The sequence below is a fragment of the Trachurus japonicus genome, unplaced genomic scaffold (assembly GCF_045865225.1).
Source record: "Trachurus japonicus isolate A0001 unplaced genomic scaffold, Traja_1.0 AP031020.1".
NCBI lineage: Eukaryota > Metazoa > Chordata > Actinopteri > Carangiformes > Carangidae > Trachurus > Trachurus japonicus.
Genome location: NW_028221153.1, coordinates 193,970 through 244,928, shown reverse-complemented (window position 1 = coordinate 244,928; position 50,959 = coordinate 193,970). Strand labels below are relative to the sequence as shown.

Here is a 50,959-nt window from a genome sequence, read left to right as displayed (position 1 = left end):
TCTCCCCCCTGCTCCGCTCGAGCGCCGCTGAACCCGGCTTGAGCTCACAGGGGCGCGAGGCTTAGCCTCGTAAACCAGTCTCTCGCGGAAGTGCATTTCATTTCATTCCGAGGGAGAGTCTGGCCTCATCCCCATTCTAAGCGTTTGGACTGAAACCCTCAGAAGGCCTAAGAGCCAATCAGCGTCGCCCGCTGTGATTGACACAGCACGTTGGCCAATCAGGGACCGACTGGTGCAAAGCCCCGTCGCTACACCAACTTGCTGATTGGCTGAATGGGGTTGTCTGTCAACGCTACTACCAAAGATATTAAACCGTCTTTGCTACTACTCCCGCCCAGCTCCCGCCCACCCCAAACGCTTAGAGGGGGGATGAGGCCAGACTCTCTGAGAAATGAAATGAAATGCATTTCCGCGAGAGGCTGGTTTACGAGGCTACGCGAGGCTGCTGCAGCCACCGCTCGTGCTGACAGCTGACTGAGGGAGATGCTTTGGTTGGGTTTAGGCAATGAAGAAAGGAGTTGGTTAAGTTTAGTAAACAGACCAGGTAGAGGCTAGACAGGCTAGAAGCAGAATGAACATTATATGTCATTAATATGAAGTATTTGCTTGTTTTGCAGTTAATTATGCACATGATCCGTTTCGACCCCAAAAAGGAAAAAAGGATCAATACGCACTGCGCACTGGGGATTTCCCCCAATAGCCTTTTCGGAGTAGTGGGGTCTTTAGAAAAAATAGAAAACCCCGCTATTACGATGAATGGAAGTCTATTGTCGGAAAGGCGGGGCTTCGGAAAGGCGGGGTGTAACCCTTTGTACATGTTGCTCAGCTTGTTTGCTTCTTCAAACAGTTCATCATCTGTTACAGTGTTGAGTGTTTGGGGCTGCACGGCTTTAAACGTGTCCACCGTTGCTCACAAACTAGCGGATCTCTGTGTCAGCTGAGCGATCACTGTGTCAAGAGACGCATTGAACACAGTCACATGAAAACGGGACTCTGCGTCTGCTAAACATTCATCACGACAAAGTTCATCAAAATGCCCTTTCACACCGCCTTATTTTCGTCTTGTTGATTACACTGTTCTATGGAAGTGTGTATAGTATGTAAACTCCTTCTGATGGTGTATGTTTATACACTTCTGTACCATGGCACCATTTTACACACCTGTTGTTGTCTTTTGTGTTCCTGTACGTATATATATGTTTATATATATATATATAATTTCTATAAAAATGAAAATCCAATAAAGATATTGTAAAAAAAAAAAAGCCCTTTCACTCTCCTCTGTCGCGTTTCCTCGAAGGTTTTGCTCACTCCCCATTTCTCCGCAAGGGCCTGTGCGGTCTGTTTGGCTTCCGCAAACTGTTCCATGAACAGCACAGTGTATATATTTTGCCATAGGCTCTTTCGCTGCAATTCTGGCTTGCACCCCTGTGTATATCCCACTCATATTAGCGGCACCATCATACCCCTCTGCACTTTTTTAACTCTTTGATTTTCACATCACTGGCTACACCACTGGCGTCTCTCTCAATGGTCACATACCGGATGACCTGACTCAGCTGATCTATTTTGGCAATATCCTGGGTTGTGTCCATAATAACAGAAAAAAACCGCGCCGCTTTTATCTCGTCCAGAAAGTCTTTTTGGATGCGCTGAGCAAGGAGGTCGATTAGCTCGTTTTGCAAAGCAGGGCTCATGTACTTTACTGAGTGAGCAGGGCAACTGGTTAGATCTTTTAAGACCGGGTCGTATTTTGCCATCAATTCGACAAGAGAGAGAAAATTTGCCACTGTCTATCTGCCCTACCATTTCCCGATGTCCCCTGAAAGCCATGTTGTTGGTGGCAAGCGTTAATGTGACATTAATGAGACGGTCCAGTACCTGTCTCCAATAGGATGCTTCTTTGATCATCTGCTCCTCCATCTCCTTGTCAATTGTCCCATGCAAACGCCACTGATCATAGATGACACATGCAGCGGTGTGTACGGAGGACGTTTCGTGAGAATGAATTCTTGTGGATAAATTGCGCCAGTTGTTGGTCTTCCAAGCAGGCCTGCCCATAAGTACAGGCCGATCAGCGAAAAGCCAGCAGGATTCACAGTAAGCCTCATCCAATTTCGGTGAGTAGCACAGCCACGTCTGTGGTATCTCCAGCCCTGATTTGGTTCTGCTGCTGTAGTAAGATGTTGAAAAGCACCTGTTGCCCTGGTTTGGATCCCGTGGGAAAGGACCCGGAGGTCTGTATGATCCTTTCGCCACGATGTATCTTTAAGGTTTTGGGATCAACATTTTCTGGGAAATGCCCTCTGTCCGTGGGGTATTTATGTAGTAATAGGGCAGCAGTAACGTTATTGTCACCTGAGAGGTCCTGATCCTGTGTCGAGTCACTCTCACGCCCACCGGTGCTGATGTTGTCCTCACCGCTGTTGCTTGGTTGAGCAGGTGGTATTGGTGGGGTGTCAGTGATGTCCTCAACATTACCGGTAGTTGTGTTGACAGCTAACGTTACCGTGTTGTCTGGTTCGCTAGCAGAGGCAGAGGAGCTATCTGAGGGTAGTGAACCGGTCAGTTTTTTAAAAAACGACCCTATCTTGGGCAGCTTTTCTCTTTTCCTCTCCTCTTCCTCTCTATGCTTTCTTTTTTGATCACCGCTTTTATGTTTGTAGTTTGACATGTTTGTGTCGCATCACTTAGCTGAGTGTTGTCAACTGTCCCGTTTGACTGCCAGGACGTCCCGTGATGTGAATATGCCGCCCCGTACGGGACGGCTTATTCGTTTTCAAAATAAAAGCATCTGCCTCTGTGTCTGTGTTGTGAGCGTTTGACTGCCTGTATGCGACTTGCCTTATATGTCGGCACTAGGACCCGGAGGACACTACTACGATCAGAGAAAAAAACGCTAGCCTAGGATAGTGGTTCATACAGTCATTAGACAAACAAAACACTACACAGGCAGACAAATCAGGACAAATAAAACACGGACAGTTAAAAAGATGATCAATGAACAAAAAGAAAGCCTCGCATGATGGCAGTGGCACTGCCGGTGATGAGAGAGAGAGAGCACTGCGTGAGAAGATAGAGTCAGGCTTTGCATGAGTTTTTTATTTTATTTTATTTTTTTAAATTTTTTTAAATTTTTTTTTTTTTTAACCAGACTTCACCATGGGCCTTTTTTGGCCACGGGCCCTAATGCGACGGCATTACTTGCATTAACGGTACTTTCGCCACTGAGCCCCCGCACCTCAGCACCGGAGGGAGAAAAGAAGGAGAGCTGCAGCTGCTGATGGAGTCGAGCTCCAGAAACTTGAAATACTTAAACAAATGTCTTCTGCTTGCAAACCTCCAGATGACGAGGAAACATTTGGTAAACAAGTTTCAAGCGAGTTGAGGCAGATCAAAGATAGGGCGATAAAGATGAGGGCAAAAAGGAGCATCATGTCCTTGTTATACAATGCCCAGGAGTCAGACCAGAGAGGCTTCATGCCACAGTATGCTGCAGGAGGCCCATCCACTTCAAGACAGAGAGATCACTCACCCATGTTTTCTGCTACTCCATTACATGTGCCACACTCATCTTACCTCCTACCACCTCCTCCTCAAGGTTATGCCCCCGCATTACCCCCTCATGCTTATGCCTCCACACTTAGACCAACACAAAGCCATCCTTTGCAGGGTTATAGCCCCTCAGCCTCCCACACACAAAGCCAGTCTCAAGGTTATGGCCCCTCAGCGTCAACCCACACTGATACCCAGGGCTTCATGGCATTGCTAGAAGAAAATGATGAGTAAAATCAGCAATACAGCATTCATGTAAAAAAAAATAGGTAACGCTTTACATTAACTACATGCACATAATGCATCCATAACACATCCATGACTTAACCGTAACTCATTCATAACCTATACACAGAACTCAGGACACAATCATAACATATGCATTGGATACGACGTTATCCTGCACTACACAATGGATATGTTATGAATGTGTCATGAGTCCCATGCACAGGTTATGAATGAGTGATGGAGTAATGGAAACTACATAAGGCATTTATGTATGCATTATGTGTGTGTAGTTAATGTAAAGTGTTACCAAAATTTGTTTATTATTGGGTTTATCCGAATTGGATACGAGTAAACTTCTATGTAGTACAGTATGCTAAATTTAGTAGGCTATACTACATTACAACTTGCAGACTGTATTTCACCTACAGTTAGTTAGTCCTTTGAGAGTTCTCAGGCCTTGTTTATTTTGGTACATTTCTTTTTAAATGCAGAAGTGTCAGGTGATATTCCGTTTTTTATAGCATACAGGAGGAGTTACCCGTTTTTTTTTTTATATTTAGCATTTATTTTCATTTTTTTTTTTTGCAATTGCTGTTTGCAGTTTACAGAAAGTCTATAATACAAGAAAGGAAGTAACAAGTAACCCTGTTTGCTTTATATACGTATATATCTTTTATTTTTTAAAACTTTGTATTTAAAAATGTCAATACTGAGAAAAATGAACATGTCAATATTTGACTGAGAAAATAAAGGTTCATTAACACAAAACAGTTGTCCAATCTACTTTTGTAATTTAATTGGGAATCTCAAACATAATGCAAAACAAAACCCATAGACTACTTTATGCTCCTGTTATCCGACCATTTGTTCTTGCCAGGGCACACTGCCAGCTGTTGACAGAAAGTACTCCTTGAGTTGGTCCCGCTGCTGTTTCGCTAAGACTGTTGGGTTCCTGGCTCGTCCCATCTCTGTACCTACTGACCGCATCTGTCCCTCCTGCCTCCATGTTCCCAGAACAAGCTGATGGCCCTGATCCTCCCAGTCCATGTAGCCAGGTTGTACATATGGGACATACCTTCTTGACCGCAAGAAGTTGTGGAGGCAGAGGGCGGCCATGGTGATTTTCACAACTTTGTCCGGCTCCAGGCAGATGGTGCTGCGGAAGACTCTCCAACGATTTGCCAAAACTCCAAAGGCATTTTCCACAATACAGCGTGCCCGAGAGAGCCTGTAGTTGTAAATGCACTGCTCTTTGGAGAGCTGACGGTGAGGGTATGGCTTCATTAGGTCTTTCTGCAAGGGGTAAGCTTCATCCCCTACAAACATGAAGGGCATCTCCACATCAGTGTTTGGCAGTGGCTCAGGAGGAGGTATGTGCAGGAGGTTGCGGTCCATGGCGGCTCGGAGGTCAGATGCTGCAAACAACCCGGCATCCCCTACCCTACCCTGGACACCCACATTCACATAAGTGAATTGGTAAGTGGCATCAACCACTGCCATCAGCAGGACAGAGAACCTTCCCTTGTAGTCTGCCAGAATCTGCGGGTGGCTGAATGAAGATGTGCTTGCCATCCATTGCGCCGAGACAATTTGGAAATTGCCACTTCATCCAGAAGCCGTTAGCGATCGCTCTCCAGGCCTCTTCTGATGTTGGTGTCTGAAAAACAATTTTTATACCGATATTAACAAATATATTCGGAATCAGAATCAGTATCAGAATAACAAGGAACTTGTCTTGGTGTCAGGTGCAAACATAAAAGTACCAAAAATAGAATAGAATAAGAATTTGGAGACACGCTGCAGTTTGGCCTTGTCTCTGGCCGTAGCTGCAGCACACCAGACTGACATGGAGGATGTGAGGATGGATTCAATGGTGGCAGTGTAAAAGTTTTTTTTATTTTTTTTTTATTTAACCTTTATTTAACCAGATAAAAGCCCATTGAGATCAGGATCTCTTTCGCAAGGGTGACCTGGCCAAAAATGATCAGCAGCACGCAGTACAGCAGCAATACATGTCAACACAGAAATGCAAAGAATAACAATTAGAAAATATACAGAGTTTTACAATTTCAGATACAACAATTGGAACAACAAAATAAATAATTTAAGATTTGAAGCACAGGCACTGCTGGGTGAATTTCTGCTGCCTATCTTTCAAAATAGAGCGAAAGGCTCCAAGTGGGATTAGTTTAGCGAGTTTCAGCTCTTTCTGTAAAGTGTTCCATGCCGAAGGGGCGGCGGAGCTGAATGCTCTTTTCCCAAATTCAGTCCTTACCCGGGGAACAGATAAAACAAGTTCACCAGCATCTTCACAGGGAGGTGAAACTTCTTCAGCTGCCGCAGGAAGTACAGCCTCTGCTGAGGCTTCTTGGTGGGGGGGCTGATGTTCTGCTCCCATTGGAGCTCCTGGGAGATGTTGGTGCCCAGGAAGCAGAAGGACTCAACCAGGGTCACTGTAGAGTCACAGAGGATGACAGGGGGGAGGGCAGCTTGGTCCTTTCTGAAGTCCACTATCATCTCCACTGTCTTCAGCATTCAGCTCCAGCTTGTTCATGCTGCACCATGACACTAGACGGTGGAAGAAGCAGTAGTCTCTGCCTGGGTCACTGCTGTAGGCAGTCAGGAGCTGTATGTTTCCTATTCTAATACATGTTAACAGGTAAATATTGGGTAAGTATTTCCTTTACAGGCAACATGTTTCGCCACTGCTCGGGCTTCATCAGGGTGGAATGAATCAAAAAGAATGCAAACAGTCAATTCAAATATTCAGTTCAAATAGTCAGTCTAGGGAACAACGTCATAATCATTCTTTGGATATTTAATAGTGTATTTGTAAACCCCTAGTACATGTAGATCACATTTGTTCTATAGGGTGTTGTGCTGTTGATTCACAAGTGTAGTACCTTCACCTGTCCAGTAGATGGAGGCTGTTAGCTGTTTTGTTATCTAGCCTTTTAATTGGTTGTGTTACAGCCCCCTATGGGTAGTCTTTTTTTTTTATTTATTTATTTGGTTCATTTCGGGCATGTCAATTAGTCATCATCATCACACATCATCTCAATCCAATTAATACAATACACATGACCGAAAGGGAAAGCGGGAGAAGCAAAAGCTTATCTTATCTAGTCTTTAACTATGACGTTGTTCCCTAGACATTGTTTGAACTGAATATTTGAATTGACTGTTTGCTTTCTTTTTGATTCATTCTACCCTGATGAAGCATTGACCAAAAAGCACCTTCCTATTTTTACCATTTGTAACGCCAAAGCCCTCCTTTTTCTTGTTTAACAGTTAAATAATATTCCGTGATCACAAATAATCCAAATAGTTATATGGGTCATTGGCTCTTATAGAAAAGGACAGCTACAGCATTTCTAAAAAAAATTGTAAAGCAATAAATCAGACAACCTGAAGATATTGTTATGCAAGACAGTTATGCATTTAAAATCACATTCTACAAGAATTGCCTATACCTTCAAGAAGTCGTCTTTTAATACCGTATGCAGGGCATCACACATCTCCATCACTATTTTGCCGATGGTTGTGGCTCCAATCCTGTACTGCAGTCTCAAGGAGTTGTAGGTCTCTCCTGAAAAGAATATTTAGAAAAAGCCATGAAAACAACCGACGACAATAGCCTATAAAAGAAAATGTGGATCTATTGTACCTGTAGCCAGAAAACGGAGCGTGACTGACAGCCTGACATTTGCAGAAATAGATTTTCTGAACTGCGTGTCTTGCTTGGAGATGAGTGGGGCAACTTTCTCCAGGAGAATATGGAACTCCTCCGGACTCATCCTCAGCAGCTCCTTGAAGCCCTTCATGTCCTCATACTGTAAGAAATGCTTTATAAAGTGTTTTGCATAATGGTGTGTCAAACAGCTCCTAGTAACTTTATTCAACAATATAACTTACACTTGCACGCACGCACACACACACATGTAACATGGACCCCAGGAAGAGTAGCTGTTGCAGTTGTAACAGCTAATGGGGATCCAAATAAACAAATAAACAAATAAACACACACACAAATCAACATTGCCAATCCGTTGTATATACTTTTGTACATTACATTTTATTTTATTTGCTATCATCACTGTATCGTCACTGTGTGTCTGTGTAATGCTGCTGCTACACTGTAATTTCCCAGCTTGAATCAATAAAGTATATCTAGGCTATCTATCTATAAATGACTCTGTGATGTGAAAGATGTGACTCATAACGATGAACCCACACAATACCTGACTGTGCAGTCATATGTTTAAATGTTTTTATTGTGGTGCATTTATCACATTTATCATATATGATTTATATTTAGGGCCGGATTTACTAAAGGTTTGCGTGTATTAAAACGTGTGCAAACGTGATTGCACGCGCAAACACATGTGGAACCTGATCTACTAACCGGACGCACCGAGGATTGCGTCCCTCACACGGGCAGAATAGCACGTGCGATCCATTTAGCGTGTTTGCCTTGATGAATATGTAAATATGGGCGTTTCAGCCAGAACGTGCAGAATACTGGGAGGAGTAGATGCAAATAGATTTATTTAGCGCGTGCAATGTGATTTACCAAACCAGGAAGAGATTGCGGTGGCTGTTTTTGCGTCTTTATTTACCACGTCTGAAAACCATGTACTAACTGATACAACTTTGCCAAAACGTATGCGTTTATTGATTTGATACCCGTCAGAGCCCCGTGATCTTACACCTCTGCATTTCCTCACGTCTGGGTCATTCTGTAACAGTTTTTCAGCTGTGTTAAAGGTCATTTACGGGGCGGTGTTTAGCTCAGTTGGTAGAGCACCCGCCCCATGTGTTGAGGCTATAGTCCTCGCTGCAGGCGGCCCCGGTTCGAGTCCCGCGTCGGACGGCCCTATCCTGCATGTCATTCCCCCCATCTCTGCCTCCCATTTCCTGTCACACTCTCAACTGTCCTATCAAATAAAGGCATGAAAAGCCAAAAAATATACTTTAAAAAAAAAAAAAAAAAAGGTCATTTACGCGCCGTTACGCACGGGGCACGTCTGTCCTGCAGTGCGCTCCTCTCCTCTCCTCTCCTCTCCTCTCCCCTCCCCTCCTCTCCAGTACCTGGCTGCTCAGCTCCGTCTCTCAGTCACCGCTGCCTTCACCCGTCTTTGATCCCTCTGGTCAGTGGTCAGAGCGTTTAGATCCGTGTGTCCCACCTGAGCTCTCTATTAATCCACTCGATCATGGGCGGCACACACACACACATATTACAGGTGTGTGATTGTCGCTGCAGCTGCTGCCTGTTCGTCACTGTATGACGAGTTGGGCCCTGTAGCGATTTATGTTTATTTATCTAAACAGAGCGCGAGAGAGATGAACACACATGCTGTCATTGTATGCATCGGATCAAATGTCATTCTGTCCCTTCGTCCGTCCAGCTCTCTGTCCACTCTCTCCATGGCGGAAACGATTACACGCGCAAAACCCTCATTTACATATTGCGGTTTGCACGTGTTTTCATTTAGCGGGTTACTCTTAGTAGATCAGCTGTTTTGCGTGCACTAACCAAACTCGCAATATTGTAGCGGACGCAAACAATATAGCGCCCGCTATCTGGGATCTTAGTAAATCCGGCCCTTAGTGTGTTTAATCATTCAGGAGGTTTCATGTCAGTATTCCAAACTGTGTTTGGTTGATTAGACCATTTATAAAGCTCAAATGTAGGTGTTTCACCGCACATTTGGACACACACGCACGCACGCACACACGCACACACACACAAACACACATACACACACACACACACACACACACACACAAATAACGAAATAGCTAGCTAGATAGTTTATGACTTTACCTCCAATTCCTGCTGCAGGATTGAAAGTCCATATATGCCACGCTTCTGCAACCAACTTCTGGCCCACAATCTCCATCTGCGCTTTGCGGCTTTTTCCTTTTCAGCGCACAGAAAAGCACCAACAAAAAGCGCGACTTGCCATTCGTCAGCCATTCTCCGGAACCAACAACAGGAACCAATGTCAATTTGATGTTTACAATCGAGCAATTATAGAGCAGCACAAATCTCAGCGGCATCGCAGGGTAATCGTGGTGGAGAGCAATCGTAGAACGACGTGCAATTAGTGGGGGTCAGAGACTGATCTGAGACGTAGGACTGAAGAGGGACGCTCGTGCAGTTTGAGATGTGAACAGACGAATAGTCGTGCAGTGTAAGCCCGCCTTAAGAAGGGAGCAAATGTAAAAAATGTCTCACTTTACCCCACTCTCCCCTTTAAACACTGAGGAGTCTGCTCCATGTGTCATGAAATCAAAAAAAGTGAATCAAGAAGTGTGAATCAAGAAGTGTTGGTGAAGAACTTTTTTTTATTGATTTTGACATATAGAAAATCAGTTCTTATCATTTATCTCCATATTCCTTGTGTTATTCAAGCCAAAAGAGATTCTTCTGTCTCTTTAAGAAAGGTGAAGTGTATGCACAGACACACCCTGAGAGTCACGTGAATTACAGAAATAGAAGAGCGGAGGAGCAGCTCTACTCAGGTAATAATTAAATTCACAGAGGGAGGATGGAAGGCAAGGCAAGTTTATCTGTATAGCCCTTTTTTTGTCTGAAAAGCCTTTACACAGCATCATCACAACATCCCCTGGCCTTGGACCCTCACACCCACTGAGGAAAAACTCCCAAGAAAACTCTAAACAGGGGGGAAAAAACAGGAAAAACCTCAGGGTGAGCAACAAAGGAGGGATCCCTCAACCTGGACGGTCAGATGTGCGAAGTGTGTTGAAAACAGTTGACAAACTGCAATATGGAAAAACATGGACATGGAATTGAAGTCTTTACTCAGATCAGAGCAGGACAACAAGGTGAGTTCTGTCTTAATGATTCTGTTGTCTCCGTGTGGTTGTGTGAGGTGCAGTGTTGAGTTTAACCGTGTGTGTGTTTGTTACTTCCTCTTCTGTCAGATCTGGATCTACTTCCTGTATTTATGCACTAACTGTCAGTGTTACTGGTTTCACTCTCAGACTGACTGAAGCACAGAAGATGAGTGATTGTGCAGAGGAGGAGGGGAACACAGGAGAGACTCCAGGATCTGAAGACAGTAAACCATCCAAATATGACCCGTCCTCCAGTCATGAGCCTACAGGGTAAGAGACCTGCAAGTAACATCCAGCATTTTGTTTCTGTGCTGATGGCTGAGAGTTCAGAGAAGACAGGAAATGAGAGAGAGATAAAGAATATCATGAATGCTGCAGTTTAAGGTAGGTGCTTTCATCTTAACTCCACCAAGTCTCCTGGCTATGAAGCATTTATCAGTTTGAGAGCTCCTCTAAGGTTCATCAGGCCCGACAGGCAGGAAGAAAGCCGATCTGAAAAACTACATAGATCCACATGTAGAAACATGTTTCTCACTTCTGGAAAATAGAAACTATGATTGATCAGCATTCAAAACTAGAATCTCCGCCTAGTTCTCAAGTTACATCCGGTTTGTCCACATTTTGTCTGAATTGTTGTGTAAAGCCTTTGACCTTAAAGGGGAAGTGAAACAGCCAGCCAACTAAACACAATTCATTAAACTGATTTCCAGTATACTTAAACATGACTTGCAAACATTAAAGTCCCCTTTTTGGTTATTTTAAAACATTCTCTGTGGTCTTTAAATTGTGATTATGAAGTTTTTAGCCAAAATCACAAAACCTGTGCCATTTCTCAGGGCTCTCCTTCTGTATAGCACCAGCAGCTCATTAGCAATGCCACCCCCCCTGCTCACTGACAGCTGGACATTGTACAATTACCGATTCCGCGCGTTTAGCGTAAAACTGCACACTGGGATTCGATCCCAGACTGGAATATAGTCCTTGCTCATGGTGCAAGCTGCTCTACCAGGTGAGCTATACCTGTTATACCATGACAGCTACACCGAGCTGTCAAAGCTTTCACCTCTGAGCCAGATGCAGAGCGGGGTGGGAGCTTGTAGCACTAGTGCCCTCCCCTGGAGCTGTGACACGTCAGCTCCAGTCTCCCTGAAACTGCCAGTTTACGTCTGCCATTGGTTCACAGCAATTTGAAGGCAGAAAAACTCAGAAATGCAATTTTGCACTTCCTTTTCTGCTGCTATGTCCTCTAACATCAGAAAAATGCCACAGGAACATGTGAAAAGCACGAAAACATACGATTTTCATGGGAGGGGGTCTTTAAAGTAACATTGCAGAGTTTTTCGGCCTTAAAATAATGTTTCCAGACTCATTGCAATGGTAGAAAAATGGTTAACAGGATGAATGGTGCTGCCGCTGCAGCCTGAGCGGGGTCGCGTCGGCTGAAACTGCACTATGTAACTTCCCTGCACGTGTACGAATCACCGCACGGGTACGAATCACCGCCCCCTCTGCGTCGAGGGAGAGATGTGGTGGGTAAAAGCGAAACTTACGGTTCCCCTCCGGTCGTCGCCGCCACCGCCGCCGCGGCATCCCCCCTCCCCCGACCACCCGCCACACAGCCTCCTTGCAAACATGTGGGAAATACTGTCGTTTATTAATGGGAATAAACGCTGGATGCGCTCGCTGATAAGTTTCGTTTTCGTTTTTTCCCCCCAGATGATAGCGCTTCTCAACCAGATGGTGGAAGCACTGAGATGAAACTCCGCAATGTTGCTTTAAGGAGAAAATTGAAGTCTAGTTTCACGTTTTGCTTTAGTTTTTTAGCTAGGGTGTGGCCATCTTGTCATTCGCCAGTTGATTGCCTCCGCTGGCAGACAAGGAACAGACAGTCAAAGTTCAGATAGCTACAGATAAAGATGCAGGGAGTGGGGACTGAAGATGAGATACGATGAAACGCTGTTAAAAAACTTTTTTTTTTTTCTATGAGAGACTATGGTGGACCAAAATGAGGCTATGGTGGGCCGCCACAGACTTGTTAATTAATGGGAAACATTGAGCGTCTACACCACACCCCTGTTAAACAGGAGATCAGACATAAAATAACGAAGGGATCATCAAAAAATAAATAAAAATAACCTGATCTCAGGCCCTGTTTACACGACAACGCTCGCGGATGAAAACGGCAAAATATTTCATCGGATGTGCCTTTCGTTTAAAAGGCGACAGCGTTTTGGGGGCTTGAAAACGCAAAAAAAAGTTAAACCAGAGTGGAAATCTTAAAGCTGTACAGAAAAGAAAATTGAATTTGAGCCCACTCTGTGTCATAAAATTAGTGTAATAACTCATCTATCAGACGATGTAGGCTAAACTTTGTGCAAAATTCTATTTTTGAGTAAATCTGGGATGAAAGTGTGGTATTTTTTTTCCATTGGATAATGCAGGCACACGAATTATACGTCAGCCTGTGCATGATTCATCAGCCACTGATATTGGATCCGTCATTCAAACGTCTGAGACACGCACACACACACACCGAGTTCGGTCTCACCCCAAGCTTTGAATATTCCACCCACTCGATAATGACCAATCAAATTCGTTTTGCTTACTCGGGTAAACTCGTGTTGCAGCTTGTGAAAACTTGGCACGACAAACAGGACAAACGGCCATTTCTGAACATCTTTAAAAATGCTCCACATTGCATCCCCATGTAAAGGGTAAAAACGCAAAACGTCTGCTCTGATTGCTATGACCTGAGGAGGGCACGGAGGGCAGCGTTACGATGGCTGGTGTACAGCCTGCCAGAAATCAAGAAGAAGAAGAATACACAGGCGTGTGGGCTTGGTGGTATTGTGTGGCACACTGTCACCTAGGTGCCTGGCGTGCATGAATTCCACAGACTTTTGCGTCACCGTATGCACGCAGATATCCACCCTAAAAACGCTTGTCAAAACACAGAATAAAAAGTGAGAACGCAACGTCACTTTTGCGTTTTCTGTTCGGATCGTTTCCATATAAACGTAGCCTCAGTCCACCACTCATCTGAGTCCTCAGCAGAGGAACAGCCTCCAGGAAATATTTCTTAACCTTCATTCCTGGTGTCCGAAACAGGCAGCAGCATCAGTCATCCAGCTCTAACTGTTCAATAATCCAATCATATGGTAGTTGTTATCATGTTTCTGACAAAGTAAACATGAGAAGATGTCTCACAAAGTATGAATATTCTCTGAGACTCTGGATAAACAGGCGTCAGATCATCTGGAACTCGTCTGAGAGGAGGAGGAAACGACCTGGAGGAGGTGACTCTCGTTTAAACAGAAATGTGTCCATATCTTCACAGAGAGAGGAAGAGGAGGGGTGTCTCTGTGGACCAGCAGCTGTCTTGCTGTGGTCTCTGTCAGGACGTCCTGAAGGATCCAGTCTCCACCAGCTGTGGACACTGGTTCTGCAGACAGTGCTTCACCTCAGACTGGGACCAGTCTGGTTCTTCAGGACCCCCATCCTGTCCCCAGTGTGGAAAAAGACCCAGAAGAAGAGGTGAGTAGACAATCAGAGCAGCTGTGTACAAAGTGAGACTGAACATCTGTCTGCTGATGAGATCATTTGTGAAACCAGGACCTGTTGTTTTCTCCAGAGTCGTTGTTCCATCACACTGACATTTAAGATGATGATTCAAACCTTCTGTTTGTTGTCTGTAGTTTTTCTGTAGCTGATGAAAATAATCTGATATGATTTCCAGACTCTGTGTCTTCAGTCTGACTCTGTCTCTTCTCTCTCAGCAGATTGGGGTCTGCAGGAGGTTTTAGATCAACATAAGATCAGTCTGAGGAGCAGATGTGAACGAGTGATTGAAGGAACTGAGGGAACAGGAAGTGGAACAAGTGGAACCCTCCTCAACAGGATCTACACTGAGCTCTACATCACAGAGGGACAGAGTGAAGAGGTTAATACTCAACATGAGGTGAGACAGCTGGAGACAACGTCCAAGAAGAAGACCCTCCATGACACTCCAATCAAGTGCAACGACATCTTTAAAGACTCACCTGTCCAACAGAGAGAGGACGTCTCTAAGGTCTCACCTATCCAACAGAGACCCATCAGAGTGGTTCTGACCAACGGCGTCGCTGGCGTTGGAAAAACCTTCTCGGTGCAGAAGTTCACTCTGGACTGGGCCAAGGGCTTGGAGAACCAAGATGTCAGTCTGCTGGTTCTGCTTTCGTTCAGGGAGCTGAACCTGATCAGAGATCAGCGGTTGAGTCTTCTCAGGCTGCTCCATGTTTTCCATCCAACATTACAGAAGGTCACAGCAGAGCAGCTGGCTGTCTGTAAACTTCTCTTCATCTTTGACGGCCTGAATGAAAGCCGACTGTCACTGGACTTCAACAACAGGGAGGTTGTGTCTGATGTCACACAGACGTCATCAGTCAACGTGCTGCTGACAAACCTCATCCAGGGGAATCTGCTTCCCTCGGCTCTGGTCTGGATCACCTCCAGACCTGCAGCAGCCAATCAGATCCCTCCTACATGTGTTGACAGGGTAACAGAGGTCCGAGGCTTCACTGACGCCCAGATGGAGGAGTACTTCAGGAGGAGGTCCAGTGATGAAGATCTGTCCAGAAGAATCATCTCACACATCCAGACGTCCAGGACCCTCCACATCATGTGTCAAGTCCCAGTCTTCTGCTGGATCAGTGCTACAGTTCTGGAGCACATGTTGACCACAGACCAGAGAGGAGAGCTGCCCAAGACCACGACGGACCTGTTCTCACACTTCCTGCTGGTCCAGACAACGAGGAAGAATAACAAGTACTGTGAAGGACATGAGACGAGTCCACAGGAGCTGACGGAGGCCGACAGAGAAGTTCTTCTGAAGCTGGGGAGGCTGGCGTTTGAACAGCTGGAGAAAGGAAACATCATGTTCTACCAAGAAGACCTGGAGCAGTGTGGTCTGGATGTCACAGAGGCCTTGGTGAACTCAGGACTCTGTACTGAGATCTTCAAAAGAGAGAGTGTGATCTTCCAGAAAACAGTCTACTGCTTTGTGCATCTGAGTGTTCAGGAGTTTCTGGCTGCAGTCTACATGTTCCACTGTTTCACCAACAGGAACACACAGGTCCTGGCGAACTTCATGGGAAAACACTGGAATCATGACAACAGTACTACCATCAAGTCGAGGAAGCAAGATGACAAATATGATGAAAATGAATTATTTTCTTCAGATCATGATGATAATAGTTATGGTGATAAATCTGATGAAATTGAAGATGACAATGACGATTATGATGATGATGATGATGAAGATGGCAATGATGATTATGATGATGATGATGATGATCATGAAGATGGCAATGATGATTATGATGATGATGATCATGAAGATGGCAATGATGATTATGATGATGATGATGATGATGATCATGAAGATGGCAATGATGATTATGATGATGATGATGATGATGAAGATGGCAATGATGATTATGATGATGATGATGAAGATGGCAATGATGATTATGAAGATGGCAATGATGATTATGATGATCATGAAGAGGGCAACGATGATTATGAGGATAATGATAGTAATCATGATGATGATGAAGATGATTTTGAAGATGGCAACGATGATCATGATGATCATGATGATGGTAATGATAATCAAATCTCTGTCAGTGATTTAACCCTGGATGACTTCCTAAAGAGAGCCATGCAGAAATCCCTCAGCAGTAGAAACGGTCACCTGGACCTGTTTGTTCGCTTCCTTCATGGCCTCTCTCTGGAGTCCAACCAGAGGCTGTTAGGAGGTCTGCTGGGTCAGACAGACAACAGTCCAGAAACCATCCAGAGAACCATCAACAACCTGAAGGAGATGAACTGTGATGAAATCTCTCCTGACAGAAGCATCAACATCTTCCACTGTCTGATGGAGATGGAGGACCAGTCAGTTCATCAGGAGATCCAACAGTTCCTCAAGTCAGAGAACAGATCAGAGAAGGAACTCTCTGAGATCCAGTGTTCAGCTCTGGCCTACATGCTGCAGATGTCAGAGCAGGTTCTGGATGAATTAGACCTGTATGATTACAACGCATCAGAGCAGGGACGACTGAGACTAATCCCAGCGGTGAGGAACTGCAGGATGGCTCGGTATGTCCATGGTCAAATTCAGATTTGTATCCATCAAAAACATTACTGGTCATTCATGTTTTTATTTGTATTCACTTGGCTGTAATTATTTATTTGAGGGTACTGAAAAGTAAGATTTGTACAGTTGGCAGATTCTACATTACTTATACTCTGTTGTTTTGAATCTTTTTGGTTTCATGAAAACTAGATACATGTTATGCTACCTGCTACATCTATGGACAGACATCACTGGGATGATGTCCGGTGCCTAGTCAACTGTCGAGCTTGCGACTGTTTCCATATCAATGAAGACTGCTCCTCATCTGTATATTCTGGTACATGTAGCATTGCTCTCTTATATTAATGGAGTTTATGCATAGTCAGTGTTGTGTGGTAAGGAACTAGTGGATGTTGCAAAGCATGTGTAGTGATATTTTGAGCATAATAGAGGCCAAAGTCACAGTTTTAAAGTTCTGCCCCCATTACTTCTCTGTTTAACTGCAGTGTAGCGCAGCTAGCAGGAGGAGAGCTAGGTCCGGTCTGTGCATATTTTTCTCAGGTCTTTTCCTATGGTAGCACTCAGGGCAGGGCCGGCCCGTGGCATAAGCAGTATAGGCGAATGCTAAGGGCGCCGTCCATCCAGGGGGCGCCAGCGACACAAATGGGAAAGAAAAAAAAGTGTAACTTTCATAATTTTTATAACTAGTTGATACTATTATTTCTTAATACAAAAATAATCCCACGTTAATTTTAATGCAAAGCAATACCTATTAAAAAGTAATAATATAATATGTTACAACATTACTTACTAAGTCGCCCCCCCCCCCCTCTCTCCCCCACATGCCCATTGGTACTGCCCTCCGCTCTCCCCGCAGTCACACAGCAGAGGTACCTGTCTGCAGTGGGAATGCTTTCAAGCCGTTTTCTTGTTAGAAACGCCACATTTTTAATTAGATGTGTGGATACTTGGTTGCATTAATCCTCAAAGTCGACGCAAATGTCAGCTCGTTTGCGCGACCGTCTCGATATGTTTTTGTTTATATTTCGGTCATTTTACGCTGCCCTTGACGACCTGTCAATCAAAAGAACAGCTGTGAAGCGCTTCGAACCCGCAGAATCGTTAGGAGAGAGAGAAGCAGTGAGGAGGATGACGGTGCTTCAGAGGCTGAAAGTTTGGACTCATTTGATGAGGAAGATACTGAAAAAAGAAGAGAGAGTTGAGACTTCAGCCTGCTTAGACAGCAGGGCCACAGCTCCAGTTCTGTATACAGACCTGCTGAGCTCTCAAACCAGTTTTTTTTTTTTTTTTTTACCTCTCAAACAGCACCACAGTGACAACATATGGAGGGTAGGCTACATTATATAGGTTAAATATTGTAAATTTTGTGGGTTTTGTCTGTTTAGTTGATATTTTGTTTGGAGAAAAAAGAGCTAATTTCTCATTTAGGGCTACACACATCTCATGAAGTTTGAAATGTAATGTTAAGTCAATATTTAGCTTCTTTTATTTTTACATTTGAGACATTTGGTTAAAATAGAATGACATAACATTTATGCTCAAAAAGCAATTTCACAAAATATCATTTCCACACTTATCTATTAGCTTTTATTCATACAGTATATTCCACTGCTTTTGTGAAGCTAAGACTTTCGTATACCCATTTCAAGCATCACAACAGGTTATTCTCATGACTGTAGAGAGACTGGGGGGGGCGCCTGGGAGTAATCTCGCCTAGGGCACCAAAATGGCTAGAGCCGTTGTAGTTTGGCCTTGGTGTCTCGCACTCTCTCTGTGTTTCCACAGATCCACCGGAGCTCCATCTCTCTGCACCAGCCGCCGCCTGCATCGCCCCCTCCCACCCCTTCCCCTGCTGTTAGACCGGCCTCCCCTTCCTTCCCATGGACCAGTCTGCCACCCAGTCCTCCCATCGAGCTGACCGGCTCTCCCTGCCCCCCCCCGCCCCCTCCCCTCACCAGAGACTGCCTTCATCAACTCCTGCTAACATTTCCATATTTCGCACATTCTGTGACAAACTGTAAACTGTTTTCTTGTCTGTAACAACATCTATTGCACGTCTGTCCGTCCTGGGTGAGGGATCCCTCCTCTGTTGCTCACCCTGAGGTTTCTCCTGGTTTTCCCTGTTAAAAGGGTTTTCCATGGAGTTTTTCCTCAGTCGATGTGAGGGTCTAAGGACAGAGGATGTTGTTACGATGCCATGTAAAGCCCTTTGAGACAAACTGTTTGTAAAAACGGGCTATACAAATAAAATTGCCTTGCCTTGCCTTGCCTAGCCGGGCCTGACTCAGGGACCTAGAGCTGTAGAGCGTTATTTAGAAAATGACCGGAATTATCCTTTAAGTAGAGAAAAATACCACACTCCACTCTCTGTCTGCCCTTAATTCAATATGCTAACTGGTATAACTCCTCGACACCCCACTCTTCAGAATGAGGATAATCACAAAATTGAGTAGACAACTGGCTAAACAGACACTTCAACAAGTATGATAACTGAAAGGATGGGAGTGAAGAACTATTTTTTATTACACATTGTTTGATTTTATTGTGACAATTTATATTCTCTCTAATCACAGGCTTACTGATTGTCAACTCTCAGAAACACACTGTGAGGTTGTGGCCTCAGCTCTGAAGTCAAACCCCTCCCACCTGAGATTGCTGGACCTGAGTGACAACCCGAAGGTGCAAGATTCAGGGCTGAAGCTGCTTGCTGGTGGACTGGAAAGTCCAAATTGTGGACTGGAGACTCTGATGTAAGTTCACTAATTGGAGCTGTTATTCCTTAATACGCTTAGGGCCAGATTTACTAAAGGTTTGCGTATATTAAAACGTGTGCAAACGTGATTGCACGCGCAAACACACGTGGAACCTGATCTACTAACTGGACACACCAAGGATTGTGTCTCTCACACGGGCAGAATAGCACGGGCAGAATAGCACGTGCGATCCATTTAGCGTGTTTACCTTGATGAATATGTAAATATGGGCGTTTCAGCCAGAACGTGCAAAATACTGGGAGGAGTAGATGCAAATAGTTTTATTTAGCGTGCGCAGTGTGATTTACAGATTGCGGTGGCTGTTTTTGTGTCTTTATTTACCACGTCTGAAAACCATGTACTAACTGATACAACTTTGCCAAAACTTATGCGTTTATTGGTTTGATACCTGTCAGAGCCCCATGATCTTACATCTCTGCCTTTCCTCACGTCTGGGTAATTCTGTAACAGTGTTTCAGCTGTGTTAAAAGTCTTTTACGCGCCGTTACGCACGTCTGTCCTGCAGTGCGCTCCTCTCCTTTCCTCTCCTCTCACCTGGCTGCTCAGCTCCGTCTCTCAGTCCCGGTCCCGGACTGAGACACGTCACCGCTGCCTTCGCCCGTCTTTGATCCCTCTGGTCAGTGGTCAGAGTGTTTAGATCCGTGTGTCCCACCTGAGCTCTCTATTAATCCACTCGATCATGGGCGGCACATACATATTATAGGTGTGTGATTGTCGCTGCAGCTGCTGCCTGTTCGTCACTATATGACGAGTTGGGCCCTGTAGCGATGTGTGTTTGTTTATTTATCTAAACAGAGCGCGAGAGAGATGAACACACATGCTGTCATTGTATGCATCGGATCAAATGTAATTCTGTCCCTTCGTCCATCCAGCTCTCTGTCCACTCTCTCCATGGCGGAAACGATTACCACGCGCAAAACCCTCATTTACATATTGTGGTTTGCACGTGTTTTCATTTAGCGTGTTACTCTTAGTAGATCACCTGTTTTGCGTGCACTAACCAAACACGCAATATTTTAGCGGGTGCAAACAATTTAGCGCTCGTTATCTGGGACCTTAGTAAATCTGGCCCTTACAGTTCAAATCAAACATTTAGTATAGATCACACATCAACTCTATAGTACCTTAAGGTTAGTGTTTTTGTGGTGCTACATGTCAAAGATTGAGGTTACATGCACACCCACCATAAGAAATGTGAGTTAAACATCAAACTTAATTCCATTACTCAGCAACATCAGAGTCCAAACATTTGTTTGTGAACAAATGTGATTTGTTATCACAAGTTTCTGATTGCATGTATTGCTCCCATTCTTGCAGCATTGTCCATTAGCATGGCTACAACTCTTTGACTATTGTGTTTTCCCATTCAGGTTTCTGTAAGGAAAGGTCTGTGTGTTTGGGGTGATCACAGTGTTTGTCTATGTTTCTGTATACAGCAACCTGAAAAGCCTACAGATCCCGGTAGGGATGCACATTTTTCTTTTTCTTTTTCTGACCGATATCCGATGCTTGTTAACCGACTATTAACCGTTAACTGAGTTTGCAGGGGTGAACAACTATGGGGTTTTTTGCCGTTATACATATGCGTTGCAACAGCTGAGCAGCGCCTCATCCACTGTGGTCTTGCTCAGTTGATCGTGCTCAGATGGCGGCAAGATCGTCCAGTGTTTAACTACAAAGTGCAGCCAAACACCCGGCTGAAGAGAGAGGAACAGCAGAGGCTCCTGTGACAGCTCATCTGTGGAGCTGCAGGTGAACCGGCTGGAGGCAGCACTGTCTTTTTTTTTTTTTTTTGCAGCGCCGTTGTTATAGGTGATGCACATCTATGTCCGTGTAGGCTACATTTGTTGTCTGACCTTCCTTCATCGGACTGTGCTGCATAACTGGCTCATACTGTGGGCTAAGTCCTGTGTAACTTTTTGCTGCGAAATATGACTGAAGGCACGTGGAAGTCTGCACGTGTAGACACGCCCCCATGAGTTAACGACATAATTTAAAAATTAACCGATGGTATTAATCGGTCAAAGTTCTTGTTATCGGTTAACAGTTAGACGGTTAATAATGTGCATCCCTAGCTCCGGTGTCTTTGAACAATCAAGTCTATTTTGGTTTGGGGGTTCCTAATTGGTTGAGGGGCTGACCCTACTCTGTCCTCAAATCCTGCCTATCCTAGCTTTATGTCATATTTCATCAAATCTTCACTTCATGTTTTTATGGCATGGATATTTCTAATCAGATATTGTATATTGACCAACTGTCCTGAGATCTGAGGATGAATCTGTGTTGACATGAAGAGCTGTGTAAAAGTTGTGCTGAAATGTGGATGATGTGTATAGAAGGCCACATTATGATGATCCAGATTCAGAATCACTCTATATTGTCCCGCAGGGAAATTTGTTTCCACAAGGACAAAATCCCTCGACTCATTTAGAATGTTTTCTTCTCCATTCAGATTGAAGAACTGCAGTTTGTCAGAGATCAGCTGTTCTTCTCTGGGCTCAGCTCTGAAGTCCAACCCCTCCCATCTGAGTCACCTGAACCTGAGTGGAAACAACCTGCAGGATTCAGGAGTGAAGGATCTGAGTGGTTTTCTGGAGAATCCAGACTGTAGACTGGAGACTCTGAGGTCAGTTCACTGACTGCTACTGTTGTAGATCTTAGATATTTGATCCACAACTGAACCTGATTGAGCTTCACTCAAAACTTAAATCAGTTGTTGTCTCATATTTCCTGTTCTCGTCACACTAAGAATGATTCTTCACTTTCAGCTCATTTTACTTAATTGTCATCAGTAATCAATAGTCTGATCACTTCAGGTATGTGTGTGTGCAGTTGTAGTTTTCTGAGACCAGGACCCAGAAATACCTTAGTCCTGGATCCGGAGTGGACCTTTAAACTTTGAACCAGTTCAGTCCTGAATCAGAGAACCATAATCAGTGTTTATTCCAACAGGTGTGATCAGATATTGATTGTATATTGACGGACTGCAGCCGATGATACACAAAAACACAACTGAGCATTGATCAGGACACATGATAAATTATCAGTGATTATGTGTACATGTTATATTTTATATTGCAGATTGAGTCACTGCAGTTTGTCAGAGATCAGCTGTTCTTCTCTGGTCTCAGCTCTGAAGTCCAACCCCTCCCACATGAGAGAACTGGACCTGACCTACAACATCAACCTGCGGGATTCAGGAATCAAGGATCTACATGACCTAGTGAGGAGTCCAGACTGTAGACTGGAGACTCTGAGGTCAGTATAGGGATTGATGAGTAAAAACACAGTTGGTATCAGAGAAAACTTGTCAGTGAAGCTGTGATAGGAGAACGTTGAAAGACCTTCATGACAGACAGAGAGCAGACAGCCAATCAGATAACAGTAATCAGGAATATGTCGGTGACACCAACATCGTTACTCACCTAACAGATGCTGGCTCACTTTGACATGTTGTAGCCATTCAGCTCTCAAGAAAGACACTGATACAACTTGGACCAAATTCTGAATAAGTTAATAAACTCTGGCTAACAGGATGTAGTTTAAAGTCATGAGAGGTAGTTTAGTTTAGTTTCCAAAGCTTAAAAAACATTTTGATCCAGACATGATGAATGTGATCCTGACTAAAATGAACATTAATACAGCAGCAAGCTGTTTATTGTGTAACAATGTAGTGTAGAAATGGTGTCCTAAGATTAGAATGAAGCCACATGCCTCTGTGTGTATTGTAACGTGAGCCTCACTGTTCTTTGTTTTGATAACTAGTCCAGTAGTGTGAGTCCCCACTGTCAAACAGGTGGTCTCCTCCATGTTTATAAACACTTAGGCCTCAACCACAGGTGAGAGGTGAGTGCAGGGTTCAAAATTAGCGGTCTAACTTTGATGCTTTGGCGAGTTAAGGAAGCCGGCTGACTGGCCACTCTGGCGAGTGAAAAAAATCCAACTACTTCGTTGTTGTTACTGTTCCTCCCAACCTCGCTCCAATTTTATTTTTTGCTGTTAAATACACATGTGCGCTGCGATATCTGATCAATGCCACATCCATTGTGCTCTGTCTCAGCTGATCGCGCTCATATGGAACTTTTCTTATTGAAAGTGCAGCCAAACACCAGACTGAAGAGAGAGGAACAGCAGAGCTCCTCTGACAGCTCCTTTGTGGAGCTGCAGGAGAGCTGCCACGTCTTTTTTTTTTTTATTGCAGCGCCGTTATTACAGGTGATGCACATCTTTGTCCGTGTAGGCTACATTTATTGTCTGATCTTCCTTCATGGTGCACAGTGTCAGTCCTCCTGTGAAACTTTTAGCTACTAAATAATATGACTGAAGGCAGTGGAAGTCTGCACATGTCGACACGCCCCCATGAGTTGACGACATAAGGAGCTAATAAAAAAAATATATAAATAACTGATAGTATTATTCGGTCAAGTTCTTGTTATAGGTTAATGGTTAAACGGTTAACCATGTGCAGCCCTAAAATAAACCTTTTAGGAAAAAAAGGCAAACTTGACTCCTTTATTCCACACAAAAATATGCTAATAGCTATGATATGTGTTAAAAATGCTTATGAGTGTATTATAACAGTTCAATACAATGAAAAATATACAAAAAAGCTAGACAAAATTTTTGGCCAGTAAAAAATCTTTCTGGCCAGTAGATTTTTAAAGTTCACTAGCCAGTTGGCCAGTGAGCAAAAAAGTTAAGTTTGAACCCTGGGTGAGTGCGTTTTGGTGAAAGTGGACTTTCAGATTATCCTCCGCTGAAGAAGAAAGCCTCAAACAAAGACATGAAAACAGAGCATGATGCTCGGCTGCTTCCATTATTGACAGCTACACTAGAGCTGCTAACTTGCTGGTACTGATGTGGTCATTGTTGCTATTGTGAGTTAGCTAATGGCCAACATTGCTGTAGTCAATCATGACAGTGCTACCGTTGGCTAATGGGCTAACGGCTGTGAATGGAATGTTTTTTTTTCACAGTCCCACTAATTGTGATATTTAAGTGAAAAATTATGTGCAATAGTAAGAACATCAAGACTGCCCAGAGCAGATGCTGAACTTCCTGTCGAAGTGGCTTCAGTTTTCTAGATCTAAGTGGTTAAGTGTGACAGCTTTTTGATATATTTTGTTCTGATCCTTTAAACATAACATGGTCCATATCAACCAATGGTAACCTGGTGTCACATGATCCTGTTGTGGAAATTTGTTTGGCAAGATCTGAAATGAAGATGTTGAGATCAACTGTCTGTTAAGGGTTTTATTCTTTGTAAAGAAGGTTCTCAGTCAAACAGAGTGCAACGCAGTCTGCAAGGAATGGAACAAAAAATACATTAAACAGAGGGTTTTTGTAGAATCACAGCCCCTTCAAGTGAATTTTTTTTAAGTATATTTTTTGGCGTTTTGCCTTTATTTGACAGCACATAGTGAGATAGACAGGAAAGGGGGAGGCAGAGAGAGGGGGAATGACATGCAGGAAAGGTCCACCCGACGTGGGATTCGAAGCCTGCGTTGAGGACTGTAACCTCTACATGGGGCGGCCGCCTTAACCACTGCGCCACGCACCGCCCCCCCCTTCAAGTGAACTTTATCTTGCAACAGATTACAATGTACACCCAGGTCAGCAACAGGCGTCAAAAACAAGAATCAGGCGATGTTAGGTGAGAACATGCACAACATGTATCTCTCTATTGTATCAGACAGAGAGCACAAAACAGTAGAAATGAATAAACAAGCACACACTAATTTTTTCCATTACAATCCCAAAGGTTACTGACTAACACATTAATCAGACTTCTAACAATCTTATTTCCCTCCAACTCTTTCACTGGTGTTGTGTTTGTTCCTATAGGATCGGCAGGGACAAGGTGATTAAAGCTCCCATAGACAAAACCTGTGAGTACTGAAACTCTGTCTCCTCTTCATCAGTCTGACTGTGAATTGAGTCTGGGCTCATTTCATCTCCAAATTTTTTTGAGGAGCTCTAGGCTATGTTTGTTTGGAAGGAATCTGGATCCTGGATTGATTGAAAAGGGTGCATATTAATGTATCATCTTACAGCAGCATGAACCAAATGGTTAGCTGGAGTTAACTCTGACTCACATATGATGCTGCTGAAATGTACATAATTTCCCCTTCTTCTAACAGGTGTCTCTAATGTCAAACTGGACCCACACTCTGAGGACTACTCAAAGATGGAGATGTCTGGCGATGATTCAAAGCTGAAGGTGAGAGAAAAAAACTGTGTGTTAGACAAATGTTAGTGCTCATCAGTACGGTGGCCAGGAGGTGCAAATCAACATTACAAAATGTGAAACAATTTTACAAAGTTTGAGACAAATTTACATTTTAGAAAACATTTTTACATATCATAAAACAAAATTAAATTACCATAACACATTTACAAGTCCCGAAACAAATTTACATTTCAGAAAACAAATTAACAAGAAACGAAACACAGAGACAAACACAGAGACAAATGTACAAGTGGCAAAACACTTTTACAGGTCCTGAAACAAATTTACAAATAACATCAACCAGAAAGGGAATGTACCAACTCGGGGGTTGAAGCGGAAGTGAGAACAGGAGTGGCCAATACGAGTTGTTGTTGTCGTTGATGGAGTTCATGGTGAAAAGAAGAAGTTTTTAGCTAGCTTTGGCTTCATGTGTACTGACAGAAGAGGCCGACACAAGGAGACAGTGAATCCACTCTGCTCCTGATATCATGTCCAGCTCTACTCGTTTTTTTTGCTTTTCCACTAGTACCTACCTGGTACTTTTTTGGTAATGCCTCAGCCCTGGTTCCAAGCGAGCCAAAGCGATACTAAACTTGATGTCAGCCGACTGCCTTCCACTCATTGGCCAGAGCGTCGTCACTGCTGGAAGAGTCACAAGCACGACTTCTGACACGAGAATCAAACCCGCTAAATTTAAATACACACCGACAACAGCGTCCACTTATCTGTGATGAGACTGTTGTTATTCTTTCATGTGGGTTTAATGACTGCTGTGTGGAAAACCACACTGTAGTCCGTAATTGAGGTGCAGACGATTGTGTTTGGAGCTGAGTAGTTGAATTGGGAAAAAAAACAGAGATGACGCAGCGGCTACCGCCGTGATATGACAACCACCCCTACTGTGGAGGAACTATGACGAACTCAGTTGTAATGGAAGAGCACCTAAACCAAGCCGTGCCGTGCCATGACTGTGAAAAATATAAAAGCGTCATTTGTTTTTTAGTATCTGGTACCTGCCCAGATAGCACACATACGTCTCGGCGATCAATAAAAGCAGGAGCGGGAGCGCCAGGCGCTCCATATATTTAGCCTATAAATAATTCATACAACCTTTATTCATTTAGGTCGGGCCTTTTGAACTAGGTAGCTTACAATATTCTACAATCTTACGTAAAAAAATAAAGAAATCATAATCCCTGTGTGCTACATGTACAATTAAGAGGCAAAAGTCAAGTTTAAAAAACTTTATTCATGCTTCACTCAGGTTACAGAACAGCCTAAATTCAATCAATAAAACAGCCATCAATAAATTCAATAAATATTTAAATTCAATCAATAAAACAGAACAGCCATCAATATAACTTGTGAGTCCTCTTCATCAGCATCTCACTCCTTTTGAAGGCTCCAGTGGCCCCTGACGAATCAAATGGCCCATCCATTAGTCCCCCTCCTCATTTCATCTGCAGAGGCTGAGAACTGCGGTCAGGAAGAAAAAGAGGAGAAAGATGAGGAAGAGATGTCAGGGCCAGAACAGTAGAGTCACAGAGTGTACACGTACAAAGTGTGTTTTAATGATTAGAAATGACTGAAGAGGGGCAGGTTTTAGGGATCGCGCACGCAAACGGAATAACCAAGGGGGCAATTGTCGGTCTGAGAAGTGAAGCTTCCCCCGCACACACACTGAGGGGGGTGAATTTCTTTTTAACTCTACCGTTTTACTGTTATTAGGTTAAAAGTTCTGGCCAATTAGGGCGCAGAAACGTTGAGTGACAGGTCCAGAGACCGCTGCTTCGAGGCCAGTGGGCGGGCTCTCGGCCGGCCAACTGCCGCACCTCTCCAAATATGGCAAGTAGAATCCAACATGGCGCAGTTCAAACCCCCATAGTAGCGGCACAAAACAGACTCCCCCAAACCAATGGGTGACGTCACGGGTGCTACGTCCATTCTTTTTACAGTCTATGGGAATAGCCTGAGCTGATACCAACCGGAAAACTTTAATTTCATATGTGCAACTGATATGCGATGCAGAGTGTGTTGTTGTTGTTGTTGTGTACACATGCTCGGTGGACTTGCACTTTATCCTGCGCTTCATCCAGCTGAGACTGTGAAGAGCTTTCATGAAAAAGTGACGGATTATTTTGTTTTTAATTTTTTAATCTAACACAAAAAACGAAAAAATGTCTGGTTTTTCATAATTAAATTTTAGGCTCAGATCAAAAATACGAAATGGGAAAAACAGGCAGCATGAATGAATTGGATTTTAATAGTCGGTATTTAATTGATCGGGTTTACGTGACCCGGAGGTTTGGCGATATCAAAGAGACGCACAAGATCATTCATAGTTTTCAGTGACCAGGGGGGTATTCTCCAGAAAGCTGGTTATGTGAAAACTCAGTGAACCCTGAGATGAGGGAAACTCTGAGATTTCAGTTCCAGGAAGAGAGGTAACTTAAACTCTGGGTCTGTTACTGCAGTAACTGACTCTGTGAACATAACCTGCTCACTGGCTATGTCTGACGGGACTGTCCTTTCCTTCTCAGTCCAATCATGTTGAAGCAGAAATAATTCACATAGTTTTACAGGAGCAACATTTAGATTAATTTAGATGAGCTCTTGTTCCCTGAGCCGAATGGCACCGCTTCTCCGGCCGCACATCTCCGCTGACGTGCTCTCAGGTCCTCTATAGGCCTATTTTTTATTTATTTATTTTTTTAATCTATCACTTTGCAGGTTAATCAATCACCTTTTAGCAGCCAGAAAAAAAGAGAAATAACTCACATTTCACTTGGTTTTCTTTATTTCCCACAGATAAAAATATTATTTTATTATTATATTTTTTATAGCCTATTATATTTTTTCCAACAACACAATTTCGTGTTTCTAATTTGCCGCCGCATTTTAGATAATATTAAATAAGTAGGCCTAAGTGTCCTTCTCTCTTTTCAGTGGGATGAGACGTGTGTTAATCAGCATGTTGGTGCTAATACACGTTGAAATATCCACCGAATGAACTTTTACTTTGAATATGAATAAAAGCAAAGTGAGGAGCCATCACAAGACTGTTTTTATACTTCATTCAGCTGATTGCAATTCATAAAATAAAACAAAAACATTGAGCAACATCCCACTTCCTCAATATTAAAAGAAAGTTAGTTGCCTGTTATGTTAAATTCAAAATTCAAAATTAAAAGTCGACCGCATCTAAAACTCAGTCAGTTCTCACTATACGGCTGGTATGATGGCATTAGTAGTCAGGCACGAGCTCAACATACTCAGAGTGAAAACTCAGAGTTTCATTTCACTCCACTCGTATCCTCTGAATAACATATCGTAGCCGCAACAACAACATCATAATTCTGCAAACAAATATTGTGGGGGGTCGACTGAACAATAAGACAGCAGCCGACAGATATGTTTGGGTGCAATAAAGTCAATGTTAACAAAATCAACATCTAATCTGTCCCCTCAAAATAAAGATTGTAATGTGTCTGCTTGGAGCAGCTGCTGACACATGTGCAGCTGCAGACACATGTGCAGCTGCAGTGACACCTATGCGGATCGAGAGTGAGCGAGTGAGCAAGCGCCTGATAAACAGCGGATGCGCACCAGATGATTGACTGGCAAAAACTGAAACGAGAGGCTTAAAGAGAGGAAAAACACAGAATACAGGCTACAATATACTATGTCCAAAACACATTTGTTTTTACCAGTTTCAATTGTCTCAACAGTTAACCACAGTAATATAATTCTCAAGTCAGCTGCCAATCTGCAAGGACAGCGTGTGTCATAAGGACGAGGACAAAAATGTAGCCTACAGAAACAAAGCCGGTGGGGGGAAAAGAAAGAGGCTAAACCAGAGCCTATGTAGTATTTCGACCTTAAAATAATGTTTCTAAACATATAGAAGTGATAGAAAAATGGTTAATAAGGTGAATGATGCTGTCGCGGCAGCCTGAGCGTGGTCGCGTCTGCTTAAACTGCACTATGTAACTGCACTATGTATGTAACTGTGGTGAGCTCCAGAGACCGAGTCTCCCTCCTTCACTCATCCGCACACCAGGCTGGCCAGCCCCCCCTCTAGTTCTGGAGCTTTTTTTTTTTTTTTCGCTCTGGAGCTTTGACAACGGCTTACCGGTCCCCTCACTTCTACAACCGTTAGCAGTCACTAACCCAACAACAGTTGTAAATAAATAAGCTGGCACCTGTGCTGGTAGCCTATAAGTTAATTTAGACCGAGTTGTACCTCGCCACTCACCGGAAACCTTTAGCTTAAACAGAATAAACGAATAACTAAATAATAATTGATTGACAGACTGGGACTTGTTTTTTGATACCTGTGGCAATGATCTCAACATGCTTACCGATGTGTTAACCTCCTATTTTTCTTTTTGTGAGGACACAGTGACACAGACTAAACAGATAACTATTCACCCAAATAATAAAAAATGGGTTACAAGGGACATGAAAATCTGCCTAGTCCAAAAGAAAGCAGCATTCCTGCAAGGGGACACACTCAGAGTGAGGGAGTTGGAGAAAGAGTTCAGAAGGATGGCTAGGCTTTCAAAAATCAGCTACAAGAACAAGGTGGAGCAAAAATTAACATCTGGAAATGCAAGGGAAGCATGGCAGGGTCTAAATATTATGATGGACAGAGTTGCCAAACCCGTAGTGGCCAGCCGTCCGGACCCCGCCCCCTTTGCAGAACAACTCAACATCTTCTTCGGCCGGTTCAACAACAACTCTCCATCCGACTTTGACTGCTCAACCACCATCTCCCCCCACCCAGCCATCACCATCAACGAGCAGCAGGTAACCTCCATCCTTCGCCGGGTCAAACCACATAAAGCCTCTGACCCTGACAAGCTCAGAGGCAGGGTACTTAAGGACTGCTCTGCTCAGCTAGGTGGAGTGGTCACAAGACTGTTTCAGTGCCTTTTGGATTCGGGAAACGTTCCTAATAATTGGAAGGAATCCACCATAATTCCCATCCCCAAAAAAACACCAGCTAAGGAGCTGAAAGACTACAGACCAGTGGCCCTGACCTCCGTGCTGTGCAAGTGCATGGAGAGAGTCCTGTGTGACCTCCTGGCTAAAATGCTGTCACACAAAATGGATCCTTTTCAGTTTGCCTACAGGGCAAAAAGGGGTGTCGAGGACGCAAGTCTCACATTGCTGAATACTGTCACTAAACATCTGGACTCTCCACACCCTCACACCAGGATCTTATTTATGGACTTCTCCTCTGCTTTTAATACTGTGCACATAGACACCCTGCTGTATGCTCTTTTAGATCTCCAAGTTCATCCCACACTGGTTTTATGGATCAAGAATTTTCTAAATGACAGGCCACAACAGGTGCTTTTAAATGGTTTTAAATCAAAGAAGCTGATTTTAAACACAGGTGTTCCCCAGGGTTGTGTTTTATCTCCTGTTCTCTTCTCTGTGTACACAAACAACATCACCTGTAACAGCGAGGGGATCAGCCTTTTTAAATATGCGGATGACATGGCCCTGGTGGCTCACCTGACCGACACCACTGCTCTGGACCGGTATCAGCAGGCTGTTGAAAACCTGGCACAGACTTTTAACCAGCTTTGTCTTGAGCTAAATGTCCAGAAGACCAAAGAGCTGTGCTGTGGGGGCAGAAGGGAGTCAGCAACTGCTTTTTTTAAACCACTCAGCATCCAGGGTCAGCTGGTGGAGCAGGTTGAGTCTTTTAAATACCTTGGAACTGACCTGGACAACTGCCTCTCCTTCTCTCAGCATGCAGACACCATTTTTAAAAAATCACAACAGCGCCTCTACCTGCTGAGGAAATTAAGGACTTTCAACGTCAGCACACATGTTTTAACTCTGGTCTACCAGTCCCTCATTGAATCCCTACTCACCTTCAACATCTCTTCCTGGTACAGCCTCCTCTCATCCAAACACAAGATCAAACTTTCCCGCACAGTTAACCAGGCCAGCAAAATCATTGGAGCACCACAAACCCCCCTCTCAGAACTGTATAGTCGGTCTGTGATCAGGAAGGCCACCCTGATCACAGAAGACTCCTCCCACCCCCTTCACCACTGCTTCCAGCTGCTGCCATCAGGCAAACGCCATAAGGTCCCACTGGCCAGGAAAAACATCTACAAAAAATCCTTCATCCCCTCTGCAATAACCATCCTGAACAATAAGAAATGAACATTTTGCTGCTTTTAACAGCCCCCCCCCCTCCTCTTTTTAGAATGATTGCACAACATTGTTGTTTTTAATGTCTGTTTGTTTCTTAGTGTTTTTATTGAGCCTGTCAAAGATGAATTTCTGTCACTCGTGACAGACAATAAAGTTTATCTATCTATCTATCTATCTGGCACCTGTGCTGGTAGCCTATAAGTTAATTTAGACCGAGTTGTACCTCGCCACTCACCGGAAACCTTTAGCTTAAACAGAATAAACGAAATAACTATTTTTTTTATTATATCTCCCAAGTAACTTACCTGAAACTCACTCCGCCGACGTCCCTTGACCAAACTGACAGGAGGTCCCGCCGTCTGTGGTTACTTCCGTATGTGGGCAGGTCTGCGGCCGACTTAAAGCCGACGCACCAGAGACGTTTGATGAGCTGGCACAAATGAATATCAAATTTGAAGATATTCGCCCATGGGCCGATGCATGACAGATGTTATAAATTATAGGGCCGACGTCGGCCAGACATACGTGTGCTATCTGGGTGGTAGATTTTTGTTAACGCCTCAACCCCGTTTCAAAGCGAGCTGAGGCGATGCAAAAATGTGACGCAAACCAATTGCCTTCCACTGCCAGAGTGTCGTCACTGGAAGAGTCGGGAGCGCGAAGTCCGGCATGAGAATCAAACCCACTATTTTTAGAAACACACCGGCAGTGCCCACTGATCCGTACATAGATTACCTCCTCCAAGTAGGATGGGTTAGCCAGGTTTTCAAGTTCCTCAAAGTATTCTTTCCACTGAATATTGCCAAAATTTCATTGAGGACAAACAAAAGACCTCTTCCAAGGCATCTCCAAACTCCTTCCACACCCACATTTTCCTTCCACCACTGTGGCTGCTGATTCTAGAGACCCTGGTTCAACCAGGCCCTAAAGTCCTCCTATTTCAGCTTGATAGCTTCCCTCCTGTTGAGATCCATCAGTGGCTTCTCACATCGCTACCTCTCTCTCTGCAATGGTGGCTCGGAGCATGAACCTCTCAACCCTCTCCATGTACCTGACCTCAAGGGGATGAAGGCAATGGGGATAATAACTTGACCCCAACCGATTGGTTATATCTCTTCAGAACCTGCTGCTTCTCAGATGCAGTCTATAAAGTATTACGGTGGCATCAAATCCCTGTTAGTCTGAGGAAGGGTCTTTGAGCCCGAAACGTTACTCCCTTTGGGTGATAATAAATTATTTATTGCTCTGGAGCTTTTTGCTGGTGTGCAGATTTTTCCTTTTTCATCATTGACCTTTTTTTGTCCAGCACCCAGCGTCAGTTTTTGGGATGTGCGTGCTTTGTCTATACTATCAAATCCCTGTGTCACACTGTCCAAGCCATCAGATTCTGTCTACTGAGGACTGTGGAACAAATCTGTTGGCTTCACTCAGCACAATATACTGTATATTTTTAATTCTAGTAAACCCGCTCTTGTTGTTTCTCTCTGAATTGCAGCAGTCAAGCTTCAAACCTGAAATGGAAACTGAATCTACACAAGTCTCATACAGGTAAACATGCAATAAACTCAGTCAACACAGTTTTTTCCAAAGGACCTTCCTCTCCCTTAACAGCTTCTCCTGAGCCACAGCAGATGTGTCTCTGCATCGTCATCCTCATGGTCGACTGTCTGAGGGAAGCTGAGCTGGATCAGCTCTCAGTCAGCTGAGTCAGGAGGAACACAATGTTTTAGCCAATGTTGAACCTTTTTCATCTCAGGGTCTGAGGTGGTCACTCAGCCTTCTGTGTCCCACAGGTTCAGGTGTCCTGGTCCAGGACAGTTCCAGTGTTCTTCAACTGGACTGGTGTTTATTATGGCTCAGGGAGCGGAGCTGCTCTACAGGACTGTCCAATGGGATGAGAGCCGTCTCCACTCAGTTGGCAAGATGGCTGCAGGACCGCTGTTCAATATCCAGTGTCCTGAGGATGCCGTCCGCCAGCTCCACCTCCCACATTGTGAAACAAAGGATGGTGAGCAAGTGATTGTGTTTGTTAGAGCAATGATGGGGAACTAATGATATAACTTAAAGGGACAACAAGGAGTTTTGGAAAAGCGAAGCGTTTTCACACTACATTTATGAGCCTCCGCGCGCACCGTGACATTCTTTGACCGGCACAAGACAGACTCATGTTTTCATTCATCAAGAATTAAAGTCAGAGGTTGGAAGTCAGAGGTTGGAAGACAATCAGATGCATTCGGCTGCGTTATTCTCATGACTCGCCACGAAACCGAAAGTAAAGAAACGCTGGTCGGCTCGCCCAGCATCTCCGCCACCACTAATAATAACAAAATAATGATAGAGACAAAACGATATATTTATCGAAAATGGGCCCATTAACAAGTGGTAACGTAGATTCATCCACATTAACGTGAGACTTTTTTATAACCAAATAGAAACTCCTCGTTGTCCCTTTAAGGTCATGTGCCCATGTAACTGACGTGTACATTTATTAAATTAATTATTATTACACTGGAAAATCAAGGCACTATCCTTCACCAGCCTCCTGATTAATTTCCTGATGTTGACAACGGTGACTGAAATGATCACTGCTGTTGTAATGAGGTTGTTGTCTCTGTGTTTCCACAGCTCTGCTCTATGATGGTCTGCTGTCTGTCGCCCACATCACTGATAATGGAATGAGCTTCATCGAGCCACTGGAGGTCACAGACACTCATGTGATCATTTCAGTCCCTCATCTTTCTGCCTTTGGCCTGGTCTGGTCTGTTCAGGATCTTATATGGAGCGTGTGGAAATACATGAAATCAGTTTGCAGCCAAATTCTGCTGTTCCACCAACCAAACCCCACGGCACAGGAGCAATACCTCAATGTGCATCTGCTGCCTCATAACGTCCCCCTGGATGAGGTAAGGCTACAGCTTCACTTTGCTTCACTTTCCAAACTCATCACTAACAGACCTGATGACATGAACCAACACATCCACTTTGTTTCATGGACACCGTGTTTCGGTGTCGCCTTGCCACCACTTCAGCAAGTCTTACAGAAACTGACACGAATACATGAAGGTCAAAGATCAGTGTGACCTCAGAAAGGACTCTCTCAATATTTGTATTTGGTTCTTAAACGTTTCGGTTTCAATGATCAGGTAATTGGATGTTTGAATTCCTTATACTGCTCCCCCACAGCCAGAATAAAAATTAACGGGTCTTTGTCTAATAACACATTAACTCAGTGGACAAAAACATCAAGTTCACCACAGAGGATGTCAAGGACAATAGTCTGCCTTTCTTAGATTGTGACGTCCATATGAAAAAGGACAGGAGCCTCCACATTGGGGTATACAGAAAACCCACACATACAGACCAATATCTACTTTTCGACTCTCACCACCCTCTGGAACATAAGCTTGGTGTTATCAGAACTTTGCAACATAGAGCTGATAACGTGCCCACCAGCTCACAGGCCCAAGGGGCAGAACACAAGCACCTGAGAGGCGCCCTCACAACTTGTGGTTACCCTAACTGGACCTTTGTGAAAACTGCAGCTGCTTCCAGAAAGAAAACCAGCCAAGTGGTTGAGAAAGAAAGACAAAACAAGAGAAACAATATAGTCATTCCATATGTGTCTGGAGTATCAGAAAAACTCAGGAGGATCTTTAACAAACACCGTATCCCTGTGTATTTCAAACCCAGCAACACACTCAGGCAGAGACTGGTACATCCCAAGGACAGAACACCACACACCCACAAAAGCAATCTGGTGTATGCAGTCCAATGCAACGAGGAATGCAAAGACCTCTACATTGGAGAAACAAAACAACCACTGCATAAACGCATGGCCCAACACAGGAGAGCAAACTCCTCAGGACTGGACTCTGCTGTCCATCTACATCTCAAGGAGAAAGCCCACTCCTTTGAGGACAGCAATGTCCAAATCCTAGACAGAGAGGACAGATGGTTTGAAAGAGGAGTCAAAGAAGCCATTTTTGTAAAAGTAGAGAAACCATCCCTCAACAGGGGAGGTGGCCTGAGACACCACCTATCTCCAATTTACAATGCTGCCCTTTCATCCCTTCCCAGGAGATTCAACAATCTAGCCTCAAAGAACAACCACTGTTCACAAGTGGCAAGTGACTCCAACGACTGTCGTTATAACACAATAGGGCACTAACGAAGTCGAAACCAACTTTCCATCAAAGGCAGTCATTTAAACGACTGTCGTTGGCACTTGGAGCACTAAAGGGAACCAGTGACATCATCACCCTTGTGAACGCCCACACAAGAGGTTAAATAGTGAGTCTCCACACCAGATAGTTGGACCAGTCCCAGCCTGGTCAGATGCGTACATGAACTGATGAAGCCTCTTGGATGAAGGTGAAACGTCTTCCTAGACAAATAACTAAGTCCAGTTGCTTTCGATTTAACCTCCTTTGAAAGTCTTTGTCTAATACAATACTTCTTGAGAGGGGTTGTCGTCAGGGGTGCCCCCTTAGCCCTACACTTTTTGCTCTTTTTATTGAGCCACTGGCTCAGGCGATAAGAGAGGATAAGGACATAACTGGTATACTGATTGGAAACACACAATATAGAATTTGTTTATATGCGGATGATATTCTTATGACCCTTAGCAACCCAAAAGTGAGTCTCCCCAAACTGTTACATCTACTTGAAGAATTTGGCTCATACTCTGGCTATAAATTAAATTTACAAAAAACCCAAACTCTAACTTATAACCTGAGCCCACACGAAAACATTTATACAACATGTAAATTTAAACTGACAAATAGTATTATGAAATACCTTGGAGTACAAATACCAAAGGACTTAACTACTATTTATGACCACAACTATACCTCTATAACAGCTGACATCAAGACAGACTTAAGTCGCTGGTCCTTATTACCGACAAATATGTACAACCGGATAGAAATTGTTAAGATGAACGTGCTGCCCCGCCTCCTGTATCTCTTCCAGTCGTTGCCAATTGAGATACCACCAAAGCAATTTAATGAATGGAATAGGATGATATCTACTTTTATTTGGGCAAAACAAAGACCGCGGATTAGATTTCAGACACTACAGTTGCCAAAGGATAAAGGCGGTAGGGCTCTACCCTGTTTGGAGGATTATTACAGAGCGGCACAGTTGCGCTTCCTGGTTGGTTGGTGTGATCCGGAATGTGATGCAAAATGGAAAGAGTTAGAACAAAACTTTATATGTGAACCTCTCCCATCTGTGTTGGGAGACAAAACTCTCTTGAAAAAGTACTTATTGACAGATAAACTAACTAATTTGATCATAAACCCTTTAAACATATGGTACAAAATTCTCAAAGACCCTAAGGGCCGGATTTACTAAAGGTTTGCGTGTATTAAAACGTGTGCAAACGTGATTGCACGCGCAAACACATGTGGAACCTGATCTACTAACCGGACGCACCGAGGATTGCGTCCCTCACACGGACAAAATAGCACGTGCGATCCATTTAGCGTGTTTGCCTTGATGAATATGTAAATATGGGCGTTTCAGCCAGAACGTGCAGAATACTGGGAGGAGTAGATGCAAATTGATTTATTTAGCGCGTGCAATGTGATTTACCAAACCAGGAAGAGATTGCGGCGGCTGTTTTTGCGTCTTTATTCACCACGTCTGAAAACCATGTACTAACTGATACAACTTTGCCAAAACGTATGCGTTTATTGATTTGATACCTGTCAGAGCCCCGTGATCTTACATCTCTGCATTTCCTCACATCTGGGTAATTCTGTAATAGTTTTTCAGCCGTGTTAAAAGTCTTTTACGCGCCGTTACGCACGGGGCACGTCTGTCCTGCAGTGCGCTCCTCTCCTCTCCTCTCCTTTCCTCTCCTCTCACCTGGCTGCTCAGCCGTCTCTCGGTCCCGGTCCCGGACTGAGACACGTCACCGCTGCTTTCACCCGTCTTTAATCCCGGGGAGCATACGTCAGTCCGACGGCTCCAAAATCCGACGGCCCACCTCTCCGACTACCCATTAATCCGATTTTTATTGGCCCATTGGTCCGACTGCCCATTGCTCCGACCAAAATAATCTCTGTATTCCGACCAGGGCTAAATTCGACCATCCAGAATTCCGACACCGGCGTTACTGTTTGTGTCATTTAATGGAGCAGTGGTAAATGTTTTTGCTGCTCTGCTCTCCCATGTCACTCTTTTACCCCTTGGTTGAAGTGCATGCCACACACACACACACACACACACACACACACACACACACACACACACACACACACACACACACACACACACGGGGGGCACCAGATGCGCATTTCTCCGTGCTGCGCCTCGGCCCCTCAGCTGTGTGTCTGTGGGTATGTGTATCATGTGAATGTGTGTATTAATTTCTGGCGCGCTCTGTTAAGATGAAAAACACAAATCGCCCAGAGCGCGAGCCTGGCACAGAGGTGCGCGCTCTGGCGCATCTGGCGACAATCGGTTAACGGGGCCGAAAGGAAGCTGGCTCGCTCCGCGGCTATTTTACGTCTGAGGCTTATGTTAAACTCATGTTTTTATTGATACTGTAGCGTCCAACCCGACGTTACTGTCTACAACAACATAACCCTAACTTATGACTGCTCTCCCTTCCCTCCTCTGCTCCTCCTCCCTCACTCACCTACACACAGACGCAGCTGTCTTCCTCACTCTGGCCCCTCAGTTTCTCATCCAACCACCCTACCTGCCCGTACCCTACACATTCACAGTCAGTCAGAAATCACACAACTTAATCATAACAAGAACATTACTGTGGAGTTGCTACAATATTTTCAGTTGTGCAGTATAGGCTATTATTGATTAAAAATGAGCCATAAGTCCCATTACGTGGCATATGATATGTTTGTAGAGCCCGTTGACATGACACACACGTGTCTCGTGTGCAGACGCAACTGATAAATATTTATGCTATAGACGGACAAGCAACAACTTAATTAAACATCAGCTCTCTGATGATGAGTAGAACAGTTGTGAATTATCGATTTTAGGTGGAATTGAAGTTATGCAGCAGCAATATTTTCTTCATTGAGTGATGCAGGTCTGTTGGGTTTCTGAGTGGTTAATTGTCATATTCATTAGGACCATGTTTTTTCTTCTTTTTAAATAGGATCTGTGAATATAATTTCCTCATTTATTGATGCAGTCATTTGGGCACTAAATGATCAGTAAACCAAGATGCCTCGAGTCCATATTTATGTTTCTTCAGTAGGCTACCTGGCTGATATCAGACTTGCCCACATCTGTGTTATTACATAACACTGGTGCACGTTGTGCGTAAATGATGCGCTGAGATCCGGGAGCATTGGCTCGTGTTCGTTTCCTAATGTAGCTATACCAACAAACACAATATTTTAAGCAATAACAAAATAAATGAAGTATAGCCCTATAATAAAATGAAACCAGTAAAGATGTAGCATACAGACAGTAGACTATGGCATTCTTCAACATATTTATTTTTTAAAAAATGAACAGACTGAATAAAATAAATAAATAAAAACATAAAATTAAGTACAACAAATCAAATAAAGGTATGGTTTTATAAAAAAAACCCAAAAACATCAGGCCAATGTAGCCAACTATATACAATGGCCAATCAGGACCAACTCAGCCATCTTGGAGCAGCAGTCAACTGTTGATGGGCCAGCTGAAAAACAAAGCATAATCTTGGAATCTCAAGAAACAAGTCACCTGTCTCATGTCCCAAGTCATTAATATAAAGTTCAGGCCCATATAGGCAATAGAGGACAAAGTCTTCAACTTAGATAACTTCACTCACCTCACAAAAAGTTGTGTGTGGAATACAGCACTGCATCCCAGTACTGCCCCAGCGTGCGGGTCCCATTTTCGTACTCCTCCTTTAGCTGGTTGATCCGGCTCTCCAGGCGCCTCCATTTCGCCCTTGTAACTGGGCGGGCCTCCCCTCGCCGGGCAGCACGGACAGTGTGCTCTGTCCTGCGCTGCTCATTTTTGAGGTGGATGATGAACACCCAGATGTTCGGGTGCCGTCGCTCCAAAGCCAAATTCCACCTGTAATGAAAGGCTTAAAGAGAAAAAAACATGACAAGATAATTATGTTTTCATAGATAAAATACAAAGGTTACCACTAGGTCAGTCACCTTCCTCGTTAAAAAAGGGATTTGTCCACAATCACTTGTAGCCTAGATAAGTTTTTCCCCAAATTGTGAGAGAAGCCTACTTATTGTTGATAAAAAAGGTACATATTACGCCATAAAGATGTTAAATTTCATGGACAGCTAGACACGCTAATGTTTAAAATGGTTATTATTCCTAGTAAGACTGCCTTCTTTAATTCTTACCTTCAACATTGTTGTTGGTCCTGTTGTCAGTGACCCGTCTGTAGACATTCCACAGTGCAGGTGGAAATTGGCAGCCGGCTTCCAGGTAATTCCTCTGCAGGTACACAATGAATCGCTGCAGGTTTGGGAACCGCTGGATGAGTCGGCGAGTCGATCGCTTTTCAGCCAGGTGCCGGAAGTTCTGGCCGACCACTGCCAGTGGCAGGTACCTTAAATATATTATAGGATTAACAGAAATGATTCATAAAGAACTCTTAACCAGTGATAGGATATAGCAGTAACATGATAATATAACATATGGATATGAATAACTGGGGGGGGGTTCCTACAACACACTTTCTGGTCCATCCTTACATCTCAGCTTAAACTGCCACTTTGATTTTCACCAAATGTGGTGGAGATGTGTAGTGTGAGGAGGGAAAATCATTAGCTATTCTGAATACTGTTCATCCACTTTTGGGCCTATAGTGGTTGACTTAAAAAAATAAAAAAATAAAAAAACAGAGCAAAAACTAAATTAAAGTCTCACGGAAATTGATGTAGTTGTGAAATTTTGATAACACTTTGAGAACTGTTAAAAGGTAATTCAGTTTTTTCTTGAATTTGTTAGACCTAAAGTTCACAGAGCTATAATTCAATAGACTCAGCTTGGTGATCAATTGTTGGCTAAAAAATATAACAAAGTCTCTTTTTGAGTCTGGCAGGAAGGAAACAGGCCTGTATGTAAGAAACATGGTGAGGTGGCTTTTAGTGTGTATGCCCCCAGCCTTTGTACACCGTCCAAGAACCCAAGGAACTGTGAACATTTTAAAGCAAGATCTTTAATCTCCTACTTTTTAACTCTGCATTCATGATATACATGCTGTTCCTATTTACAGTAACTGCTTGACCAACTTGTTGTTGTGTGTTTTATTATTCATATTGCTTTTCATACAGGCTTGCATTGATGATGATGGTGATCATGTCACGATCTATTCTTTTATCTTTCACTTTGATATTTTTGCCCTTAAAGCACTATGTGTTGCATTTACTTGCATTAATGATAGTAAATAAATTGATATTGACCTTCAAATAAAAAATTGATAAAGGATTATTGATCTTATTCAAAAATTGATTTAGTCTACCACTTACCCCAGTGCCATGAACTTCCGTAAGCACTTCTGGAGACGGCGATGACGCCTGTAGTCTTGTGCCAGGCCCAGTTCTTGTGCCCGCCTCCACAGTGACTGGCAAAAGTGGAAATAGCAGGCACTGTGGCGACTTTGGGGGAGCTCAGTCTGGATGGCCACCAGGAGGGAGCTCTCAAAGTCAGTGACCACACGTTGCGGTCTCCACTCATTCCCAGTTACCCTGAGCACCTTGCGTTTCACATGGGCCAAGAGCTGCCGGTACTGCCCCACTGTTTTTCCCGTCATCAGGCACATGATGAGAGGCAACACTCTACCCATGTACCTGTAAAACAATGTGACATGTTTCAAACTCACAAAATGGTTGAAAGCGTATTGTTTCTATGGTGTGAGGCAACTCAAATTAAAAGTAAGATATCCTTAATAATAATATATTATTTTATATTTTCATTACTTGGGTAAACTTGTGCGGCAGCTCGGGCTCTGTACACCTTTAAATCACTTGTATGTGCAGTGTAGATTTGACTGAAAAACTGTGCAGTATAATATGAATTTCCACAGTGGAAAATAAAAATCTTCAATTCAAAGTAGGCTAACCCCCCTGGACATAATGCATTTCATTGAGGCTTACCTTCCATGAATGGTCACAAATTGCATGTAAGGGGCTGGGCAGCTCTTGAAAGTTCCATCCATGTACACCTCTCTGCACCTGATAAAATCACAGTTTTTCCTCATGTTTACACACTGATGCACCAACCCCCTGAACCAATTCTGCTAAGTAAAAACACAATTCCTGATTTATTACATTCAAATTGCAGTTCTACAACACACTTTTTTCAAAACAGTGGGCTACATACAATTCTCTGCATTGGTCACAATGTGACATTGTGATGAATGGAGAAGGTTTTTTTTCCATTCATCATGTTAACTTTAATGTAAAGCTTCATTTTGCAGGAGATTTTAGCTGTTTTATGTATTTTTTATTTGTGTGTAGAGTTCTGAGTATGAGGCATGCTTTCCGAAAATGTGTGTTAACAATCAAGAAAAACTATAAGTGCATGCATAATGACATTTACGTAAATAAGAGGCTAGACTATGCAAGAAATTGAGGATAAAATGCGTTAACGCACCTGGCGAGAAGGGAGTAGTTTCTGGTGGGGCTGAACACCAGAATCCCCCAATCGTTGTCATGGCGGGCCAGAAAGCGCTTCCCTCCCCAGGTTTGTGCCCACGGACCCACAACCAGCACATCCTCGACCTCGTGGGGAATGGGCGGGAGAAATGACGCGCGTTTGCGACTCATAATTGATCGCACAGAGTGGAACTCCGGGACCACCTCGCCCCCCTGGGTTGCCCTGACTGCTGCGTTGTATACGCGTCTGATCGGCATTGTAGGGTCGGCTTCAATCAGCTCATATAGCTTCTCCTTGAAGGATGCACTAGATATGAGCTCTGTCTCCTCTGGGTGGTTGTGCGTTGGTGCGCGTATCACTTGGATATTTGGCCGCTGCGCATCGAGGTTGAAGGCCACTGTTTGAAGGAACACCCTGCACGTTGTCCTCCAACAGCGCCAAAATATTTTTTGCCCTTTGACTTTGTTTTTTTGATAGCGATAGCCATCATGGACGAGGACTTTACCCCCTCGGTTTCCCGTTTGAAGATACGCCATCACTGCACTGTGAACTTCAAGTGTACCCAAGTAGCTACAGCAGGCCAAGGCATAAGCAACAGAAGGCCTATTAGAGACATTAGATGAAATCGTTTCTTTTTCAACTTTGAAAAATAAAAAATATATGTAATTGCTTAATTTTTTTTAAGTTGCCAGGAAGAAAAGTAAAAGAAAGTTTAAAATGACAAGAAATTATGTTGTGCCATCTCATGCTTCGAATTTCATATTTTAAAACAGTTTTTCTCCTTACCGACATACAGTACTGGGGGAAAAATGATCGATGCCAGGAAAATCGATTAAATTGTCCTGGGTTTGTTATATAATTTCCTTAAAACCACAGCAGCCTTCACTGACAAATCAGATGTTTACATATAAAACTCAGTAACAGTCTCAGGCTCTCTCTCCCTCTGAGCAAAACTTCACTTTCCAGCCTGACATTCCCTTCTATAATTTTACACGTTTGTTTTTTTCAGTTTCCATTGTATCACAAATTATAAGCAAATGTGTATTGACGCAAAAGGAAATACACAATAGTAAAACACACTAAATACAAAATTCTTTGCCTAAGTCGGCTGCCAATCTGCAGGGGACGGTGCGTGTCATAAGCACGATAACAAAAATGTGCACAAACAGAGAATCAGGTGGAAAAAAATAAAAGAAAATGGCAAATATCCCCTCGAGCCTCTCTGACCCAGAGCCCTGTTTCGACGCATCGTCATGGAGGTCAATCATACGGTGGCCTGGAGGTGCAAATCAACATTACAAAACATAAAACACTTTTACAAATTCTGAAACAAATTTACATTTCAGAAAACAAAACTACAGGTCTTAAAACAAAGTTACATTTCAGAAAACAAATTTACATTTCAGAAAACAAAATTACATCACAGAAAACAAAATTACATCACAGAAAACACATTTACAAGTTGCAAAACAAAATTACAATTCAGAAAACAAATTTACAAGATGCAAAACAAAATTACATTTCAGAAAAAAAAATTACAAGTTGTAAAACAAAATTACATTTCAGAAAAAAAAATTACAAGTTGTAAAACAAAATTACATTTCAGAAAACAAATTTACAAATTGCAAAACAAATTTACATTTCAGAAAACAAAATGACAAATAACATAACACTTTTACAAAGACCAAAACACTTTTACAATATCTGAAACAAATTTACATTTCAGAAAACAAATTTACAAGACACCAAACACTTTTACAAACACCAAGACACATTTACAAGTGGCAAAACACTTGGACAAACTGCAGAAACAAATTTACAAAAAGGCCAACATCAACCGGAAAGGGAATGTACCAACCCCGGGGTTGACCCGGAAGTGAACGAGGAGCGGTCATGACGAGTTCTCGTCGTCAATGGAGAAGCTAATGGAGACCTGAGCACTCCATCTTGGTCAAAAACTAGATAGTCGGCTCATGTGCTTGCCTTTCGCTCATCTCAGGTCTCCATTAGCTTCTCCATTGACGACGAGAACTCGTCATGACCGCTCCTCGTTCACTTCCGGGTCAACCCCGGGGTTGGTACATTCCCTTTCCGGTTGATGTTGGCCTTTTTGTAAATTTGTTTCTGCAGTTTGTCCAAGTGTTTTGCCACTTGTAAATGTGTCTTGGTGTTTGTAAAAGTGTTTGGTGTCTTGTAAATTTGTTTTCTGAAATGTAAATTTGTTTCAGATATTGTAAAAGGGTTTTGGTCTTTGTAAAAGTGTTATGTTATTTGTCATTTTGTTTTCTGAAATGTAAATTTGTTTTGCAATTTGTAAATTTGTTTTCTGAAATGTAATTTTGTTTTACAACTTGTAATTTTTTTTTCTGAAATGTAATTTTGTTTTACAACTTGTAATTTTTTTTTCTGAAATGTAATTTTGTTTTGCATCTTGTAAATTTGTTTTCTGAATTGTAATTTTGTTTTGCAACTTGTAAATGTGTTTTCTGTGATGTAATTTTGTTTTCTGAAATGTAAATTTGTTTTCTGAAATGTAACTTTGTTTTAAGACTTGTAGTTTTGTTTTCTGAAATGTAAATTTGTTTCAGAATTTGTAAAAGTGTTTTATGTTTTGTAATGTTGATTTGCACCTCCAGGCCACCGTACTATCATCACCATGGACAGCTCCCGGATCTCAGCGCATCATTTGCGCACAACGTGCACCAGTGTTACTGTAATAACACAGATGTGGGCAAGTCTGATATCAGCCAAAGGTAGCCTACTGAAGAAACATAAATATAGACTCGAGGCATCTTGTTTTACTGATCATTTAGTGCCCAAATGACTGCATCAATAAATGAGGAAATTATATTCACAGATCCTATTTAAAAAGAAGAAAAAACATGGTCCTAGTGGATATGACAATTAACCACTCAGATAACTCCTTTCTTTCTATTTTTTCCTTCTATCAACGTTCATGGGCCATGAAGATCAGGGCTTAGTCAGTTCGGGGGTCACAGCATCTGCGCTGTTTGTGTGTGTGTGTGTGTGTGTGTGTGTGTGTGTGTGTGTGTGTGTGTGTGTGTGTGTGTGTGTGTGTGTGTGTGTGTGTGTGTGTGTGTGTGTGTGTGTGTGTGTGTGGGCGGGGGGTTCTGGAGACATTTATTTTAAGGTGTAGCCTACGGTACGACCAATCGCGCGCTGTCCGCTGTCTCAGTGCTGAAATATGAATCAATGACAGCGTGTCACTGCCCGAGAGAGAGAGAGTCTCTGCCCGCCCCTCCGCCTGCACTATAGGTGCAGCCCAGCCCATATTACAATCTTATTGTTTGTTTTAATCAATCCTCTAGCACCGTGTGACAGAAATACTCATTGTTGCAGAGGCACAGTGACAGTGGCGCTGACTGTATCGCACTGTGCACATACATATACACATAAAAGGAACAAGAGCAGGACCCACGCGCCTAGACTAGGCTACACTGTGGCGCCGTCAAAATACAGGAGATTAAGTTGATATCAAAGTCCTGCTTCTGGGCCCGATTTGTCGGTCTAATACACTGTCGTAATTACTGGGAGTCGTAACACCGGGCATACTTAAGTCGGGGAAATGGGAGGTCGCATTAATGGACGTAAAAATATAGAAATGTATGGTCGGAGAAATGAGAAGTCGAAGTGTTGGGTCGTCGGAGAAATAGAGAGTCGGACTAATGGACTCAAAAATTAAGAAATGTATGGTCGGAGAAATGGGAAGTCGGACAAATGGGAAGTCGGACAAATGGGAAGTCGGACAGACGCCATGCGCCCTTTAATCCCTCTGGTCGGTGGTCAGAGTGTTTAGATCCGTGTGTCCCACCTGAGCTCTCTATTAATCCACTCGATCATGGGCGGCACACACACACACACACACACACACACACACACACAGGTGTGTGATTGTCGCTGCAGCTGCTGCCTGTTCGTCAGTATATGACGAGTTGGGCCCTGTAGCGATTTGTGTTTATTTATCTAAACAGAGCCCGAGAGAGATGAACACACATGCTGTCATTGTATGCATCGGATCAAATGTCATTCTGTCCCTTCGTCCGTCCAGCTCTCTGTCCACTCTCTCCATGGCGGAAACGATTACCACGCGCAAAACCCTCATTTACATATTGCGGTTTGCACGTGTTTTCATTTAGCGGGTTACTCTTAGTAGATCACCTGTTTTGCGTGCACTAACCAAACTCGCAATATTATAGCGGACGCAAACAATATAGCGCCCGCTATCTGGGATCTTAGTAAATCCGGCCCTAAAATTGAAAGAAATGCACGACTATTACGTTGGGTAGCATTCGATACAGAATTCACGCCAGCCAAACTGGACAGCAGGTTTACATATTGGACAAACCTAGGTATTACCTCTTACTTCTTGGTTTCTTTTGACTATCTCAGGAGAAAACACAATTTAGAGAAACAGGATCTCTTCAGATATTTTCAATTGAGAAATTATTTTAATAAAAACATCAAAACAACTGGAGAAGAAGGAATGAACCTGATAGAGATATTTGTTAAAGCCTATAAAGGAAACTTGAGCAGAAAACTGATCTCCACGATTTATTCGGCTTTACAGAAGGACAGGGGTTTCTCCACAATGTATATCAAATCAAGGTGGGAAAAAGAAGCTAACGTACAGATATCTGAAGATGATTGGCTAAATATTTGTAAGACAATGTCCACTACTTCTAGCTCAGATCTGTGGAGGGAATTCACTTGGAAAAACACCCTAAGATTCTTTATAACTCCCAGAATCAAAAGTTTACAGACTAATAACCCAGCTCAAGGACGGTGTTGGAGAGGGTGTGGTAATGTGTCAGCTGGCCATTTTCATATATTCTGGGAATGTCCCACAATTTCATCTTATTGGGAAGACATTATAGCAGCAATCAATTCAATAATCAATTTGCAACCTGATCTCAGTTTCAATGTTATATATTTAGGAAACATACCAACTGAGATAAATAAGCAAGACAGATACCTATTACAAATACTATTGGCTAGTAGTAAAAAGGCAATAACCAGGAAATGGCTGAACAAGGAGTGTCCAACAATTTCAGAGTGGACAGGAATAGTTGAAGAAATCTATAACATGGAAAGGTTAACATTTTCCCTGAGATACAATACTGAAAAAGGTGACCAATACTGGAAGAAATGGAGGGACTACATAGATGAGAGGTAATCGCATATTCTGTGTGGGACAATCTGTGTGGTTTTTTTTTTTTTGTTTTTTTTTAATTATTATTGTATTTTTCCCCTGGGTCATGAGCCATTGTGGACCCAGAGAGACTGGAGAACTGTGGGTGCCTTAGCCCCTAGACATGATTCATCAGCCTGATTTCTGTTAGCCCGTTGTTTAGAACAATAACCTGTCATTGTGTTTTGCTATGGATGACCCTGTCTAATGTACCTGTTTTGTGTGTATATTTATATGTTTGTTCTGTTTTTCCTTTTCGTTGGAAAAAATCAATAAAAAAAAAAAGTTTAAAAAAAAGAAAGGACTCTCTCTGTCCTGTAGGTCCAGCCCAGTAGAACCAATCTGTCTGTTCAGGCTCAGGCCCAACTCTAATGAAATGATCTGATTGTTTTCCAGGTGAAGGCGAAGCACGAGGACTGTGTGTTCATCAAGATGCCTTCTGAAAGCACACTCATCAAAAATAAAACTTACACAGTTCACTGTCCACATGCCGACATAGTCCAGCCTAAGGTGAGTGTTTCAGACTAAAGCTGACATGATTCCTCAAACTGCTGTCACTCACCTGGAGACACTGACACAGGTGCTGCTGCTTTTCAGAATAACCACTTTGGCCTGGACTATGGACCAAATTTCCACCCGACGTTTCAGATCATCCTACCTTCAACCACTAAGAAAACCAACGTAGAGGTCCGAGATGAAACTGGGACAGCTGTGTGGAAGTGTCGTGTTTCTCTGCCAGGTAAAGTCTTCATCCACCTGATGTAAACCTGACTGATGAGTGGTGTCTCTGTTCTTATTGGGCCTCAGATCATCTTCTGTCTGTTTTTATTCTGTGATCCATTCTTGTTGACAAGTGAGTGTCAAACTGTAGTGGGAAACCATTCAGAGTAGGACCAAGAAGATTCATGAAGGAGCTGAAAGGACCTTCAATAACATACGGACTTTGTGCTCAGTCCTCCATCAGGTCCTGAATCAGTTGTCCTTGTTCTCCTTCAAGTGTTTCTCAGAAACTTCACCTTTTTTTCTTTAAGTATATTTTTTTAAGGCTTTTTGCCTTTAATTGTAAATTCTAGATTTGAACTGGGGCCGGCTGCAGTGAGGACTGCTACCTCTGCCTATGGGGCACCTGCTACAGAGCTATACGGTGCCCCACACTTCAGTTTTTCCAAGTTCCTGTTGATGTGTCTGTAACTTGTGAGGTTGTCACATGTCGTCGTTCCAGTGTCAGAGCTCGTCACTTTAAAATCATTAGAGCTGAAAATGCTCAGAAGTGGTGTTGGATGGACTTTACCGTTGTGTTCAGCCTGTTGTGAAAAAACTGGATGAGACAGATCGTTTTTCATGAGTGGTTCCATCCCCACTGTGTACACTTTTACCACTATTGAATTTGCTTCTTTTGAACACAAGTATCTTTCTTGTTCATCTTCCAGGTCCTCGTCCAGAACCAACTCCAAGTGTCTCAGCTCCTTCTCCAAGTGTCTCAGCTCCTTCTCCAAGTGTCTCAGCTCCTTCTCCAAGTGTCTCAGCTCCGACTCCAAGTGTCTCAGCAGCAGAGAGGCTGAGGTCTGCTCGGACTGAGTTCATCAAGAGAGTGACTGAACCGGTTCTTCGTGAGCTGCTGGATAAACTCCTGGACTGTGAGGTGGTAACTGAAGGTGAAATGGAGTCTGTTGCTGCGATAGCAAACAGGGCAGACAAAGCTCGAGAGGTGATCGACATCATACGAAAAAAAGGAGAAGCAGCTTGTTCAGCTCTGATCAGAGGTCTGTGTGAGGTGGATCGCTGCCTGTCCACACAGCTGAAGCTGAGCTAGAAACAGTCTGTTAGCTGTTTGTCTGATACCAGAAGAAACTAAATGTATTTTATCGGCTCCACTTACCGCTGTCTTGCTTTCTTTTTACTTCAGCCTCTTTTTTGTCTTCTCTTCTCGCTCCCAGACGGAAAGCTCCTCTTGGTGCTTCATGTTAACGTTAGATGGGATCATGGGAATGACACGGGGCCCCTTTAAGGAGGTTTCCTAAGTAACTTTTTGGATATGCTGTACTTGTTAGAGTAGTTTTAATGCAGCATACTTTTTACTTTTACTTGAGTATATTTGTGAAGAAGAAGCAGTACTTTTACTCCGTTACATTGAGCTACATTCTGCTCGCTAAACAGCTACTTATCGATAAAGTCCTCGATCTGTTTGTTTTATTTTGACAAAGATACTTCCAACAGAGGCTCTATCACATGACTGCGGTTCACCAATCAAATGTAACCACTAGCGACATTTGACTTTGTATCACCAATCAGTCAGAGCCAGGCAGTCACATGACCACACACAAAATCTCCACAATAAACACAGACAGTTACGCCACCTCAAATTTAAAGAAACAGACTGTGGTTAGCAGATGTGTTCTGGCTGTGAACAGGATGACGTCAGCGCTGTTGTGTCATGGATAATGCCCAACGAAGTATCCACTGATCAGGAATTAATGGACGACATGGAGGCGTGAACCGTCGGACACGAACACACACACACACACACACACAGATACACACACACACACACACACACACACACACACACACACAGACAGTTCATAGACCTCTGTATGCAAATAAGTTGTGGCTGAATTTGCCTTAATTTATGTTACTCTGTAAAAATGTAATGGTCTTACTTGTTAAAGCAGAAGTAAGTGATATATTTGTGTTAATCTAAGTCTTAAATAGTTATATCTTCCGACAGCAATCACTTCTATAGAGTGTTTGGACTGAAACACGGGTCTGTCAGTCACTCTGCTCTGCTCTGAGCCCGGGAGAAAACTTTTATCGTATCCTACAGTTTTTATCCAATGAGGAGAGAGAACGGCATGCAGGTCTGTGTGTGCAGCCAAGGAACACCGTGAATGTGGCGACGTAGGGACGAGGACTGTTATGGTGCGTTCAAGGAAACTCGTATTTTTCCGACCTGTGAAGTGGTACCAGTTGGATCTGGTACGAGTTCACGGGTCAGAAGTTACGAGTGGCCGTTATAGTGACTTTCACCGGTAAAACAGGTCGGAAAAACACGAGTGGGTTGTCTGAAACGCTACAAAGTCGTAAGTTGTGACTTGAAGCTGTAATTTACGATTTCAAAAGCCTGCCTGGAACGCAGCATTAGCGAAAACGACCGGACCACTTACTTCTGCTTTAAGTTTTGTTCTTTG

General features: G+C 43.3%; 1 protein-coding gene, 1 long non-coding RNA gene and 1 pseudogene across 2 annotated transcripts; 1 reads left to right on the top strand and 2 right to left on the bottom strand.

Moving 5' to 3' along the window:
- Positions 1 to 4,635: 4,635 nt before the first annotated feature.
- Positions 4,636 to 7,580, bottom strand: LOC146959819 (uncharacterized; annotated as a pseudogene).
- Positions 7,581 to 10,886: 3,306 nt separating this feature from the next.
- On the top strand, positions 10,887 to 50,151 carry LOC146959817 (NACHT, LRR and PYD domains-containing protein 3-like). The gene is made up of 13 exons (XM_085772851.1): positions 10,887 to 10,917; positions 14,427 to 16,782; positions 19,354 to 19,530; positions 22,007 to 22,180; positions 22,636 to 22,812; positions 25,399 to 25,442; positions 25,695 to 25,774; positions 33,456 to 33,508; positions 33,754 to 33,968; positions 34,586 to 34,863; positions 48,168 to 48,281; positions 48,369 to 48,510; positions 49,202 to 50,151. Exons 1-13 carry the CDS (start codon positions 10,887 to 10,889, stop codon positions 49,582 to 49,584), a joined length of 4,224 nt encoding a protein of 1,407 aa, XP_085628977.1. The 3' UTR covers positions 49,585 to 50,151.
- Positions 30,702 to 31,910, bottom strand: LOC146959818 (uncharacterized). Its single transcript, XR_015035587.1, has 3 exons — positions 31,853 to 31,910; positions 31,672 to 31,699; positions 30,702 to 31,591 (listed from the first exon to the last, which is right to left on the bottom strand). It is a non-coding gene; the product is annotated as an uncharacterized LOC146959818 (long non-coding RNA).
- Positions 50,152 to 50,959: the final 808 nt, after the last annotated feature.

Coding starts and splice junctions, on each gene's coding strand:
- LOC146959817 (XM_085772851.1), top strand. CDS start 10,887: ATGACCCGTCCTCCAGTCATGAGCCTACAGG. Junction 25,775..33,455: donor GCGATGATTCAAAGCTGAAG/GTGAGAGAAAAA, acceptor TCTGAATTGCAG/CAGTCAAGCTTCAAACCTGA. Junction 48,511..49,201: donor GTGTCGTGTTTCTCTGCCAG/GTAAAGTCTTCA, acceptor TTCATCTTCCAG/GTCCTCGTCCAGAACCAACT.